At 32.2% G+C, this 72,089-nt stretch overlaps 5 protein-coding genes, 1 long non-coding RNA gene and 1 pseudogene across 8 annotated transcripts in view; 3 read left to right on the forward strand and 4 right to left on the reverse strand.

Moving 5' to 3' along the window:
* The window catches only part of LOC132727976 (uncharacterized), a 6,861-nt gene extending 3,964 nt beyond the window's left edge, over positions 1-2,897 (forward strand). Inside the window, exons 5-7 of the mRNA XM_060713579.1 lie at positions 74-198; positions 772-868; positions 2,550-2,897. Coding sequence (XP_060569562.1) covers positions 74-198; positions 772-868; positions 2,550-2,868 — 541 coding nt within the window. The 3' untranslated portion in view covers positions 2,869-2,897. The remainder of the gene's footprint in view (positions 1-73; positions 199-771; positions 869-2,549) is intronic.
* Positions 2,898-3,591: 694 nt separating this feature from the next.
* Positions 3,592-10,297, reverse strand: LOC132727973 (uncharacterized). The gene is made up of 2 exons (XR_009625421.1): positions 6,149-10,297; positions 3,592-6,077 (listed from the first exon to the last, which is right to left on the reverse strand). It is a non-coding gene; the product is annotated as an uncharacterized LOC132727973 (long non-coding RNA).
* Positions 10,298-12,801: 2,504 nt separating this feature from the next.
* Positions 12,802-27,435, reverse strand: LOC132727971 (uncharacterized). The gene is made up of 7 exons (XM_060713574.1): positions 27,200-27,435; positions 20,690-20,868; positions 18,809-19,008; positions 18,002-18,190; positions 16,978-17,121; positions 16,344-16,440; positions 12,802-16,016 (listed from the first exon to the last, which is right to left on the reverse strand). The coding sequence occupies exons 1-7, from the start codon at positions 27,385-27,387 to the stop codon at positions 14,479-14,481; spliced, it is 2,535 nt and encodes an 844-aa protein (XP_060569557.1). The 5' UTR covers positions 27,388-27,435; the 3' UTR covers positions 12,802-14,478.
* LOC132727972 (DNA repair protein RAD51 homolog 3-like) lies at positions 27,399-36,284 on the forward strand. Its single transcript, XM_060713575.1, has 8 exons — positions 27,399-27,519; positions 28,695-28,827; positions 29,732-29,960; positions 30,738-30,904; positions 32,089-32,222; positions 32,855-32,986; positions 33,829-34,026; positions 34,524-36,284. Exons 2-8 carry the CDS (start codon positions 28,707-28,709, stop codon positions 34,656-34,658), a joined length of 1,116 nt encoding a protein of 371 aa, XP_060569558.1. The 5' UTR covers positions 27,399-27,519; positions 28,695-28,706; the 3' UTR covers positions 34,659-36,284.
* Positions 36,285-38,478: 2,194 nt separating this feature from the next.
* On the reverse strand, positions 38,479-47,019 carry LOC132727974 (cilia- and flagella-associated protein 119-like). Of its 3 annotated transcripts, none has more exons than XM_060713577.1 (10): positions 46,868-47,019; positions 45,930-45,961; positions 45,375-45,440; positions 43,714-43,883; positions 43,218-43,288; positions 42,697-42,813; positions 42,376-42,436; positions 40,198-40,290; positions 39,690-39,773; positions 38,479-38,814 (listed from the first exon to the last, which is right to left on the reverse strand). In XM_060713577.1, exons 1-10 carry the CDS (start codon positions 46,916-46,918, stop codon positions 38,621-38,623), a joined length of 939 nt encoding a protein of 312 aa, XP_060569560.1. In that variant the 5' UTR covers positions 46,919-47,019; the 3' UTR covers positions 38,479-38,620. The 3 variants fall into 3 exon arrangements, with proteins under 3 accessions (XP_060569560.1, XP_060569559.1, XP_060569561.1); XM_060713576.1 differs by lacking the exon at positions 40,198-40,290 and adding an exon at positions 41,186-41,290; XM_060713578.1 differs by lacking the exon at positions 40,198-40,290.
* Positions 47,020-52,506: 5,487 nt separating this feature from the next.
* On the forward strand, positions 52,507-63,831 carry LOC132727970 (short transient receptor potential channel 4-associated protein-like). Its single transcript, XM_060713573.1, has 4 exons — positions 52,507-52,522; positions 58,056-58,165; positions 58,765-58,980; positions 59,450-63,831. Exons 2-4 carry the CDS (start codon positions 58,085-58,087, stop codon positions 59,570-59,572), a joined length of 420 nt encoding a protein of 139 aa, XP_060569556.1. The 5' UTR covers positions 52,507-52,522; positions 58,056-58,084; the 3' UTR covers positions 59,573-63,831.
* Positions 63,832-71,708: 7,877 nt separating this feature from the next.
* Positions 71,709-72,089, reverse strand: part of LOC132727969 (uncharacterized) — a 671-nt pseudogene continuing 290 nt past the window's right edge.

A 72,089-nucleotide genomic window follows, 5' to 3' on the forward strand; every position in this document is an offset into this window, starting at 1 on the left:
AAGAAAACAATAACTTATCTATTTGGCTTACTTTGATCATGGTGATGAAAATTACGATTAAATGTTGTTGTAGAGTGAAAAGGGAAGGTATGAACCCGTACAGGGAGCAAAGCTCTAAAAGTTTACAAATGTGTCGCCTGGCATCTTCAAAGTCACGTGATCATTTGATTTCATTGATGCCAAACAAAGAATCATCAAGTAAGTATAGTGTCATAATAAAAAATGGAAGAAAAAAAAACCTACTTAAAACAAAACTTAATATTATAATTATTTGAAAAATGGGAGAAGAAAATCTATTTAAAACAAAACTTGATATTATAATTACTTGAAGATATATGTCTGTAACTATGAATTAGTGTTGGTAGTTTTTGACTCCGGATCATGGCAGTGAGCCACATTGAATTTAACAGAGCACAGTTCAGCCACCGCATCGTTCCTGAGCATGCTGTAGTAGTTAACCAGTATTATTTGCCTCCACTTTCACATGGAACTGATAACCTCTGATCATATCATAGCAGATGTACAGAATGACCGTAGAAAGGATTTCATGATCAATCATAACGAAAGTGACCAGAACCATCTGGGAATCAAACCAGGATCAACTGCGTTTGTTGTTGTTGTTGCTGGGTTATTTTTGCAAAATCAGTAAGCAATTACATCGATTTTTAAAATCCATGTTGTTATTTTTGTATCACATTCACTAAATTAACGATGAAAGCAATTCTGCAAAACATTATTTCACTTTTTTATAAATTGCTTGTTTTAATTTAGATATGTATATAAATAATGACATAGTGACATCGGCCAAGCAAGAGTTAGAAATGATTAGAAGACATACAAATCGCCTGGTTGGAAGAAAAGAGTCCAGGTAATTACAATTATATATCATTAAACATCTATAAGAAAACGTTTTAAATATCAAACGCAAATAAAAACATATTCAACTCAAATAAAAACGTATTTATGCAAATAAAAAATGTATTGAACGCAAATAAAAAAACGTATAAAACGCAAATAAAAAACGCATTTAACGCAAAAAAGAAGTATTTAACGTAAATAAGAAACAACGCAAATACAAAAGCATTTAACGCAAATAAAAAAAAACGTATTTAACGCAAATAAAAACCGTAATAAACGCAAATAAAACGCATTTAACGCAAATAAAAAAAGTATTCAACGCAAATAAAAAAATCGTATTAAATGCACATAAAACGTATTTAACAGAAAGAAAAAGCGTATCAAACGCAAATAAAAAACGCATTCAACGCAAATAAAAAACGCATTTAACGCAAATAAAAAACGTATTAAACGCAAATGAAAAAAAGCATTTAACGCAAATAATAAACGTATTAAACGGAAATAAAAAACGTATTTTACGCAAATAAAATACGTATTTAAGGCAATTGAAAAAAGTATTTAACGCAAATAAAAAGGAGGTATTTTTACGCAAATAAAAAAACGCAAATATAAAAGGTATTTAACGCAAATAAAAACGTATTAAACGCAAATAAAAATATTTAGCGCAAATAAAAAAACGTATTAAACGCAAATAAAAGAGTATTTAATGCAAATAACGAATTCTTCCGAGTATCTTTCAACGAATGTGCACCGAAAAAAAACCTGCAGGAAACACGCAACAAATCGTTAAAACGCTGTAAAATTATAATTGTCTACATATACAATATTTTGTTATTGTTAAAGGCCCATTATGCCTTACAAATACTATCAGTTTTAGATTTTTGATCTTCATTTGCTACTTTTGCTCTGTTTATTTTTGGTATGATTAATATGGGTTAGTATTTTGTATGAAAGTCAAAATATTACTTTTTTTACATTTTGCTACCTTTGCAACACATTACTGGACATTTAGCGACACTTTCTTCAAATGTTATACATCTTAAATGCTCTAAATTCATTAATAAATCATTATTAAACAATTGCTTGAAATTTCTAAAGAATTATTGAATGTGTTTTCTGAGGTATAATGTGCCTTTATGTTTTAAGACAGGTAAAATGATTACATTGAGTCACGCCGATACTGCTCAAAATGCAAAATGAAACTTTCTGACTTTACAAGAGTAAATGCCGCGATGCTTGTTTGTTTCATTTTAAGCCTTTTTCCAGCAGTATTTAAGTCATATATAGGCGGTTAGTTTCCTAACCATCGTTCCTGGAGAGTTACACCAGTGCTAGACTACCTTCCTCCGCGCTAAACTACCAAAGCATCTCCCGGGGACCGAACCCACGCCAGAGAGGTAACTGGATTAGAAGTCATCGACTCTAACCCCTCGACCACGGAGGCGGTCTTGCATCCATATATTATTTTAGACACAGGCGGGCACCACTTAGGCTGATGTCTTTCCTCCATAAAAAGAATCCAAAGTTTCTTATGGGGTTCGAACCCAAAAGGCAAAGAATTGAGAAGTGTTCGGATGTCAGATTCCATAAGTATTCTGCCAGTGAATTGAAATAAATCTTCATTTAGTGCTTATTCTGATACTCAAAGCATGTTAAACTGATTCTTTATTTCGTGATTTTTCATTTTGCAGCGAGTTAAATTCGTTATCTCAGCAGTCAAAGAAAGCCTCCAAGTTACGGGAAATGGTGTTTGGCGTCCGAGACAAAACGAACAATAGCGTAGAATGTCAAAATCACGTTACGAATATTGACAGCAGACGGCCTCACTTTTTGGCGCCAATTTCTACAATACCTGAGGCGACAAAAAGAACAGGAAAACAAAGACATTTCTCTGGGAAATACAGAGATAACAAAAGCAGAAGTAAAGAGGGAACTGATGTACGTATGAGTTTGGAAAATGAAGAAAAGTGCATGAATGAAAATGAAGAGGAGTTTGACTTCTATGTGTAGACCTTATTCGAAAATGATGAAATAAATTTTTAAAAGTTATGATAAAAATCGTTTGTTTTTAATGTATGCAATATCTTAAGCCGAGCTAGGCAGTCCTAGTCCTAGCCATTAATACCTCTTGCTGTTGGACTTTCAAATTTACTTTATGCACCAGACCATTGCAACTAACCCCATTTTGGTCTTTCCATAGCCATGTTGCCATTGTGAGGACAATGTCGGTATCACCACGTGCACAATGGCCATTGTAAAGCAATGTCAATCTGATCACAGCCATATCGCCATCGTGAGGACTGTGTCAATCTAACCACGGGCAAATTGCCATTGTGAGAACTATTATTGTCTTACCACGTGCAAATCACCATTGTGAGGACTATGTGAATCTTCACGACAGTGCCGCCGTTATGAGGACTATGTCAATCTTACCACGGTCAAAACGCCATTGTGAGGACCATGTTAGTCTTAACTCCGGAAAAACGCCATTGTGAGGACAATGTCAGGCTTACCTCGGGAAAAACGCCATTGTGAGGACAATGTCAGTCTTAACTCGGGAAAAACGTCATTGTGAGGACAATGTCAGTCTTAACTCGGGAAAAACGCCATTGTGAGGACAATGTTGATCTTCACAATCGTATCCATATTATGACTACTATGCTGGTCAAAGTCATGTCCTCATTGTTAGGACAATGTCAATCTTACCATTAAGATAATAAGAAACAACACACAAAGGATTGTCATTTTATTGACAAAAGTAAAGGTATATTAACACAGTGAAAAGAGGCTTATTTGAGTAGAAATGATAGCTTGCTTTTTTAAAATTTATATCTGAATTATATTAAAACTGATACAGTGAAAAACACCTTAAACGTTAGTGCAGGATCAAAAATCAAAAACAAAAGGAACAATTTTAGAGGCTGGTAAAATGATGGTTAAGTTTTTATTCTTAAATGAAATAATAAAAAGAGTTGCAGTTTTTGTAAGGAAGAAGTAATCAAATAATAATTCTAAAAAGAGGTTTACTCCCATATATACATGTATATAAACATTAAAAGATAAACAAGAGGGCCATGATGGCCCTGAAGTCGCTCACCTGTATATACATGTAGGCCCTCGGGGCGGGGCAGGTTTAAACCCCCAGGCTTTTATTTGAATAAACTTGGTAGACACCCATAGAAGATGTTTCATGCTAAACATCTAAGGTCTAGCTCGTTGGGTTTTTTAAAAGAAGATTTTTTCAAGTTTTTTCTTTACACACATAGTTAAAAACAATGACTCACCTGGGGCAGGGCCAGTTTTGACCCCAGGGCTTTTATTTGAACAATCTTTGTAGACACTTACTAGAAAATGTTTCATGCTTAATATCTAAACTCTAGCTATTTGGGTTTTTTCAAAAAAGATTTTTTAAGTTTTTGCTATACACATAAAAGGAAAATCAATAACCCCCGGGGCGGGGCCAATTTTGACCCCAGACCTCTTATTTGAACAAACTTGGTAGACATCCATTAGAAGATATTTCATGCTAAATATCTTAGCTCTAGCTCTTTGGGTTCTTTAAAAGAAGATTTTTAAGTTTTTACTATATGCATTTAGGGAAAATCAATGACCCCCTGGGGCGGGGCCAATTTTGACCCCAGGGCTTTTATTTGAACACACTTGGTAGACACTCATTAGAAGATGTTTCATGCTAAATATCTTAGCTCTAGCTCTTTAGGTTCTAAAAAAGAAGAATTTTTAAGTTTTTACTATATGCATATAGGGAAAATCAATGACCCCCTGGGGCGGGGCCAATTTTGACCCCAGGGCTTTTATTTGAACAAACTTGGTAGTCACTCACTAGAAGATGTTTCATGCCAAAAATCTAAGCTCCCACTTTGGGTTTTTTAGAAGAAGATATTTAAAGTTTTTTCTTTTGGTTGCCATGGCAACCAGAGTTCTGCATGGAATTAAATTCTTTGAACAATTTTCAAAGGTGACCACCAAAGGAACATTCCTGTGAAGTTTGGATGAAATTGGCTTAGTGGTTTATGAGGAGATGTAATTTATAGTAAAAGTTTACGGACGCCGGACGGACGGACGAAAAGCGATCACAAAATATCTGGATTTTCTCAAGAAATCTTCAGCTGTGCTGCTTTAAAGCTACAAAATTCATCAATTTATTAGATGCAAATATCAGTTGTTGGCACATTTCAAAGAATTTACTAAACAAATTCTTAAAGTTTACAAATATCTGGATTTTCTCAAGAAAAAAAGACAATACCTTATACAATGTGAAAACAATTTACTTCCATGTGTGCAAGAAAAATATGCATTTTCGAAGTTTCACTGCATCTGGGAAAGAAAGGCATTAATATCTATACATTAACAAAGACCCGTGTGTACTCCATTGACATCTACAATAATTAAAGCAAATACTACAATGTCCTGCTATATAAAAGCTTTTAACAACTATGAACAAATTTATATTGGCAGATGTAAAATAATATTTAAGCATTCAGCGACCATTTTCTTATACAATAAAAAGGTTCTTATTACTATTGACTTGTAGCCAGGATGATTCTGAACAGCCTTTATATAGCTGAACAATCTATATATACCTGAAAAATCTATATTTAGTTTAACAATCTATATATAGCTGAACAATCTATATATAGCTGAACAATCTAAATATAGGTTAACAATCTATTTATAGCTGAACAATCTTTATTTAGCTGAACAATCTATATTTAGCTTAACAATCTATATATAGCTGAACAATCTATATATAGCTGAACAATCTATATATAGTTGAAAGATCTATATATAGCTTTGGTATTTAATCATCAATGTTGTATTTATTCTCCAGAAAAAAAATTACTTTGGCCAAGTGTAAGTACTGTTCTGTATTTTTGTAAATAACTATATATTTTACGAGTTGTGCTTATGAATCATTCTTAGTCAAGATATGTCTTTCAAAATAATTTATGTTGAACTTTTCTTTAAAGAAAAAAGAGAGAAAAATTCTTCACATTATGATCTACAACTATCAAGCCAAACCCACACTGTCTCTCTAAAAGGACAGCATTACAGCTAATTTTAGGAAGACCACAAATGCCTGTCTGTGCTTTCTCATAAGGAAAACTCCATTGTCCCTGTTGCAATCTGAATTCAAAGTAGGGACGGCCAAAAACTTCAAAGTCAGAATCATAAGACTCACAAGGCAATGGAAGTCCAACCTTTCACATTAAGTTACATAATATTTTAAAGGGACTCCACTGAGACTTTTTTCACAGGATGGGACTCCAACCTTTCACATTAAGTTACATAATATTTTAAAGGGACTCCACTGAGATTTTTTTCCAGAATAATAATTCTTATTGTGAAAAATGACCCAAAATTGAAATTGTTGTGCATTTTAAGATTATAACACAAAAATGTGATTTTTAATTGTTTCTGAGAATATTTCACAATCATAATTAGCATATCTTTCTTTATCACATACCCGTGCCGATTTTGTGACTCCGTAAATATGGTATTGCACGGCCGTGCATATATTTTGACGTGACGTCATTAGCGTTATACAAACATAGTGTAAAGACGTGCTAAATGTTAGCGTTATACTATAGGCGCGTCAAAAAACAATGACTCTATTTCACTTTAAACGGTCTTTAATCTTTATTTTGGGTATGTGATAAATAGAATATTAAATTCGTGTAAGTTCATTACTGAATTTATTGCACTCGTTGAATAAAATAATATTATGCTCGCCAGAGGCTCGCATAATATAATTTTATTCAACTCGTGCAATAAATTCAGTATTGAACTTACACTCATTCAATATCCTCTATTTTTTAAAGGCCTCAACTGATTTATTTAAAAAATTATAACTTTTTGTTTTTAGGCTATTGGACCTTAGTGGAGTTCCTTTAAAACAAGAAAATATTATGCATCCAACCCTTACCCTGTTGTTTTTTTTTTTCGGTGTACCGGAATCGCCCTTCTGAATTCGAAACAGTTAATTGTAAATTTCAAGGATTTATCAAAATAACAAAAACTCTGTAGCCTCCAGTGCCTAGCCTGGTCAGACAGTACAGAAGGTCAGGCCGGCCTGGTTATGTACAGGTATTTAAACCAAGTCATCGCTGCTTAAAATTCAAAAGGTCAATGCCTGAAAAAAGCTGAACACATTTACAGATTGTTCTCAGGTATAATGTGACTGACATCCTATTTTTGCTAAGCATATTTACAGCGAGCTAATATTTGTTATGCTTGAATAATTATGTTACAGTTAAGTATGTTAAAAAATCATGCATTGTTACATAAAATCTCTGTTTAACAAATTGACCCATTAACATATCATAACAAACGAAATAAACATGTTATCTTCAAAAGGTTATAAAACTAAATGCTCATTAGAAGTTATTATTATAATGTATATACCTACTTATGTCAATGTACATAATTATTATAAATCCAATATCTATAATATGCAAATCATATTATCCAATCCAATAAATATGCAAATCATGTTGTCCAATCCAATAAATATGCAAATCATATTATCCAATCCAATAAATATGCAAATCATGTTGTCCAATCCTATATTTATACAAATCATGTTGTCCAATCCAATAACTATAGTATGCAAATCATGTTGACCAATCCAATAGCTATAGTATGCAAATCAAGTTGACCAATACAATAACTATAACATGCAAATCAAAGTGACCAATACAACATGTACAATAACAAAAATATGCAATTTATATGGTCCAATCAAATACCTATAATATGCAAATCACATTATCCAATCCAATGATTATAGTATTTTCAAATCTAATACCTATAATATGCAAATCATGTTGTCCAAGCTAATACTTATAATATGTAAATCATTTTTTCAAATCAGATACATGTAGTTATATGCAAATCATTTTGTCCAATCAAAAGACTATATATGAAAATCATATTTTTCAATTGCATATTTTTTTTACAAAATATTTTTCAATTTGATAATTTTATACTACATAATTTCATGAAAATCATACTGTCCAATATTCTAATCATACATAAATCACATTGTCTAATCAAATAGTCTAGTCTACTAAATTTTTTACAAGGACTGGCAGTAAGAAGTTTTGAAGAATCAATGTCAACATTGATTTTTTTTAAACTGACAAAATTTACTTTTTTAAGAAATTCAATTCTCTAGCATGTTAAAAAATAAAAATAAATAAAAAACAATGGCAATCTTCCTATTCTGACTATATATTCATATTTTCTAAATCTAGAGGGTATTTTCTTCTCTATGCTACCCCCACCCCCCAATCATATTTTTAACCTTTAATGACATCACAAACATCTGGTGATGTCATTTTCAAAATGATGTAAAGATCTGTTTTCTATTGCCAGCAGTCATATTATGATAAAAATAGTTGCACCCAATACAAACCAATGGAAGACTTCATTCTTCAAAAGAATTTAAAAAAAACAAAACAATTTGACAACACTTGAATTAGCCTTTAAATTTGCAAAACAAAAATGTCTCCCAGGGTGTCCGTTTGAACTTTAAAATGACTTTTTGACCTTTCAAATTTCCAAAAGACCTGATAAGACCTCAGGATTTTTAACTGGAGGCTCAAATTTTGTTGAAATCATAGGGATTTGGCCTTGTAGATGGTAAAAGTGACCATTACTGGTCAAAATGACCCTCAGGATTTCATGGCTAGTGAACACCCTGTACCCTATACACACTGACAGATAGCACATGTTATTCATATATTAACAAAACTCCAGGCTACCATTATTTTGAAAACTTTACTTATTTACATAGACCTATTATTATATAATTATGTCACAAGAAGACAAAAACAAGAACACCATATGCAGTGCTAACATTCATCTGTTAAAAAAGCGGCATTATTTCATTAAATTTGCTTTCACATTTGTGCAACTTGTGTAAAAATTGCACCTAAGGAACAATTCCAAGTTTCATGTCGAAAACTTTGAAATTATTTGAATAATGAGCTACATTAAATATTTTGCAAAATGAAAATATCATAATAGCTTAACTTTTTCTTCGAAACAGATTAGCTAAAAAACCAACATACATGTACATTACCATAGCTTTTAGAATTATTTTCGTATTCACTGCAGTAACAAATGAATACAGTGGTATGATACTTAAAAAATAAATTTGGCAATTTGCAGAAGTGAATCAACAGAAAAAGGTTACACTGCGAAACAAAAAGGGTCTACATTTTGTAGTATTAATCTATTCTCAATGCAGATATAATGAATCTGATTAAATCAATAAATTCTCTGTTAAGTCATTTAAAGCTAATACATTGTATATTAACACCAATAATGTTTCTACACAGCTTTCAATTAAGTGATATAAATAAGGCAAGAAAATACACTTTAAATGACCACGAAATTAGAAATTGGCCGACTTTCTTACACAATTTGTGAAAATTTCAACAAAACAATGATTATTTTTTTACAAACACTAAAAACTTTATGATTTATCCATTGTGGAAAAAATGCACAATTAAAAACAACGGCTTTTGATGATTTCATTACAAAATAGAGTTGGTTATGATTATGTGCAAGTTATATGGACCCATTATGTAACCATTATGTGCAAGTTATATGACATATATTGTGTCAGTGTATAGTGGTCATTATGTGCTGGTAATATGACCCATTATGTGCAAATTATATAACTCATTACATGCAAGTTATATAACCCATTACATGCAAGTTATATAGTCAATTATGTGCAAGTTATATGACCCATTATGTTCAAGTTATATGGCTCAATATAATTCTGCATGTTTGTCGAGATTTCATTGGACAATTGTGACATCTATACTATTATCTATATAACCAGTTGTTTTCAAAGTTATGTATGATCACTCTGCTTGCAAAGGAATTAGTTACAAATGCTTAATACAAGGGAGACAACTTGAATTGTGACAATAATATATCAAGCTAAAGTTGTGTCCCTTGTTCGTTGTGTTAAATTTTGTTTGCTGCTAGGTTATGGCAATCTGGTCATTTAAAAATTTAGCACTATGTGACCTAAAGTTTTACTTCCAGAAAAAAGTAAATGAATAGTTCTCTATATTAATGCCTTTTAGGGTAAATGCAGAATGCAAATTTAGTTGATGAACTCATACATTGCATATACAATATACTTAAAAATCCATGTTAGTCACTAACAATAAGTAATAAAACTAAGACCTTTGTAATGACATGAAAAAGTTACTCTTCTTCAAAATCTTAGTTTAATAGTAATTACTACTATTTCATTAAATGCTCTAAAATAGAACCAGAAAACTAAGAAATCAAGTCAACTTAACAATGTTAAAGAAAGAATTAAGTTGACAATTCAACTTGATATTAGCACAGAAAGAAATAATTACAACAAATTGAAGCATACAAAAATTAGTTCAACAAATAAAAAATATTAAAACAAATTTTTATTAAATATTAAGACTATAGACATTATGAGTTAGTGTCCGTTTATACTTCTGGAGCTAATAAAAGAACAAATTGCTACTGTAACAATACAAAAATAGTGTCACTTGTTATAGATTAACATAGTTATAAACATAACAAGCTATGATAATATGCTACTGACTGTACAACATTCTAACATGGCCGCCTTAATATCATTATTTAACAATAACATTTGTGTGTATTCTAGGCTTAATGAGGGTCCATACACCTTTTCAGGCACCTTAAACAATAACTAAGCTCTTAAGCCCATAATATAAACCATATGTGACGTTTTTGAAAATGAAAACTTGACACATTATTTAACTTCAAATACTTGTATGACATCAAGAAACAAAATGACATATATGATGTTGATCATGTCAATCAACAAATTGACTTATTGTGATATCAATAAACAATGCCAATAAACAACTGACAATGATGTCATTAACCAAAGTGACAAAAGAATGTCAATAACCAAACTGACATAAGATATCAATGAACAAATTGACATAAGATATCAATGAACAAATTGACACATATGTCAATAAACAAATTGACCTATATTATATCAATATACCAAGAAGGCATATACACTGTGTAGAAACAATTATACCTCCTGTGATCACATAAAAAGGTTAAATTGATCTGTATATGCTTACAATACATGATACAGTGATAGGAAGTTACAGAGATTGGAAGTTAAAGGTGCTAGCCATCACAATAACATAAACTCACTGATTTGTATAGGCTCACAGTAAATGATGCAGTGAATTCCCTTTCTACACAGTGATATATGACATTAATGAACAAAATGTCATATACTGTATGACATCAATTATGACATCAATTAATCAAATATCATGTATGACATCAATTAACTAAATGCCATATACTGTATAACATCAATTATGGCATCAATTAACCAAATGTCATATATGACATCAATTAACCAAATGTCACATATGACGTCAATTAACTAAATGCCATATACTGTATAACATCAATTATGACATCAAGTAACCAAATATCATATATGACATCAATTAACCAAATGTCACATATGACGTCAATTAACCAAATGTCATATACTGTATGACATCAATAAACAAAATGTAATATATGATATCAATAAACCAAATGTTATATATGACATCAATAAACCAAATGTCATATATGATATCAATAAACCAAATGTTATATATGACATCAATAAACAAAATATACTGTATGGCATCAATTATGACATCAATTAACCAAATGTCATATATGATGTGAATAAATCTATGACATGACATTATGACATCAATAAACCAAAACAATGTCATGTGCATTTTTTCTCCACTGAATGTAGTTCAAAACATATTAAAATTGTTTTTCTATGCACATAAAAAAAATGCAAATAGATAATAAGACATTATATTAACTTTCACTACATTGTTGTGTTTTGCATGATTCATGGTTCAGATAGTTTGTAATTAATCAAACATACCTATGAACTACTTGATTATATTTTTACTGGGCATTTAATCTAGAACTGTGCAGTATTATTCGACCATGCACACAAAGTTTAAAATCTGTTTCAAGAATCAACCATGAGACTCAGCTTGTTCTAATGTCACAGATACAGAATTAACAAGTGAACAAAAGTGCCATATATGAACAATTAAAAAGGAAATTAAATAACACTGTTAAACAGTGAATGAATCCGACTTGATTGACTCAAAGCAATAGATAATCTGACTCATGTTAGACAAACCAATCAGAGATGAAAAAAACAAACAAAGAAAAAACAAAAACAAAAAACAATAAGAAAATGAAAGTAAAAGAAAATGAGTGTAAACTTACTAAACTATGACACTTCAAGGTATAAAGCTTCAATTTATCATCCTTAAAAATTTAACAATTACCCTTCTACATGTGTATATCAATTAACTTTTCTGTCCTTAATTTGGAACAGATTTGTATAAAACATTTCAATATCAAAATACCACACTGATACAGGCAACAGTACAATATACTCTGTGGGAATGGATAAAAACCCTCCCGGATGACAGCCCTCCCAGACAAAAGCCCTCCTGTCCAAAAATGACAAGGCAGACAAAAGCCCTCCCGTGAAAATGACAGGGCAGACAATATCGTTACCTTAGAGCAGTTATGGATTTACACATTATATAACTGAATAGAAGTTAACCAGTTAAGTGAGAAGTTAACTGAGGTGGCGATATTTCTGTACATTTCAACCAGTTATGATTAGTCACAAGAGTGATTCAAATTAGCTTTGAGCTTTCATAGCAATCATGCTTAAACAGATGTGTATAAAGTAAATTAAATACATTATAGGGATTAATATCATTAGTAAATCAATCAATACACTTATTCTGATTCATGGTAATATTACCCTATGACTAATAATACATCATAGTTTGTAACTAATGAACAATGTGTTAAAATCAATATCAAACTATCAGAAAAATGCTGATCTTATTTAGAATCGCCATACTATTCATTCCCAAGCATTATTGTATAAAAAATTTTAGTACGAAAAGGCTTGTGATTGGAAAAAAGTGCAAATAAAAGAGAACAAATTTTGAATTAAAATAACCAGATATAATTCTGGAACAAAAAAAATATAATATATGTTATAATACTCTTCATGGAGCCAATATAGTTGGGTTCCATTCTCATAATAAGAAATCATCTTTGCTTACATTAGTAATCTTTGGCTTGATTAATTTAAAACATGAGAATCATATTAATAAATGCATTATTAGGCAAATACATGTAGATTAGATTGAAATATCACGTGAGTATGCTTAATATTAGACTAGCTGATAGCTCGTTATAGATTGTCGCATTTTTACATTGGTACATGTACATACATGGCACATTATGCTATACATTTGTATTTAGAACATGAACAAAATACATGTTTATAATTATCACTGACATGAAAAAAAATTTTTCTTCCTGTTTACATGTATTTGATAACACATAAACCAGCTTTTATATCTGCTATAATTATAGATAGTTATATCAATAAACAAGCTATTTATCTGTAACAATTCTGATTAAAGGCACATTATGCCTTAGAAACCAATAAATTTTTTCCTACTTTATAAAGAAGAAAACATGTGTTTTATACCTGAAGAAATTAGCTTTAAACATGAAATAATTTGTCATAACAGTAGCACAATGAAAACAAAGTAGTAGTTTGACTTTCATACAAAATTATAAATAAATGCACTAATTACCAAAAAACAACAGATGAAAAGATCGTTCAGTTAATTACCCAATGATTAACTGTTTCGGAACTATAAAAGTACACCAAATATATGTAAAGGAAAAATCTTTTTTAGAAATAAAGGAAAAACGTTTCTAAGGCATAATGGGCCTTTAATTGAATGTCCATTCCATTAAACAATAAACCATAAAGGTGTCACCTTTTACTGTCCTGAAACATTGTTGACCTATTGACATTCTTGAATTAAACTAAGTGATAGTTTTTTTATATTAAAAACATATATTTTAAAATTAGCACATTGATTAATTGAAATATGACTATCTACATGAATTTACAAAGTAACAAAATTATACAAGGAATTTATATCAGATTTGGAAACTGAGCCATATTAAGAGAATACATGTACTTAATTTGTTAGTATTTTTAACTTTCGTTCATCATTCTTAATCTATCATTAAGTAAAAAGAGTTAAAAATGATAAAGTCTCAAATTCAAAATGTTAAACAATACAGTATAACTATGAATCCTTTTACAAACTATGTCCGGCCCAGATTTTAGTTCTGGCCCAGATTTTAGTTAAGTGCAAACTAACGGGTCCTGGCCCAGTATGAAAAATAAAGTACTTTTTGGCACAGTGTTAAGGTGGTACACAAATTAGTGTTGTTTGCCCTAGAGTGTTCAGTATAAAAAAGTGTAAAAAAACCAAAGGTTACTTGGCCTAGTTTCTTACATTAAATAAAGTTAAACAGTCTGGTCATGCGTCTAGTTAAAACAAACTAGTGTCGTTTAACCGAGTGTAGAGTGTAACAACCATGCAGTCTGACCTAATCTTTACACTACAGTAATAATGATTTAGTGGTGTGTGACCCAGTGTGTCTGTTATAAACAAACTAGTGTTGTCTTGCCCCGTGTAATCTGTTACTGACAAAAGGTGTAGGAGGTGTTTCATATACAACAGTTGAAATCGGTTTCAAAGGCTTCCTTGTTTTCAAGGTTGTTTGGAATTTTTGTGACTCCGCCTGTAGGCCGGCCTTGCTACCAAATATGGTAAAACCCGTCAAACTTGACAAACTGCTTGACGACAGCTTTGGCCTAGGTAGTGGTAAACTTTCTAACTTGCCATGTGGCACTGTCATGTTTGCAATTTCATGCACATTTTCCGTTGAAGAGTAGACTTGAGCAAATTTGGATAAAGACCTATCGGAGAGTCTTGCTGGTGCTTTATTTGCAAGAGTTAACTCCCCTGGGGTAGGGTTGCTTCCCTTGTGCACTTTTGCTGCCATATTGAGCCGGTGATTCTGCACACTGGCCTGATTCTTTCCCGTAAAAGCCCAGTAGACTGGCGAACTAGATTGACCTTTCTTTCTCGAATCTCTCCTTGACCTTTGACCTTCAGTCTTTACCTTTTTAAGCTTCTTATGTTTTTTAGGGGCAGATAACTCATGCTCAAGATGATTTAACCCAGGTAATCTAAATAAGTTTTCGTTACTTTTACTAGCATAAAAATTCTCATTCTTTCCATCGGTGTCGTGATTGTACACAGAATCTGCTATGTCTTTGAGCAAATACGAGGAATTTTGATCATCTAAGATTGATAGATCAATTGGTCCGTCAATGAGTCTTGTATTGAACACACCATAAGAATCCAAATCTTCATCTTCTTTTGGCAATTTCATTTGATAAGAAATTTCTTTTTCGATCGATCGTCTTATTTCATCTTCATTAAATTCTTTTCTTTGAGCATTAATATCCTTGTTTCGGTTCTGTACACTTTCTGTACTAATATCTAACGTAATCTCTGATTTGGTGAGGTTTCCTGGTCTAAGGCCGCTAAAATCTTTCTGATATGCTTCGTTGTCCAATCTATCACTGTACCCTCTTTCTGTAAATGTCCCATCGATTCCTGAGCTTTGAAATTGTCCACTAAATTCATCTTCAACATCTGGTGAGAAAACAAACAGCCTTTGCTGTCCACTCATGTTATCACCCAATAAATTCCCTGTTTGATGATCGTTTGAGTTGCCTCTCATTTCATTACTGGCATCGGCATTTTTCGAGTTTTTGTCACCTGAATTACCACCGTTATTATCACCTGATCCGTTAGACCCCTGAGAATCACCGGCCAAAAAATTAAATAAACCAGCGTCTGCTACTGGCTCAGAAATGGTATCCCTGAAGAAAACTACTATCACTGATATATTGTCCGAAGATTCGTTATCTTTGGCATACTGGACTAAATATTTCGCTACACCTTGTCTGTCATTATCACTCTCTATAAGATAGTTATAAACCAACTGTGGAAGTTCTTCCTCCGTAACAACGTCCCATAGCCCGTCACATGCCAAGACCATATAGTCTTCTGTCCCATCCATCTCTATTTCAAGGACCTCCGCGTCACTAGAGATGAATGGTTTATAACCAACGTCGCCTGTAATAGTCAATGTTTAAGAAAAAATAAGTTTATGATATTTAAAAGAAACATATATAATACAAGTAGGCAAAAAATGGCCTTAGATTGAACAAAAATCAATTGCGAGAAAATGTCATAAATTTTTCAATTAAAAGTAGGTCATTAGATCATATCTAAAGTTACACTTTCATACCACAGACTAAGGTGGGATGCACTAGTACACCAAATTTAGAGAGTGACATGGTCCCACCAATTCCCAAGCCAGTAGTGTATCTCCATTATTCTTTGCATAATTGACTAGAGTATTAATTTTTTTCTTCTTCAAAACAGTAAGTCAGAAAGTACCTATAGCTCGCGAGACTGCAAGATTTCCACCAACTCTCCACAAATCCCCCATCAGCACAACAAGACCACCAAGACCTTCTATCCTGTCCCTCTCATCCTAATAGCATAAAAATCTCATCAAATATTCTAGTTCAACTAATTAGACTTGTCAACGAGACATGGAGCTAATTTTTGACAGACAATGTTTTTTTTTCAAACTGTCTGAGAGTATGAAAAAGACAGCCTGTATAATGGGTCAAAATGTTCATGCTGAATTAGGCTACAAATATTCATGATAATTTTTTTTTCTGTGGGTTTAAGTCACACAAACAATGCAATTCATATTGCAACTTTCCAAGTTTACTGGTGTAGGAAGACCTCAGGTACCATTTTGTGCATTATTTCAGGCACAAATAGGCACCTTTTTTCTTTTTTTGGTTTGGTTTGGTTTTATGTCACACCAACACAGTATAAGCATCTGAGTACTTCAAGCATAAGCAGGCCCTTAAGAATAGATCTACTGATCTTTGTTAAGCTTAACTGGTTAGCTTACTTACATGAAAAAAATTCAAAGTGCATAACAGAATTCTACCCGAACTATAATAAATTCTGTATAAACCAATGCCTATAATTAAATAAATCAACACATTCTTACCTGTCTATCTGGTTTATGAGGAAGCATCTTGGTAACCACCTTGCCATCTTTAACCAAGGAAGCCTGTGAGTCTCCAAGCCAACTGAGGTATAATTTGCTGCCTCTTACAAGGGCTGATACACCAGTACAGCCACTACGCCATTTCTAAAATTTATAATAGTTTCAACATCATTTTGTTTACTTTTTTGTACAAGGAAAAAAAATTACATTTTGTATTCCATTCATAGGAATGGAACACATTTATAAACACTTAACAACTGCATGCTTCCAGATGAGCCAAAATATTTCAGGAAAATCAATTTTGTAAAATACATGTACATAGTTACTAAGATTTTAAGAAAGTAAAACTATTCACAGTTCAAGAAATAATATGTTTTACGCAATTAATGACAGATTTTGCAGTATTTATCACCAAATTTCTGCTGTGTGACTAACACAATAATGATTATTTATTTTTGCATATTCTGACCTATTTTTCAATGTGTAAATTACTTTCTTTATTTATTCTACTTTTTAATGCATAAAAAAAAAATTCATGAAAATCAGCGTCAATCTAAAGGCATAGTGCATTTAGGATACTGCATATTCATTTGAATTTCTAATTTACAAAAATACAATAAAATATTGCATTAAATGCGCATTGTAATTTTAACAGTCCCTTTAGTATAAACATAACAATAGATGTAATATACAATTTTTTGTATATAAAGGATATTGAATGAGTTCAAAATTTAATTCATTCTTCGTGTTGAATTAAATCATATCATGCAAGCTTCTGCATAAGAATTTCATATTTTTCAATAAATTTCTTCAAATTAGACATATGCAGTTATAATTTAATATATTTCAATAAATTTCTTCAAATTAGACATATGCAGTAATAATTTCATATATTTCAATAAATTTCTTCAAATTAGACATGTACGGTAATTATTTCGTATATTTCAATAAATTTCTGCGACAAAATTATTTACTCAAAGATGAGCATAGTATATCTTTAACCACACTGTCAATGTTATCTTACCTCCTTCTTCGCTTTTGGAATGTACTGTTCATCTGTTACTTTAAAACTAGCTTTACATGCTCCAGCTGGGTCTTTACCGAGGTCACAGTTGTGTACGAGATTACAATGTATGTGTTTGGAAGCAAACAAAGCAGCTTCTATACCAGCATGGCCGTCAAACACTCCATAGTAACTCTGAGGTGGATGACCCTGTAAATATCAATAAATTGTTTTCAGTTGCGATAATATAATAATCGGGTTATTTGTTTTTGGTTGGGTAATAAGTCACAGACAGTATAGGTCATATGACGACTTTCAAGTTATACTGGGGGAGGAAGACCTTAGGTGCCCTTCCATGCATTATTTCAGACACAAACTGGCACCTGAGTAGAACTAGCAATGCTCTGTAAGCTAGCTGTAAAGCTCTCTCTCATGAAAGAATCCAGAGTCCCTGTTGGGATTCAAACCCACAGGGGTGAGGGGCAATCAGGTTATTCAATAAGCCGAAGGTACTCTATAAATTTGATAATCTTATTTGGATGAGTGCACAGCAGGTGAAAATATTATTAAGGCTTTGCCACTAGGCAATTGTCTTTATTATAAGTTCTACAGATAATACTGTGGAAAGAAAATATCTTTTTAGTCTTACAGATAATGTTGAGAAAAGAATAAACTAACAACAAACTAACAACAAATGATTAATGATAACAATATTAAAACCTTCTAAGAGAGCTAACAATATTTAGTTCTTGGCATAATTAAAATACACCATTTTCACTATGTTTTCTACAGGTATATACACTTTATACTAGCAAAATTCTCACAAACCTTCAAGCCAAACAATGCATTGAGATCAGGGGTGATCACATGTTTGTCCTCCATTTTTCGTCGAGTATTTTTGATACAATAGAACGAGATAACAGGAAACTGGCCATCTATACGGAATTCTGGGAAATCTGACAGCCATTTGCGGCACACAGTCTCCAATATACTGATCACATGATCATGTAGTTTCTCTGCACAATATTCTGGGAAAAAACATAAAACAAAATATTTTACATCTGAACATACATACAATTTTGCAGATGTTTCATTATTATTAATTACAAGAGCGATCAGTAATCACATGTGTCGCCTCATGATGGCCAATTTCATGTTGGGACAAATTTTGTGACAGACGGACAGACAGACGGACAGTGCACAACTAGACTTGGTACTGATCATTTCTGTAAAGTTTGGATAAAATTACACCAGTAGTTTATGAGGAGTAGTCCGGACAAGCTTTTGCGTATCTGGCAACACACAGAAAAAAAACAACCTTTTTATCAAAGGGCCATAACTCGGCCAAAAATCATTCAACCGGAAAACCCGTGCAACATGCACAAGGACTTGAACTACAGATCAATCCTGTAAAGTTTCATTGAAATTGCATGAGTGGTATAAGAGAAGTAGTCCGGACAAAATTTAAAAATAAAAATTATTAAAGGGCCATTACTCTGACAAAAATCATTGAACCGGAAAATGCTGATAATATGCACAACTAGACTTGGTACTGATCATTCCTGTAAAGTTTGGATGAAATTGCACCAGTAGTTTATGAGGAGTAGTCCAGACAAGCTTTTGTGTATCTGGCAACACACAGAAAAAGAAACCTTTTTATCAAAGGGCCATAACTCGGCCAAAAATCATTCAACCGGAAAACCCGTGCAATATGCGCAAGGACTTGAGCTACAGATCAATCCTGTAAAGTTTCATTGAAATTGCATGAGTGGTATAAGAGAAGTAGTCCGGACAAAATTTAAAAATAAAAATTATTAAAGGGCCATTACTCTGACAAAAATCATTGAACCGGAAAATGCTGATAATATGCACAACTAGACTTGGTACTGATCATTCCTGTAAAGTTTGGATGAAATTGCACCAGTAGTTTATGAGGAGTAGTCCAGACAAGCTTTTGTGTATCTGGCAACACACAGAAAAAGAAACCTTTTTATCAAAGGGCCATAACTCGGCCAAAAATCTTTCAACCGGAAAACCCTTGCAATATGCGCAAGGACTTGAGCTACAGATAAATCCTGTAAAGTTTCATTGAAATTGCCTTCGTGGTATAAGAGGAGTAGTCTGGACAAACTTTAAAAATAAAAATTATTAAAGGGCCATAACTCTGACAAAAATCATTGAACCGGAAAATGCTGACAATATGCACAACTAGACTTGGTACTGATCATTCCTGTAAAGTTTGGATGAAATTGCACCAGTAGTTTATGAGGAGTAGTCCGGACAAGTTTTGTGACGGACGGACGGACGGACAGACAGACAGACGGACAGACAGACGACGGAGAAGTGATCCCTATATGTCGCCACTACTCCGTAGAGGCGACACAAAAATGCAGGTAAAATGCTTTTTGTAATTTGAGAATATTTGGGACTTTAACTGTTTACCTTTGCCACTAGAACTGAGCAAATAAAGCAACATAATTTCACTTCTGCCAGTTGGATTTTAGATTTTAATCCTGAAATCCCTATTATACAAAAATTACTGATGGACTGTTCTAAACTCAAAACAGGGCAAGTCCATTTTACATACATGTATACGGTAGTTTAGGTTTACCTTGAATCTTTAACATTAAACCTTCAGATAGATTATACCAATAGGACAAATTTTAAGTACTCACAAAAATACAAACATGTACATCTAAAAATACACACCAATCCCGTCTTTATCAACATCTTTGTTGTCAATACCCTCGCCGTTTTCTGGTGGGTTAGCTTCTATTCTCTCCGTCTCGTTTTTCTCATCTTCGACATAGAAATTCTCCAAGCTGCTACTGATAAGCCTTTCATAGACCTCGTGAGAGATCAAAGCTGAGAATCCAACCGGACATCCTCTAAAACAGGCAAAAAAAGAAAATAATGAGCCGCGCCACGACAAAACCAACATAGTGGGTTTGCGACCAGCATGGATCCAGACCAGCCTGCGCATCCGCGCAGTCTGATCAGGATCCATGCTGTTCACTTACCAACTCAGTATTACAAGTAAAGAAACTGACAGCGAACAGCATGGATCCTGATCAGACTGGGCAGATGCGCAGGCTGGTCTGGATCCATGCTGGTAGCAAACCCACTAGGTTGGTTTTGTTGTGACGCGGCTTAGTAATGTTTAGTTTAGTTAATACAAATTTATTTAAGTTTGACTGCGTTGATAGCTATAAGCTTATTTAAACACTCTTGAATCAATGGGGGAAAAAACGAATCTGTTCCTGGAACTAACCTGTGGGTTATGTTTGTTTTGTTTGTTTGTTTCATTTTACGCCTTTTCCCAACAGTATTTCAGACATATAGGCGGTAGTTTCCTAACCATCGTTCCTGGAGAGTTATAACCAGTACTAGACTACCTTCCTCCATGCTAAACTACCAAAGCATCTCCCGGGGATCGAACCCACGCCAGAGAGGTAACTATATTAGAAGTCATTGACTTTAACCCCTTGCCCATGGAGGCAGCCGCGGTTACCTGTGAGTTACTTTTAGCAATGAGAGTAAAGTTTCTTCACAGCTCAAGGAAACAACTCTTACCCAAAGCAGTGGGGGACAAGTGACAAAAGACAGCAAGTTAAATTACTGTCACACATTAAGAAGGAACTTCCAACAAACTTTAACTTAATGTGTGGTCAATAAACTTATAAATGTGAATAGGATAAATAAACTTTTAAATATTTAACCTATATTCTAACAGCTATATTATAACAAGTACATGACTTTGAAACAATTCCAAAATATGTAATTTAAAAAAAAAATACAAAATGAATGTGTTAAAACACTTTTACAGTAATAAAATAATTTCTTTCAGTTTTGGAATTGTGAAGGGGCTTTTTCAAAAAGTGGAGGGACATTTATAAGGCATTTTATTTAGTGAAAATAAATTCTCATGTACTATTTAATAATTTAAAAATCAAAACAGGAAATAAATTCAACAGGAAAAAGTTTCCCATGGCTTTAATTCTGAACACTTGATTTAAACCAATATCCTAAAAATCTTTTAAACCTTTTTTATCTAATACAAATTGTTAATAATTAACTTTAAATTTGTTTATCAACATCGAAACTTTATGTCATATGGTAAATTTCACTTTTCAGCCTAAGATAAAGGAAGATTTAAAGGTGTCCCTCTGTGTATAATTTTAGGCATAAGTGGGCTCAGATTACATATAGGAACCACCCACAGAGTCTGTAAGCTAGTTGATCACAGGATAGTGTGCATATACATGAAATCCAATGTTTCTCAGATAGGATTTAATGTTCAGATGTTGTTTTTTTTTTTTTTTTTTTTGCTTTTGTTTTTTTGTTTGTTTTTTTTTTTTTTGTTTTTGTTTTTTTTTTTTTTGGGGGGGGGGGGGGGGGTGAAGCTGGTCATGGGGGGAGAGGTGATAAAAATTATATGTGTTTAGCAACCTTTAATAAAAAGTATAGCTATATAGAATTACGTGTAACAGTAATACTAACAAAGTAATGGGAATAGTCTATTTAATACCATGATTAACTACAAACCATCAATAACTAGAAATATTGTCAGAACAAGCACTTGGGAAAACAACACCATGTTTTACAGCATGTAAGGACTTCAATCTCAATCATACTTCAAAACAACCAGAAAGATGCACTTGTAAACATACTGTGCTCAAGTACTTTTTGTCTGATAGCTGATCTCACATTTATACCAATCTTACGAAGGAAACAGACAAGAAGATTCTTCGAGATAAAGTGGAATAATATCAGTTATCAGTGCCGGGTTATTAACCCCTTTATATATATATCCTTCCTGAATCATTTATGATATAGTGATAAAAAATGTTTGATCTAATCTGGTAAAAATACTGGTACAATATAGATCTACCTGTATCATATGATAATATTTTATGAATTAAATCTCTTAAGCTCATACAAAATACAGGTGTTCCTGTTTTCTTGAGGATAATCTTCAAGTTTTTACATGTACACTAATGTACCATCAAATACATATAATATAATGCATTTAATTCACATCTTATAAAATATAACCAATGAACTTGTATCGTTTGAACCATGTGGCATTCAAATAAAAATCATTATTGGATACTAATTTTTACCTTATCTTAATCTAGCCTCAATTTTATTTCAGGGTTAAAAATATCTATATCACATACATGTATATATTTTACTCCATCTTAAGTCTCATTTTCATTTTCTTTCAAGGTTCAAAAATTTATCACAATTTTTTATTGTACTTGAAGTAACAAAGTTATGGCTAATGTCAAAAAATGTGAATAAATGGGTCATTATACATATTTGAGAACAATACTGATTCTATTGGACTTATGCATATAGCTGAAAAACCCGTATCAGACTCAGCTAGTGCCTCGTCCAACATAGGTTAACAACTGTGTACTTATCCAATAGAATTCAGTATTGTACACAATAATGTACAGTACTCTCAGTGTGGATTTTGCAAAACTGGCGGAACCCCACGGGTGAGACTCATCGCAAATGAAAATTTGTATAATTACCTTATTTCGATAACACCCATACAAGATATGTATATCACTTTTAGAAATCACTCTGGAAACTATTGGAGTTTGATTAAATCTTTGTGAAATTGATAGTTTAATAATATGATGTTTGACTTTGAAAATGTGCATTAAGATTTTCTTTCAATGTAAGCCTTTAATTATAATGCTAACATAGTGGAATTGTCCTGCAGTCTATTTTAATGTGAGGGTCACAAGCAATAATGTCAAAATGCTTAACAGTCAAATAATACTATAAAAGTAGTTTTGACTGACAACGTTGATGTGTTTGACTGGTGTAGTTTCAATAAGTTACCAGTCCATGCTCTATATCTTAAATGAGACATTCTGGATAAAACAATTAATCACAGATATGCAGGCTCAGGCCTGACTCTACTGAACATGTGCATGCAGCTTTATACAGGTGGTAAAGATAATAATCACTTTGAGTTCTAGCACAGGAACATAAAATTCTGTCAAAAATAGCAGCAAAGTCCAGGGATTTATCATTAATTTTTTGTTTCATCAGACTTTACTGCTATTATTTTGGTTCTAGCAGAAAAAATTATAACTATTTATTACACTATGGACAACATATCATTAACTTTAATTTCCTGTTTAATAAGTGCAGTCATGTTATCAGGTGAATTAAAGATATGTGGTCATGTTTATAACCAGTAACATGTGTTAATTTTTTTTACTAAAAAAAATTGCCAGATATAATATTTTGTAGTCTTGAGCACAGGTGCCTAATGTCCAACACACCCCCTACCCTACCTTATATTAATAATAATAATAATAATAATAATAATAATAATAATAATGATAATAACAATAATAACAAATTTTTCAATAATAATAATAATAAATGTTTATTATAGATATAAGAAGGTACATATGAAATGGGATATTAGACTTCAGGTACATGTACCTGTGGCCCTGAGTGGCTTGGTAGGTTAAATTGATCAAATATAATAAGAAAGCACACTTTTAAATTAGTTATGTATTAAACAATAGTAAGAATATAAAACTTTATAATATCCCAGGCTTTCTACACAACAGCAGAGTAAATACAACCTTAAGCTTAAGCAAGAGGTGATCAAATGAGTCAGGCAGATTCCAATGTACAGCATCCATCATTGACTGTTAATTAATTGGAACCACAACAAAGTAATGAAAAAAACAGAGACAGGTAGGCTGTTACAGCCAAACACTACACCTCAAGTGACCTAAATATAATCAATCTGCTCAGAACAAATTACCTGGATAATAACTAAAGAGAAAAGTAGGCTACCCTACTATACACTGTATTATAACCAACCAACACTAGAGCAAATTTTTCACTTTTTTCCAGTAAAACAATTACCAATTTGTGAAAATTTAAGACTTAATTTAACAAAAATGTAACCAGATTAAAACCAAAGAACTACCCAGTGAGTAGTTCATAGTGTAGAAATTTTTTTACATGATGATTAAATTAAGAAACAAATTGTTGAATAAAACAAGAGCTGTCACGCAAAATAAACAAATGCCCCCATAGAGGTTTTGTAGTACAGTGCCAAAAGATATTTTCTCTTGTGAAATGAAGTGATATTTATAGCAAACTTATCACCTTGACCTTGGAGGTAGGGACATGGGATGACGCCTGGATGTGGATGACATTTATGCCAAGTTGTCAATGCATGACAGAGTTACAGACTGGACACAAATGTGTGGCTTTGACCTTAAAGGTACATGGGTCTTGGATGCGACACATCATCCAGATGTGGTATAAATTTATGCCAAATTGTTGCAAAATCCTTCAAATTGCATACATGTATGACAAAGAACAGTCTGTTAGTGAATATACCTCTATATTTTACCTAATAAAAGGAGTCACTTTTTTCCAGTTTTCTTGGCTAACTTGAACTTTAAACTCCCTTTTCAAAATTTTAATGTCCGTGACAAAATTAAAATAAACTTTCTGTTACTAGTAGTGTTAGTTTGAAGTATTTGAGCCGTGTCATGACAAAACCAACATAACGGGTTTGCATCCAGCATGGATCTAGACCAGCCTGCGCATCCGCGCAGTCTGATCAGGATCCACGCTGTTTGCTTACAAACCCTATAACAAGTAGAGAAACTGATAGCGAACAGCATGGATCCTGATCAAACTGCATGAATGCTCAGGCTGGTCTGGATCCATGCTGGTTGCAAACCCATTATGTTGGTTTTGTCATGGCGCGGCTCATTTGTTATGTCTAATACAAGCATGCAGAACACCATGATCCCAATTCATAACACATTATTATTTAAATTTTTTTCATTGTTGATATTTGTCTCTCTATATATCAATACAAAATTTTCCATCAATGACAGCCCTACATGAAAGTGGGGACCAAAGGCAGATAGATGCAATTTTAATATGCCATCCAAAAATAAAATGGTGGTCACCATCCTATGTTTTGAGTTATCTGCCCTTAAAAGAGAGGGTTTTTACTCTTTCAGGTAATTTTAAGGTACAATTTGTAAAGGTCTATAGTATGTACATTACATGTATAAATAGGCCTACAAACTTGAGCTATTTAGGGAATATTTCCCAATTGTGGCAATGGACAGTATCTATTTATACAATTTGTCAATGCATAAATATAATTTAATTAAGAACTTTATAATTTGTCTTTTGAAAAAGTTTTTCATTCTACATGTACCTGTATTTTCTGGGGGAAAAAATCAAAGATAAAACTGTAAAAAATGTATAATTGCATAGCCTAACAGACACTTTCACTAAGTAATAAAACGTAAAACAGTGGTGTCAAATTAAGAAGCCATGTGTTTTTGATTAGTTTCAGACTACATCCCATTGTGATTGTGCAATAGCTTAAAAAAAACATTGTAATAGATTAACCTGGCCCATATTTATATTACTGGTTATAACATATAATGATTAGGAGTTGCATTGTTTTTTTCTTCATGCATAAATTATGACATGATGTTCATTTAATTACACATTTTTACATATGGAGATTATAATATTAGTTCTATTGAGGACTGTAAAACTATGAGTATTTGTAAAAGAAAAATACATTCATGATTGTATACAATTATTTAAAAGAATAATTTAGAATTGCACTTAAATTATATGTTTCTTCTCTTTAATTAAAGTTGTGGTTTGCTTTCTTACTTTTTGGGATACATGTAAATGCATCATTTTGACTGAAATTGGGAATTTTACATCGTACACGGTACCAAGTTTCTATCAGGATTGGAATTTTTTTACCCTGAAGGAAGCATTCATGAGAATTAATATATAAATGCATAATAATAAATACACTGTACATACACTTTGAAACCATGTTTAGCAATAAGACACTTAAAGATATATGATTCTTTTCCCATTTGATTTTGAGGTTTAAAAAAACTATCACAAAGAATAGCAAGTCATAGATCTGCTAGTACTGAAACTGTCAATAGGAGTATTCATAATAATCATAATCATAATTTAAAACATAAAAAATACATTAACTTACATTATTACTAAATATTTGAACATAGAACAGACTGAGAACTGGAAGACACTTTCTGGACAATATGTAATTTCTTCAAATATCAATCTGTACTAAATTTATATACACTCTGTACTAACTGATTTATGTGACAGATCCATCGTTAATATCTGTACCCCACCCGCTCAATTTACCTTGTTGATAGGAAGTCACGGCACCACTCCAGGCATTCTCCCTCTAATTCCAGCGGTGTAATCCGTGGATTTGTCCACCGCACTGGTACCAAATCATCAGTCTCACATTTTTCTTTAAATTCGTCACAAAATTCAATCAAAAATTGTTTAAAATCCTCCGGTTTAGTGCTAAACACTCTTTGTTCCATCCCCGTTTGTTTTCATTTCTGACCAGTGCCTGTGCACATAATCTGATGACGTTTTGGAAATTGGGGAAAAAAATATTTGGCGGGAAATTTTGACAGCTTACAAAAATAGAAATAAATTGGTGGCAGAATTAGGTACACGTAGACATTGTATGTGGTTATTTCTTACTGTTTAATATGAATATTATGCGTATATGATTTTGTTACATGTCAGTTTAAAGTAAATGTGATGTCAATGACTCGATCAATCAATAATTGCCGTTTGTAATATGTTTTCGCGAACACATAATTTTTTTATCAATGCTGATCGTTGTATAAATGGTATTTTTTGTCTTGTCCGGGCTAGACTTTAGAATGTTGATTCTGGGCTCTGATGGAAGGGCCAAGCCCTTTTTAAGCCATGGAATAGGGTTAGTGTTATTGGTTAAGTTTAGAGTGTTAAGATAAGGTTATATAATAACAGATGATTTTTGCTGCGGACATTTTCTGATTCTAAAATTGCTCTGATTATGGTCTGAATTAGTCTCAATATTTCGACTGCAAGACAGACCGATTTTATTTTATGATATTTCATAGATGTCTGGGCGACCATCGTCTATGTTATAAAAAGCCCTTAAGTGCACAATTTGTTGGGCTAGGTCTGAATGTAATGTTACAAAAATTCATTGATGTGTTTTTTAATAAAAACATTGAATTATGATTTAAACACAGTTTACTTATTGATGATTGGCTGTCAGTTTGATCACAGGACCCCGAAATTCTATCCAAAACAGAAAAATAACGATTTAAAAAAAAATCCCCTATATATACTATAAAAAAACTTTTTATAGTATATATAGGGGATTTTTTTTAAATCGTTATTTTTCTGTTTTGGATAGAATTTCGGGGTCCTGTGGTTTGATAAAACTGCTTATCTCGTTTTATTATGACCAAGTTGAGTTAGATATCTGTCATGTTTTAAAACAGCATTACATATTTAGCTTCTTATATATTTATTATTAATTTTGTTTAAAATATCCAGAAACATGACTGAACAAATATGTTAGTAACTTTAAACTGTTAAAGAAATAATTAAAAAAAAAGGTTAATCCTGTATAAGTCTAATATTTTCTAATTACTGATATTTACACGTATTTTGCACAATCCACAATATGTAAGGTGAGAAAAAGATGCAGCCTGACCAGGTCTGACCTTTGAGTATTATTTAAAATCTTGACTGACTCAGAGTTGCTTTATGTCAGCTGCTGACACATATATTATCCATTTTAGTGAACAACCTTACATCATGGCAAGCTTTCTATATTTTAGAGAGAGATGTTTAAATGGAAAAGAGAGAACTGTCCACTTTACCATTAGCTCCTTTATACAAGAATAGACTGCATGTGGCTGGATTTAGAACTGTACAAGATTTGATAAGTGTAGATGCAGAAATTTTAAGTAAAGGTGATTTTTTTTTCTTGATACAAAAGTTCAACCTGATAAAGATGGCTGCTACAGTATTAGTTTAATAAATGTTCTTTTTATAAGTTCAACAAGGATGAAATCTTAACAAAAATTTTGACCAGGGCCATCCTTAAAAAAATGTTTGTTTGCAGTAACGCGACCGACTCACAAAATTTTCCCCTACTCAAAATTTTTTTCATGGTCTGGATAAAAAATCTTTTTTTTTTTAATCAGAAAATTATGCCTTGTGCTTTGTTTTCGTTCTTTTAAAGGTTATTAGAAGAAACAAAATGTAGGTCTTATTAAATTAGAATTCAGTTATCAATTTATTAATTGTTACCAGATTATCAAAGCATTTATTGTCCAGCATTTTGAAATTCCATGTTTATTTGGGAGTTACAGTTTAATAAAAAAAAAAAAATCGACCAACCTACCCACCTTGAAAATTCTGGGTCGGGTTACTGCAAACAAACATTTTTTTAAGGATGGCCCAGTCTTGATTCCTGAAACTAAGTAGTTTTGGTGCCATAATCACCCAGAGTAGTGTTCAAACCCCAAAAATCTTTGGCTTAGAGACAGAAACCTTAACAACTAGGCTAATCCTCTCCTTCAGTCTTATGTGCTACTGTTCCTCTATTTTAAAGACTGCACTTTAGAATTAATGAAAAACACTTATTTTATACATGTAAAGATATTAGGCTGTGACAATAGGGCTATAACAATTACATAGTTTTTTGCTATTCAGACCATGACAATACAGTTTTGACATTCATTAGTCCTAAGATCTCTGGATCACATTTCACACGGGTCTAAGACTATATTAATAATAATAGGACGGTCTAAATTAATAATAGTAGATCTAAAGCAGAGTTAAAACCTAATATCAACCATGTTTAATTTTCAGATACAGGATTAAATGTTCCAGACTGTAGAGATATTATACAATTGGCTAAAGACTGTAAATCATGTATACCCAAACCAAGAACTGCCCTGCAAATCTTCAACAGAGAAAACTCGACTGCTGGTATTATGACGTTCTCAGAGAAACTTGATACAGCACTGGGTGGTGGTATACAATGTGGCATGTTAACAGAGATATGTGGCGTTCCTGGTGTTGGTAAAACACAGCTGTGGTAAGGATGTTTTTAGATACACCTTCAGATTCATGTTAATTTTTATGAAAGTTTTAGAAATGTATTTGAAAGTAAAATATTGTTAGGTGAACAAAAAAAGTAATTTACATAATATTATTGCAATCCAAGAAAATTACCAAAAGTGGTCAACATATGCAAAAACAGCCATTACTGCATTAGTAACGCAGTAAAAATACGGTGGTAAAAATAACAATAACAACATTTTATTTTGTATAGGAAGGCCACCAGCCCATAATACATTTACAATACCAGTAACTGACAATGTTATAATGTGATAAAATACTGCATACTAATAATTTACCTCTTTGTGTTTTATACTCATTTTCAGTCAGGGCTATTTTCACAGGTAGGGAAGAGGCCCTTGCCTTATATTTTGGAAAAAAAGCATATTTTGCAAAAATGGAAAAAAAATGAAGAAAATAGAATTTTAAAGAATTTCCTTAAAGGGAAGCAGCCTTTAAACGGCTCTATGCTATAGAAGGGAAAAAATGACCTGGTTATACAATCAACTTCATTATACCCACTTATTTAAGCTTATACTAGGCACTGACACTTATTCTTCAGCATACTTAACATACCAAATTGCATAAATTCAAGTATATGTATTTATAAAAAATATGATAATGATTATGTTTTTCATTAAATATAAAAGATCAGAAAAACCTGTGCCAGTCAAAATCAATGTATCTTGGTCATTGTCGTTAAATAAATAAATTCTGCTTTTCCAGACTTGTCTTGAATTTGTAAATGTTTTAGCTTACAGTTATCGTGTGATGTGCAGATCCCGGCTTTATTTGGCGGTCTGGAAGGAGAGGTTCTATATATAGACACAAAGGGCGGAGTAATCAATGACAGAGTTACAGACCTTGTTGAAGCCACTGTCAGACATTGTCATCTCATCGCAAGTGGAGAAAATGACAAAGGTTTATTAATAATGATACATTATATTTTATATACATGTAGATATACATAGATACAGGTGCTCCAGTGTTATAAATTTTCTTGCTATATACTCTTTTTTTTAATGGGCTCTTAGTTTTTTTGTGAGCCCGCTTGCAGTGAGCTCGACTTAGTCATCACTTTTGGCGTATAGTTTGGTGTATGTCCGTCTGTCTGTGTATCGGGTTTGAATTATGACGAGCCCCGGCTCGACATTCTACCCGTGTGCATGTCTTGTCCATAAAATGCTCCCAGTAATTCTTGTTTTCCTTCCAGATATGCTATTTTCACGTCAAAACTGGTACAAAATTTTGTTCTCTGCAGTTGTTGTTTTTTTTTTTAATTATTGAGCTCATTGTTAAAAGATGGTTTATGTAGCATTACTTTTCTTTACAAAGTATATAAAGCTGTATTGTGTTGATTATAGAATTAGTAATAGAAAGAGCACCGAAACACGAGGTTATCTGATTTGTACGAGGGGGCGTAGCCCCCGAGTATTAATCAGATTACCGAGTGTTTTGGTGTTCTTTCTCTTTTGTATCATAGTCAAACATAAAAACACGTTCCCTGTTGTCACAATATGAAACCCCGGCAAAAATGAACCAATGAACGAACATCTGAATATGATATTTCTGTCGCTTTCACTTTCTCTGCCGTCACAATATGTAAACCCCAGCAAAAATGAGCCAATCAATGGGCATGCTCTGGAGTGCGGGTAACTAATACCCGCACTCCAGTTAACGCACTGTGCATGTATATGTATACGATTTAACCCTGACACATTTTCAACAGAAAGGTCTCCAAACTATGATACAACTGTTAATATTGCAATTGAAATGAGTACTACAGAATACCCAGAAAGAAATTTGCCAGTATATTCAATTGAAATCTAGTGGAGCATGTGTGAAATCATTGCAAAATGTACGAAAAATAGCATCAGAATATTTTGTTCCCCGACACGTTTTAATATTCTTTTTACTTACACAGTTTACATAATTATTATATCAAATAACATAGACCCTCAGTGCTGCAATTTTGTTCAAGAAAAGACCACAAGATTTTAAAAACAATGTAATTTAACTGTTTTTAATTTCAAATTTGTATAAAATACTTTATCAGATTTAGCCTTACACATTTTAAATTGTTTTGATCAACATGTATATTTCAGATGTACAGGCCACTGTACAGAAAATGACTGTAGAAAAATTTCTAGGAGGTATCCATATATACCGCTGCCATGACAGCAGTGAACTTCTTTCTGTAGTTAACCTACTGCCAGAGTTGTTGCAACAGAACAAAAATGTAAGTTTAAACCAATATATGTACATGTATTTAGCTTTTATTTATTCATTTACTTTGCTTCTGTGATGGAACCATTTTGGTGTGAATGAAATACTTGACCCACCACTGTTTAGGGTTTGAAGCCTACCATGGACACAGAAATTCTGTCACATGAAGAAAATATTAAGATAAGTCATGGAAAATTTGCAGTTTTTTGTAGTTCTACTCATTTGTGGTTCTACTCATTTGTGGTTCTTCTTATTTGTGATGAAACTCATCTGTGATTCTACTCATTTGCGGTTCTACTCTACTCTTGTGGTTTACTCATTTGTAGTTTTACTCATTTGTGGTTCTACTCATTTATGAATATTTGTGGTTCTACTCATTTGTGGCTCTACACATTTGTGGTTCTACTCATTTGTGGCTCTACACATTTGTGGTTCTACTCATTTGCCAGGGGTGTTCTCTGAGGTTTTTCTCATACTAATTGCTAATTAGAAGAAATCATGTGACCTTAACAAAGGGGGAGTAACCTGAAATACAACTACCTCTTGCTTTTGATTGATATAAAAAATTTATGATAGATGCTGATCAGAAATCCTTCTAAAATTGTTTTATATAAGCTTGATATATTATTACTTTGTAACTTACAGATAAAACTTGTGGTGATTGACAGCGTTGCGTTTCATTTTCGGCACGACTTTGAGGACTTGTCCTTGAGAACACGAGTCCTGACCAACCTTGCTCAGTGTTTGATCAGAACGGCTAGAGAATACAAGATAGCAGTAAGTCAATTTATTTTACAGCTAACTGTCGATTTATATATTAACATTGATATAGACATTTTGAAAAATTAACAAATTGAAAAATTATCAAATTTAATAAAGTAGGCAATATTATTGAAACACAAAATTTCTTTTTACTGCAAGTGTACATAGTACATTAATCACCAGTAGAGTAGATAATATGTATATTGGCCAGTAATCACAGATGGTAGAACTGTGGAATGGTATCTCAAGGGCCCTGGTTTTGAGTCTCGATCAGGCTGTATATTTTCACAGCCCTGTTAAATTTGTGGTCCAGCAAAAACAGTATGTTGTTGTAATTAATGAAAATGATAAAAAATGAGAGAGAAAAGTGATTGTAACCCAATTAGGGCTTAAACCCTAGACACCTGAACTTATTATATACTGTATTGAATGAAAAATAAACCTGTTTCAAGCGTAACTGTTGCTGGTTGTAAGGATAATAAAATATTGCAGGTTTAAGAAATTGAAAAGAAAAGTGGCCCAGCATGGCCGAGTGGTTAACATGTAGCACTAGTAATCTAAGGATTGCTGACCACATGGGTTCAAACCCTGTCAGGAGCAAGCCGTTGTTTCCATGAGCAAGAAACTTTACATTCATTGATAAGTACTGGTTAGTTCCAGGAACAGATTCAAGAGTGTTTCAATAAGCTTATAGCTTCCAACACAATCAAACTAAAATAAATTTGTATAAACAAAGAAAAGAAAAAAGATCATATTTATTAATTTTTTATTTTTCAATTAGAATAACTTTTGTGCCGATAGTTTTTGTCTATATTTACACAGTCATGTATATCCATATTTGTTTGTTACATTGTAAGGTTGTTGTTACCAATCAGATGACGACAAGGGTTCACCAGGGAACTGATAAAGGTTCACACTTAGTACCTTGTTTAGGGGAGAGTTGGGGCCATGCTTGTACCACGAGGGTAATATTGGAGTTTGTTCGAGACACAAGATTGGCCTGGTTGTACAAATCTCCATCACAACCGCAGGCAAAGATTCCATTCCAGATTACAGTATGTATATTTCTGTACAAAACTTCAAACTTATATCACCAGCTTAGTGCTGTAACTGGTTAACTTCTTATAATTTAATAGGAGTTAACCTGTTACTGCACTAAAGGGATGTAACGGTATTGCAACTATTAAAGATATAATATATGCTCAAATATGATATTTGAAAATACTGATAATTGCTATGCAATCTCTTTTTTAAATGCAAAATAAACATCTTTTGAGTACACATAGAGAAAGATATGTTAGTTTTAAAACTTTACACACTATAGGTAAACACAGTATGTATACAGTGTCATGATAAAAATACTGGATGCAGTTGGTTTGGTTTTATAATAAGAATAAAATTAACTTTACCAGTAATAAGGAATGCACAGAAAACTCAATTATTTAACTTAGCAATTATCACTATACCAACCCAAGTCTAATTTTGATAGTTTTTTTTTTCTTTTTCTTTTTTTTTTTTTTTTGCTTATTTCTCTGATTTCTTTATATTGTAGAAAGATGGAATAAGAGATATTGTTGATGATTATAAACAAGAGCAAAATGTCCAGACAGACGTGATCTCGGGCAGTTCCATGGAAAACACAGACAGTTCCGTAGTAAATCCAGCCAAAAGACAAAAACTATCATGATATTCAGAATTTATTTTCTCGAGATGGGATCATATAGACTTTTATGCTCCCTTTGCTTTTGGGGGAAAAGGGGAGCACACAGATTTGCCCTTGTCCATTAGTCTTGCTGTCTGTCTAAAGACTAACAAAAAGTGGAATGTGGAGGCATTTGTGTACTTTTGTTGTGTAATTTAAATTGCATTTTTATTCACTTAACTGTTGTTTATTGTTACATCATGACATCTCTGAATGTAAGACATCATTCTTTTTTTGTTGGCTTTTATCTAATGAAATACCTTTATATTGTACAAAAAATTATTCATTGCTATGAATGTTAAATTTATTATGAAAATATGTTAGTTGAGTGTTGTTTGAATGTAGGCATATTTTATACATTTAATAGAATAACTCGATGAAATTCTGTATAAATTTTCATGAGTCTGTAAAAAATAAAAAAATATTGTACATTATTTATAAAATTTCTAAGATGTATATTTTTCTAAAATGTTGATTGAAACAATGCTATAAGTGTACAAGTATAATTTTACTATTGTAGCCAAATAATCTTTCTATTTTGGACTTAAAAGTTGTACAAATTTGAGCAATTATCTCTTAAACTAATTTATAGTTGTGAACAAAAGTTGTTAAAATAAAGAATTAGAAAATTTTCCATTATTTGTGTCAAATTACAGATTTACGGCATATATTAATAGATCAATGGTAAACAAATCGTGATATTAATTTTGTGTATGTAAACTTAAAGAAACTCGAGTATACATTAATTTTATTGATATGAGCATTTTACTGTTGTTTTACTAAATTAAAGCCTTTCCAAATGATACTTTTTATGCCCCCACAAATTGGGAGCATAATAGCCTTGCACTTGTCTGTCCTTCCGTCCATCCGTACGTCCTGAAATCTTGTGAATGCAACTCCTCTTAAACCGGATGGCAGATTTTGCTTAAACTTCCAGGGATGAACAACCTTAATGTGTAGATTGTAGTAAAGGAAGGAATTTTTGCTGCGACCAAATTTAACAGAATTATGGCCCTTTGTTGATTTTTTTCACTATATACTATGTAGAAATTTTGTGAAAGCAACTCCTCTTAAACTGGATGGCAGATTTTGCTTAAACTTCCAGGGATGAACAACCTTAATGTGTAGATGGTAGTAAAGGAAGGAATTTTCGCTGCGACCAAATTTAACAGAATTATGGCCCTTTTTTGATTTTTAGTTTTCAACTTGTGGCACATGTAGTCCAAAAAATATTTGACCTAGAGTCATAAGATTAACAAAACAGTGGTGTGTGGGGGCATCCGTGTCCTATGGACACATTTCTAGTTATTTGTGGCCTAGTGGTTAAGGTGGTTGAATTCAAACCTATGGCCTCTTGCTGCTGTGGGTTCGAAAGTCGACGGACTTTTGATTCTTTCATGCGAGGAAGCTGTTTGTGCAGATTTTATGGAAGAATTAAGGTTGGAATATTACTGGTATTTTTATTGATAGTAATAACTTTTGTCCCGAGATTAATGTTGTGTTTCTGTTTATTATTCATGTAGCTGTTAAGATTGAAATAAAATGTTATTTAATTTTAATCTTAGTTTCTGTTTAACTGAATATTGACCTGCCGTTAGAGCTGGCCTGCATTTTTGTACTTTTGAATTGATTCGCATAATTATTATTTGATATTCATATCATCGATACCTTGTAATGGTAATCTCCAAAGTCAAAGCAGAAAACATCCAGTACACACCATTTAGAATGGTACAGTAAGGTTTATCTAGTAACAGTAAGGTACCGTATATCTAGTAAATAAAAATAACTTGTATGCATTTAAAAGCAGTCGCTACACCAGGGATGACAAAATGTTGAATTTCTCGATCTGTCGGCAAAAACTGAAAGTTCAAAAAGTACTTTGAACACTGCACAAGATTGACAGCAATATAAAGATTATGCAAATTAGTTATTTTGGGTTGCTATAGCAAGAAATACATTGTAATTTTTTTTTGTACTTCTGAAGCCCTAAAGGTAGCCATTTACATTTTACATGTTTTGATACACATCATATTACATAACTCCTTTATTTCACATAGTTATCTCCCCGTTTGACTCTTTTTTTTTTCCCAAAAAAATTGCATTTTTATATGCCCGAAAGAATTTCGGACATATTATGTTATACCCCCTGGCGTCCGTCCGTCTGTCCGTTAGCAATTTGGTTTCCGGAGCATAACTTAAGTTCCATTTGGCCCACAATCTTCAAACTTCATAGGATGATTGTCCATATTGGGTTGAAGACCCCTATTGATTTTGGGGTCATAAGGTCAAGGTCACTATGACCTTAGAACTGAAAACAGTTTCCGGAGCATAACTTTAGTTCCATTTGGCCCACAGTGTTCAAACTTCATAGGATGATTGTCCATATTGGGTAGAAGACCCCTATTGATTTTGGGGTCACAAGGTCAAAGGTCAAGGCCACTATTAACTTAAAACTAAAAACAGTTTCCGGAGCATAACTTAAGTTCTATTTGGCCCACAGTGTTCAAATTTCATGGGATGATTGTCCATATTGGGTAGAAGACCCCTATTGATTATGGGGTCACAAGGTCAAAGGTCAAGGTCACTATTACTTAGAAATTGAAAACAGTTTCTTGAGCATAACTTAAGTTCCATTTAGCCCACAATATTCAAACTTCATAGGATGATTGTTCATATTGGGTAGAAGACCCCTATTGATTTTGGGGTCACAAGGTCAAGGTCACTATTACCTTAGAATTGAAAACCGTTTCTGGGGCATAACTTAAGTTCCATTTGGACCACAATATTGAAACTTTAAAGGAGGATTGTTATTTCAAGGAGGTAATACTTTATTTAATTCCCATGTCTTACAAATGCTTTATCTTTACTAAAAAAAATCACTTTCGGGCATATAATGCTCTGCCTAGCGGTGCTCTTGTTTAGTATTTCTGGAACCTATTTATCAATTTGATGGATACTTGATTGGTGTTATTAGTTTGTACAAAAAAGTTACTTTTTCTGATTTTGACAAAATTGTGAGACTGCCCTCATAGTAGATTTGATAAGAAATTCTATTTTACTTGTTATAAAATGGACTCAGAAATGAAGACTATCTGTTGACAAAGTGGCAATAGTGAACCACAGTGACATGATGTTAGAATTTAAGCTCGTATTAGATAAGCCTATACTTTTTGTGATATTTAGCTCATCTGATTGCTGCAGTATCATTGATATTAAATCTTATACTAGTACACTGTTCCCCCGTGGGCTGTAGGGAGAAAGATTTATAGACTAGAATGGCATAAAAGTAGTTACAGCCCTTTCTTTTTTTGCCCAACTTTATGTCACAATTTTATTCAATACGTTGTAAATTGACACTTTTGATAACCATTTATAGAACGTCTTGACAATGGTAAGCTGTTGGACAATAGTGCAATCCTAACAGTATGGTGTTTTTACTGTCACTGTGGCATTAAGAAACTGCATTCCCAGGGAAAAGCAAAAAAAAAAATACAATTAACTCAAGCACTATGTTGACAATCGATCAGACCTGCTTATACTGTGACTAAAAATGAGCCGCGTCACGACAAAACCAACATAGTGTGTTTGCGACCAGCATGGACCCAGATCAGGATCCATGCTGTTCGCTATCAGTTTCTCTACTTAAAATAGGGTTGGTAAGCGAACAGCATGGATCCTGATCATACTGTGCGGATGCGCAGGCTGGTCTGGATCCATGCTGGTCGCAAACCCACTATGTTGTTTTGTCATGACACGGCTCAAATGTGTAATACTCCCTATTTATCTAAAAGAAATTAACTCTATGAATAGTATTAATTTTTATTACCATCATGGAAACAAAGTAGAGTTCAAAATATGAATATTCTTTACAAAATAACTTGCATTACATATCACAATAACAACTGGGTAAAAAGATTAAAAAGTTTGTTTAACATGATATTCTACATTTATTTCTTTTTGCCTCCTTTTGCAGAATTTCGGCCTCCTTTCTTGGCCCCTCCCCCTTCAGCAACATCTAACTTTTTGCTTAATAACTCTTCTGTTGTTTTTAACTGATCGTCCATGGATAATTTCATCTTTTTAATCTCTTCGGTTAAATATGTCTGAATCATTCCCCGAAGCTCCTTTCTTGCTGCTGATTCTGAAAAATAAAGTAAATGTAGGTACTTGAATAGCTCTACTGGCTATAGATGTAAATTTAAAGTCAGTCAAATGTAATCATTTAGATTTGACCCCTTATATAACCATCCTGAATTAGTATAATGAACTTATTGAAACAGCACACTCTTTGTTTTCAGAGATTTCACTATCATAATACGAAAAATTTTAAGTTGTAATAAACAAAAGATTTATAGTGTAAAAATAAGTGATGGGACTAAAAAATTTCACTTTGTGATACTGAAAAAATTGAGGTACAAAAGTCGAGATAAACAAAAATATTTTATAGAGATAAAGAAGGGAAATATTCAGGACTTTGAAAATTTATTCGAAAAATTCAAAAAATTGATATCAAGATTACTAAAGTTGACTGTACATGAACTAATATTTATAATTAGGCAGCAGTATAAAATTTGGTAAGTCTAGACAGATGTGCATCTGTTCTGACTCTATGCTCCATCATTATGGCCAGGCACTTGTCTGTTTTATCATTACAAACTAACAAAGACTTGGTCGATCTCTAAGTTAATCCACAGTGAAATACAATTTATAGAATTTACTGTAATTGGTCTATAACTTAGACCTAATGATGAATGATGAAACATTTAGTATCATTAGGTAGTCTATACATGATATTGGTCCATCCGCCCTTTCAGGCACTAAATGCAGCTTTTGCTGTTGAGTACTGACCCAGGACATGTCACCAGCCATGCCCTTAAAGGGTTAATTTTGAAGCACAAACTGGTGATAATTAACTTTCATGCAATTTCCATGGAGTATTAGCCAAATATATTAATTTTGAGCCAAAAGAAATGAATTATTTGATATAAATCAAGATTATTTATCTAAAATTTTTACCTGGTTCGGGTGTTTTCTCTGGTTCGGCTGGTTCCTCTTCAACTTGAGGTTCTTCAACAGCTGGTTCCCCTTCTCCTTCATCAGCTGGAGAAATATGTTGAAAATATTTCATTATCATCTAGTACAGATTTAATATTAGTTCAATATATTTAGTATAACCTGCGGGCCTTTTCATAATGTGTTTTCTTTGACTATGTAGCAAAGTAAAATTATCTTGACTATGCAGGTGAGTAATGCAATATTTAATAATAAACTGAAGAGGTCTTGTAAATATGTAGTTTAAGTAAATTATTATTATCATGGACCTAGATCAAATAGGTATAATGCTCCTGAATTTATACATTTCAAAATATAATGTCAATGTGTTTACCATTTTTACAAGTATTTAAGGATTGTTTAATGTGTTGTTAAAAGCCTCTGAATCCTTGCAACTCTTATTTAAACTCAGTATGCAAATGTATAAAGTAAAGGATTTTAAAGTAACCGGTCATTTGTAAACCGGACAAACCTGACACTCCCCCTCCCCCTGGTAAACGGCCTACCCTGAGGGTGCTGTCAGATGGTAAATTCCATGTGATATGTTTACCACTTTCCTTAGTTTCTACAAGATAGTAATATGACAGTATGAAAATACATGTACATAAGATTTGCTTGTTGTATATACATCTAAAACCCTGGTGCTTTTACTCATGGGGCGTCCGTGGCCGAGTGGTTAAGGTCGTTGACTTCGAATCACTTGCCCCTCACCGCTGTGGGTTCGAATCCCGACAGGGGCTTTGGATTCTTTCATGTGAGGAAGCTATCCAGCTAGCTTACGGAACGTCGGTGGTTCTACTCAGGTGCCCGTTCGTGCCTGAAATAATGCACGGAAGGGCACCTGAGGTCTTCCTCCACCAGTAAAGCTGGAACGTCGCGATATGACCTACACTGTGTCGATGTGACGTAAAACCCAAAACAAACAAACAAACAAAGCTTTTACTCATCCAGTGCAATCTAACAGAAACACATAATGGGTGATACAAAAATGTAACCCAGTCACACCCAAAATATGCATAAAAGTGATTCGTCTCCTAAAATAAGAATAAAGTCAGCAACAAAATTCAACACCACTGATGCCTGATCGTGGACACCCAAATTCAGTACCACTATAATGCCCCCTGTGTATGTGCATGTGTGTTTTCAGATGCTTACTAGCACTTGGCTAATAACACAACCTTCAATATGCTAGTTCGGATAGCTTGTTCACATGAACAAATTAATGTTCATAGAAAGTTTAAGACAAACCATAAATTAAGAGCAAGTGATTTCATTTAGTCAGAATTGATAACTCCTTTGCTACCACAAAATTTCTTTTGCCCCTTAACCAAAACATCAAAGATCAGAAAAATAGAAAATATGAGCAGAAAACAGGAAAATGCAAATTCACTTATTCATGACACACTGCAGTTAATTCATTAACTTTTTGTTTTTGCAAATTCTGCTGTGCAATTATTTACCAACATCCCAAATATCATCCTCTGCAGTGTTTTCAAGAGGACTCTCGTGTAATGTTACCATTGGACTAGCTAGTAACTTATCGTCTAGAACCCTGGTATCAGTTTCTAGTAGAATAAAACTTTAAGTATTGTAGATAACATATGTTATATAACATACAATGTACCTTGTTTGCTTGTTAATTGGACAATTTTCCCTTAATTAAAATGGTCAAACAGAACATGTATCTGAGAGTCAAAGAAAAATTAAGACCCCCGACTTATAAGTGATCAGTCATTTAGACAGGTAAAAACATCTATCTATTATCTGAATAGATTGCACAGATTATCATGTGAATTATGACGAATAAATATTTATATTATAATGTGAATTATTAGGAATAAATATTTATATTATTATGTGAATTATGAGGAATAAATATTTATATTATAATGTGAATTATGAGAAATAAATATTTATAATATAATGTGAATTATGAGAAATAAATATTTATAATATAACCTGAATGAGAAATAAATATTTATATTATAATGTGAATTATGAGAAATAAATATTTACATTATAATGTGAATTATTGGGAATAAATATTTATATATAATTAAATTATAATGTGAATTATGAGAAATAAATATTCATATTATAATGTGAATTATGGGGAAAAATATTTATATAATAATGGGAATTATGGGGAATAAATATTTATATATAATAATATATAATTATATTATAATGTGAATTATGAGAAATAAATATTTATATTATAATATGAGTTAAGGGGAATAAATATTAATGTTATAATGTGAATTATAAGAAATAAATATTTATATTATAATGGGAATTACAGGGAATAAATATTTATATTATAATGTGAATTATTGGGAATAAATATTTATATTATAATGTGAATTATTGGGAATAAATATTTATATTATAATGTGAATTATGAGAAATAAATATTTATATTATAATGTGAATTATGAGAAATAAATATTTATATTATAATGTGAATTATGGGGAATAGATATTATATATTGTAATGTGAATTATGGGGAATAGATATTATATATTGTAATGTGAATTATGGGGAATAAATATAAGAATTTTAAATAACATGTTGGTTGGCAAAACAATAATCATGGAAGTTTTTTTTATAACTTTTGACATATTAAAATAAGATATAACATAGATTTACCTTCTGAAGGTACAGGAGTTGGTGGAATACCAACATAGTTGATTGACAAATCAAGTCGCACCTGGAATAATTAAATACAATTCTGATAAATAGATTTAATTATATAATAAAGCTTTTACTCCTTCAGTTAATGGGTAGAGATATGTACATGAAATTAGTTTATTCTGCCGTCATTTGCATAAAATCTACAAAATGAATATTTTTATATCAATTTTTTGTGTTATTTTTTTTTGTTCGACTTTATTTTTACTTATTTTTATTCATTTACAGGCAGAGAGCTTTAAGTATCTTTTTATATATACATGTATGACCATAACTTACCATAGGGGTGAAGGCATATTTGTACATTTTGAAATGTCTGAAGTAGGAGTTAACCGTATATTCTGTGATTAACCGAACCTGATCCGCAGTAAACAGTTCAATACTGTGTGGTGGTCGCTGAAAATATAATTATATACTTATTAATTAATACGTTAATATATTTTTTGCAATTTTATTTGCAATTTAACCCATAACAATTATAGATTTCTCCTTTACTTAACAGAAATAATCCTAATTTAAGTCTAAAAATAATAGTAGATTCAGCTGAAGAAGTACTAACTGTACTTATTTATATAAAATTATTTTATTTTGCTGTTTCATTTACAATTAAACCCTTAATAATTATACATTTCTCCTTTCCTACAAAAATAATCCTAATTTAAGTCTAAAAATCATGATTTTTTTTAGCTGAAGCAGTCTAGTTAATTAAATATGAGAATCTTTAAAAACTGCACAAACAAGATTTATAAATGTTAATTATTTTAAAACAGATAAAAAATGTACACATATTTTGAACTCACATTAACAGCATGGCACAAAACCATTTCTTTGAAGAAAGAGAATGTCTCATCCAGATTTCCAAATGGTGTCTCTAAAATTCAGAAAAAAAAATAAAAAGAAATGTGTATTTTAAACATTTTTTCTACAAATATTAAGTTTAAGTTTAGAACACCTTCCTTTTACATAGGTATGATATCTAAATAAAGATCATTAGCATTCAAAGAAAAGTCTGTCACATACCGGTACTTTCTGTAGTTATTATAGACAGGTAGGTTGATCCATTATGGTATCACAGACTTGTGCTTTGGAAATATGACGAGGTTCTTGGTTTAAGTCCAACCATGTACCACTACAGTTTAGCTGTTACTTTTTTCATTATTTTTACTTTTCATTGTTTTAATACCAAATTTATAAACTGCATGATCAACAAATTACTGTAAATAATCAAAAAAAAAATTTCTTTGTTTCATTTTAAGCTGATAAGACTGAATGAGTTATTACAATGCCATGTAATACCTATGCAGATTTCATGTGTTTTCTTCACAATGGAGAAAAAGGCAGAAGTCTGCTCCTTGGTAAATTTATTTTCCCTGGCAAACTGGAGCGTGTAGTAGTACAGATCCATCACTATACCAGTTTTAAGACTTGTTTTGTGGTCGTCAAGGTGAAATATATCTGCAAGTACCCTGAAAACAGTAAACAATGTACATGTATATACAATGTATAATAAATATAAAGAAGACGGTGAAAAACCACATGAAAAATTGGCACACCACAGCCAGTACTCGAACCATGGGTCTCTGGATTGGTGGTCCAGTATCCAAACCACTACAACTGACAGTGGCTCATCATTTGCGTTTTCTTTGTGCTTATTGTCAGACCTTGTATATATATGTTATTTTTAAGTTTTATTGTGACATCATCACTTTTATTACCATATCATGTATGAGTATACATTGTATAAAAACTAGGAAAATGTTTACTCACATAAATAATGATGAATATATACTTGTACAGTGTATTATTTATATTAAAGGAACAGAAATATGAATTTATTAAGTTTGTGTAACAAAAAGGTTATTCTCAAATGAAATTTTCTCAATGTTTTTCATAAAACCAATTTCGGTCAACAATATGATTGAGTCTGACTTATGAATTATTCAAGTATTTATAACAAGATCATTTTATCTTCTTGAATTTTTCCTGTTTTTACTTTTGAATGTTTATTCTTTCTGTTCTTGTGTTTGTAGGAAGTAATGTATCATCATATATCCAATGTTATTACTATTGTACTCTATAAACTGTAACAATATTATGTTGTATGTTTTGCAATGATCTGTTTATGTTGATGAGAGTGTAGAGCTTAAGATGAATAAAAATTCATATCTTATATTATATTATATTGAAGTGACTTACAAATGTAAGTGCATCAGTGATGCTTGTCTCTTCTTTGCTTTTTTCACTGGTAAGTATTTAAGTTCATTGTCACTGAATTCATTGTTTACATGTACATATTAGCATGTGTAGATAAGGTTTAAATAATCCAAGATCTCTTTTTGGAATGTTTATGGTAATTCATCTTAAAGCAGCACACCTAAGATCCGTGCTAATTTTCATGAAAATTTCAAAATGTATTTAACAGTATAATATTGTAAAGTTACCAAAAGAATCAGTTTACACATTTTCAATGGCACTTACAATCTATGTAAATTACTATAAACAGGTCAAAATATTCAAAAATAGCCCTTACTGTGTTAGTAATGCAGTAGAAATGTAGTTATAAATACTGAAAAATTCCGTCATTAATCGCACATAACATATAAAGTATTACTAGAATTTTGAATTTTTATGCCTTTCCTAAAATCTTAGTACATTTTTCTCAGGTTTGATTGTATTGAAATATTTTTTGCTCATCTGGAGGATATTTATAAATGCAGCTTTAATGACAAGACCAAATCTATTATGGTGTTATGTGTCCATGTCAGTGTTATGTGTTAATGTCTTTTGTCATTTTTATTACGGGTGATTGAACTGGTTTTGCAAATTGGATGATGGATGATTGATTTTGTATCAGTGAAATTGTAAGTAAAATGTCAGACTATAATAAACATGTTGAAAAAATTCCAATGTGTAAGCAGATAAGTGTAAAGGTCAAGGACTATTTCAATCAATCTTACATTTTGATGTGGTCAGCATTCAGTGACTCATTGATTCTGTCCAAGTCATCAACTGTCAAATCAGCCCTAAAATAAAAAAAAAACAACAAAAAACAAGTTAGACCTATTATACACTTACATGCATGTAATACTCTGTATTAATATTAGTAACACTCTCAAATCATTTTCTTAAGCATTATTTTTCATTTCAAATTGTGCTTAGATAAGATGGTATAAAGTTTATGTGCATCTTTCCACAAGCTTTGAAAAGTAAGTAAACTAAAGATATACATGAACTATGCTCAAAATTGATATTAAAAACTGTTGATGAATTCATAATTGCTACTGGCAGTTTTTTTAAAGAAAGTACCAGATTTACTTGACCTGTATAAGGGAAGCAGCTTCTATTACATTATAAGTGTATCTATTAGTTTATTCAAATTAGATATATTAAGTAAGAATTTTATGGAATTCAATAAATTTCCATGACTGAAACATTTTACTCAAGGATGTGCATAGTATATCTTTAATATTGAATTTACATTTATAATTGGATCAATGTTGTTCAACACTTACCAGACACTGACTCTAGCTTTGTGATTTCTTGGCTGCAAATTTAAAAAGGAAAATAAAGTATAGGCTAGTACAAAATCAAATGTATTTAGAGCAACTGCGGGTATTATCGGCATGTTATAGTTATCGGCATGTTTTTAAAATATCATTGGTGAATTTCAAATAAATGCATCATCTGCTATGTTTATTTTCGCAGCACTGTTCCCGGAAGATCGAGTATTGAACTCAACAGTTTTGCATAAAAAATATCAGCTAAAAAAAGGTAAAATTACTTCCTGTATGTCTATCTTGTTACGTAACTTGACTGCTTACATCATCGCTTAACAATGTGGTGTCCGTATAAAGTGTGTTTGTGTGATATTTACTTAGTACAATTTGATTGCCTCTGTCCTATTGGGGGGCCTGTTAGAATATGTTCTAGGTATAGGACCACTAAATATTGCATTTTTATTCCCTTCCCGGTTTAAATGGGTGCCGATAACTGTCACACACTGCCGATAATTGGTGCCACGTTGTGTAAAGTTACAAGTCGATTTCACATTATCAAATTATTACGAAGCACCGGTTACGTCATCAAGAACAAACAATAGGGGCTCCGTTTATTCAATACAACTATTAATAGATGTTAAATATGCGTAATTTTAAGTCAGCATATAATTCACCGTTAACGTGCCGATAACTGTCGCAGTTGCTCTATATCATTAACAAATTATTTATTGTTTACTAATGAAATGAATTAACACTTGATTAAAAATATGTTTAAGTCATATTCCAGTCCATGAAAAATCATTGAGCGACTTAAAAAGCATAAAGAATATCACACAAAATAGCTACTAAAATATGCAGACTCGCTTAGTTCGAAAATAAATGAGTACGAATCAGTTGTCAAAGTTTAGACATTTGCGCGCAGAATATAGATAATCAGAGATTATTCCATTAACCTGAATAATTTTGGGCACATCTTGTGCTTTAGGTTCATCTGGCAGAATCATGTTTATGTTTTGCAAATGGGGGAAAAATAAAATAAAAATTTCTAAATTAAAGCACAAAAGGCGTCGTTGTTGTCATAGGCGCCAGAACTTCCGCTAGAGAGTATTGATTCTCCTAAATGAACCCAAAGACACTACAACTACAGGTAACAAATGTTTAAACTACCGCTTATATAAATTCAAAGAATATTTTAACATACTTCCTTGGCAAATGTCCTAGGATTTGTTTAAGATTAGATGAATGAATAATAAAATGCCAATTAAGATAGGTAGATTCCTATATACTGTATAGAGATAAACTTACTTATGTAAACTTTATGTGAGTCAAACCAACTGAGTTACAAAATTCACTATCTCCTTTATTGTTCACATTTTGTTAATAGTAGACTAAATTTATTAAACCGTATTATTATAAAAAAAAAACCTTGGTTTGTTTTGTAAAGAAATAATTACAACATGCAAATAATATTAAAGTATAATATTGTATCATTAGTCTCCTAGAAAATTTTGTTAACGAACCATAATTTTCGGTTATTAATGGGAATCTAGTCATATCTTTAGTTTATTTTAAGCACTCATTCTTCTGTGTTTATGTATATTTTTCTGTGTTCCGGTTTTAACATGTTCACAACCTTGTATTTTATGTCACATGTTCTTATGAACCATGACAGTATTGAATAAATCTTGAAATCTTGACAGATTATATATAATTCTCTCCCTATACTGACGCCCAACACCGCCCTTTCCTCCCCTAAAATTAGGTGCAGATAGTTCTCCTTTAAAAAAATAAAAAAATGTTTTATTTTTTTTGTACAAAGATATTTCAAATATTGATACAATTTTCAATATACTCAGAAGTTTCGAAAATAGGGTAAAGACAACTTAAGGATTTTCTTTAAATGATTGTAGTTTCAGATAGTACAATATGCAATCTAGTTGTTGAAGGTTTATTGATAACTAAACTTCACAGGTATCTTAATAAAAGTTATTTCTATTCAATTAGTGTGATTGGTATAAATGCAGCAAAATATTCCTGAAGATCCTGCTTAAAATATTTTAATTGGTGTGTTATAGATCTGTCAAGAAAAGTATCTACACTTTATACATGTATCACCTTTTTCGGGAAGTAGCATTTTTTTCAGGTTGTTGCATAATGCATTCCAATCAACATTTTCATTGTGAAAGATTATGGGTGTGGTAGTGATTCATTGATAAATACCCACAGTTATCATTAAGCTGGGTCTTGTGATAAATAAATCATTATAAACTCCATTCACTCGTTTGAAAAGTTAGTAAGAACTTAAAAAAAAAGCAAAAAGTCAACAGTCTCTAGTAATTCTGTTTAGAATGGCTTTTCATGCATTTTATGTTTGTATTCTACGTTATATACATGTATATATTTATATGTATACATGTAAAGATGAAACTTAAATAAATGAATGTAAAATAGTAAAGTTATTTTGGTACATGCGTGTAACCTAATATTGACTTTAAATTATATTTATCAAAGATATACATGTACATGGTTCAATAAGTTTATATAAAGAAACATAGTTCCTAAATTAAACCTTATCAACTGGAACTTGAGCTTCTATTGGAATTCCTGAAATAAATTTGGTTATCCGCGAAAAAATGCATTTTGGATTCTTTGACTGTGTTAGATTATCGACGGTGTTTTTATACCTTTCTCTTGGCCAGTGAAGACTAAGATTACAAGACTAGTGCCGCGACGTATTCAGTTTGAATAGGGCAAGAGCTTCATCGTGGATTTTTAGTAAAATAAGGGAACAACCATTTTTAACCCTTTCACTGCCATAGGGACGGCATATCACAAATCTATATCATTAATATATAGATAACTATAACTATGTCATCGACAGTAATTATTATATGCTAGCAGATTTGGAAACATATATAATTATTATAATACTAATAACAAATAATAATAATTATATTAATGAATAATATAGTAATTTCTTAGAAAACCTTCTGGCTAATAGGTGATCAATAAATGAATAACCCTCTGGCAGCGAAAGGGTTAATGGCTTATGTGATTGATACCTATGCAACTTATATCGGAATAATTAAGGTGACAACGGAGTCAATTATCACTGAAAATACCTAAAATGAGATTTTTTGCTAAGTAGATTTATCAACCTTTTCTGAACACATTCGTGATTTAATTTTGGAAGCAGTTAGTCCAAAAAATGTGTTTTTAAACGTTTTAAAACGGAACCTATACTATTTGTATCTGCTATTCGCGTAACCTGTCGATTATCGATAACGCTCCGCCCCCTGTTGAGGCATCAATGAGGGAAATCGGTAGTTCCATATATCCGTGAATTACAGGTCCATACTGGTCCATACTTCTCGTAATACATGTATCGTACAACTAACGTACATCTTTTATGAATATCTCAACATTTAGCCTTTTTTATAAATTAAGAAATTGTCGGCCAATGTACGTAACATAATGTATGAAACATAAATAATTAAGCATAGCGGCAAATCGCACGACCACGGGGTTGATTAAAAATGTAGTTGCTAAAATATCCATAATGTGTGAAAATAATTTGTCTGTCCCGTTAATCTGATAGATATTACGTTGAGTTGATATACTTTTGTACGGATTCAAGGGCTTACTTTCAACCTCGTTTTCTAACAATGTCAAGTAAAACAACAACAAAACCAGACAACATTTTTTTTATGTGAACGCCTATATGACTTGTGGTAAGGTGTCCCTGACAAATATCTAAACCATTTTAGATTGTCTAAGGATGATTATTTCTCTTTAAATAAAAAAAAGATATTAAAATATATTCTCAGTGAAAATAAATTGTTCGCCAGTAAATCGGACACAGTACTAATAAATCTTGGACAAAGTATGAAATTTATTGTCTATCCCGGTAGAAACTGGATCTCTATGCCGTGCATAGATGATATTCATAATAGAAGTCAAGAAAGCCAGATCATAATGATCGAGTAATACCTTTAATTTCTATTAAAATATGTGAAGCATTATCAATTTGGTGGAAAAAATATATAATATCCCGTTCTTATTTGTACATCTACCATGGACTTTAAAAGACTGTCAGAAGCTTAGTTTTTTGTTATTTTATTTTATATTTTAACGGAATTTCATACACGAATACACAGGCAGAGTGACACTGGTATAATACAATAATAATAATGCTGATGATAATAATAATAATAAACTTCAAAAAGGAAACAATTAAATATCCCGCTAGCGGTGCGCAAATGCGTTCCATTTCCCCCCACTGAGTGCCTCAAATTTTACCGATAGTCACGTGACATGTGCGACAGATACCAGACGGACAGTAAATCACGTTAAGAATTGAAGGAATTTCGGCTATAAACTGATATTAATCAGCAGCTTTTTAATTGGTCAGATGTCACTGGGTCATAAAATGTTGTTAGAGTATGTTACCGCAACTTGTGACCCTCTCTGGTGCGATATTTGTGTATTATGCAATTATTGAGCGTGAAACGTAGGGGTCCGAGAGAGAACAGCCGATTTATGACACTTCGTTTGATGCGGGTCGGACTAACTTTGAATCGGCATATATTTTTTAATAATCAAGCAATTAACATGCGGTTTAAAGCACATGAAAGGAAATTCATTTACGGAGGGAACCGTGTCAGGGATTTTTGTTTGCTCAATAGGCGACTTAATTATCTTTAATTACGTAATATGTATGGTGAAAAAAGTCGCATAAAATGTTTGACGTTACGTAATATTTTTTTGAGAAAAGATAGAAAAAATTTGAGACACGGTTCCCTAGATAATATAAGTATGGTTATTTTCCAAAAGTTTGATGACAAAAAAATAAAAAATGACTTTGATATGACGATTTAAAATTTTAGGATTTTTATTCAAAATCAATCATTTACAAAGGCATTTTTTTCAAATATGTTATTTTTTATGATGATCAACGATATTTAATGCATAAAGATTAAATAAATAACAATTATTACTAAAATAACTTAGTTTAAATGACATTTATGTGAGTACCACGGAAAGTGTCTGTTGTCACCTTAAGGTTATGAAATTGAATCAGTTTAGAGACTTTCGTTTCTGTATTCCCACTATTGTATGTAGTTTAGATTAAGTTTAATTTAAATTAAATTTAATTTAATTGATTTTTAATAGGAATAGCAATGTCAATTAATAAACATGTATGTATTGGAGTGAAGAATTAATTTGAGCCTATACATTAGTACAATAGTGCTCATTTCAATGATTTTCTTGAAGTTCAGATCTCTCAATTTAAATGTTTAAAAATTTCCTTCTTTCAAAATATTTATATATGATATTTCTTTGTATAAATTGTAGAGGGTTTTCATTTGATAATTAGAAGGAAAAAAACATTTGAAAATCCTCTTAAATGATTGAGAGAAACTATTGTATGAAATGTGTTTTATTGTTAAAGTTAGTATTGAGTATTGATATTTTAGTATACAAAGGGAGAACCCCATACTGTAGTCATAAAGCAGTGTAATTTTGGGGGGAAAAAGTGATCTGGAATGGTTTAATGTATAGAAAATATAGCTGATGCAAAGTTGATGTTATTTATTTGGGAAAAATTACATAGGTCTACCGACTGCACAAATTATTAGAGCTGTCATTGATAGTACTTTTTTGATATATCAGCTCTAAATTTATTCTGTCAATTCTTATGGATAACACATTTGAAAAATTTGATAATTTTAACCGAGAAATGTATAGAAATTATGAAAATTCACCAAAAAAAAAAAATATATATACATATACAGAAGCAGGTGTCCATGTCTGCAAGTGTGTTGTTGTTATGTGACAGACACATTTTGGTAGCATGTGATGACAAAAAATAGTCAGAAAAAAATCTTGCAGTGGGGGATTTATTATAGACATAGACACATCATAATTGAATGAACAGAAAATGCATCTTAATAAAATTATTTAAACATGTATAAAAGTGAATTATTGACAAGCAATTATAAGCAATTATTGATATATTGTCGATATTTGTTCTGATATCATTATATCATGATGTCAATATGCCTGACTCTGAATCAATGACAGCTCTACAAATAAGTGGGAATATATTGAGGGTTTAGAGCAAAACTGGTCTATCTGATTCTATTACTTTAGAAAGATGGACCAGTTTTGCTCTAAGCCCTTGATTATTATATTCAAGGTTATAGTTTTCTTACTGTAAAACTCATCTTGAGCATCAGCCATGTTTTTCTGTGTAGTAAACCTATTCACACAGCATGATATTTTTGCTAAAATTTATATGTTAATATCATTAGGGTGCGACTTTGACCATTACTAGTGTTGTTAATACATATAATGACATTATCATTGCTTAAAGTTTTATAAGATAATATACATGTGTTTTAAAAATACTACATGCAGTGTTTTAAAAATACTACATGCAGCTTTTAAAAAAAATCTCATTTTAGTTGTATTTAAATATTTGGCTGTTTGTCATGTCAAATTAGTTGAACTGCAAATTGTTGTTATAAAAAATGCTTGAAATAATGACTGAATTCACCAAAACATATTTTTCTATGTGGTTTTAGGTCCGCCAAAAAACAACACTGGTAAATATAGATTTGTTCTTTTACGCACCCATTTTATAGATACTGTGATTTTCTCTGATTATAATCATTGTGAAGTTTGAGCTTCGCCAAAGACACTGAGCAGTGAAGCTCCAGGGGTCTGAAACACTTGTTTTTATACCTTAGCTAAATTCCCACTTATGACAAATGAAAATATGTCAGTGAAAGGGAGTTATTCAGGTAGCTTTGAAGATTTGTGGTTTTACTTGGGATGCCCATAAGAGCCTGAAAAAAAGATGAAAATGATATCACCAGAGGTGTTTTTCCTCCATAGCTGAAGCCTGGAAAGTTGCCATATGTCTTTCACATTGTGATCTAAAACTAAATTTAGTAAAAAATAAAAAAAAAATGGAAGTCTGGTGTATCTACACAAGTTTCAATTTGATAAATTTATGATAGAATCATGTTCTATTCTTATAATTTCTTATATGTGCAGGAACCAGTAAGTTGTGTAGTTTAGTTACATGTAACAAATATGTATGAATCCAACTGTTATTTATTTCTACCATATTTAGTTAATTCAATTTATATATATTTAATTATTGCAATGCTAAAAAAATGTGACAGTCAATAAATGGAGCAGTGTTGTGTAATTGTTCACATCTACATTTAAGTCAATATTGTCAGTTATGATTGTCAGAAAAATTGAGTTAAAAAACTTATGATTAGTGCTTGAATGTTACCTTTGTAATTTTGGAAATTTTATTTTAGTAGCCATCTGAAAATTTCGAATTTTCACCCTTCATTCATTCCCAATCCAAAAAAGTCATTATTTTTCTTTTCCAATTTTAAAAAAGGTTCCCAACAGCAGCCCTTCCCCTAAAATAAAATAAAAAAAGAAAGAAATGACTCTGTTTTAAACTTCTGAGAAATATTGAACTGTTTTGATTTGCTATTTTAAAGACCTGAAATGTTACATGTTCACAGACATGTTAAAAACAATGAAAATCATGTATAAGGAGTTTTACTAAAATCTCCCAAAATGCCTGATGATTTTTTCCCAAGAGGCCTTTTCCCAAAATACAAAAATACATGTTTTTGGTGTTTTAAGGAAATTTCAATACCATCCCCCCCTAACCCAGTTGGGAAAAAGGCCTTTTTAGCTCACCTGTCACAAAGTGATAGGGTGAGCTTTTGTGATCGCTTTTCGTCCGGCGTCCGTCCGGCGTCCGTCCGTAAACTTTTACTTTAAATGATATCTCCTCATAAACCACTTGGCCAATTTCATCCAAACTTCACAGGAATGTTCCTTTGGTGGTCACCTTTAAAAATTGTTCAAAGAATTTAATTCCATGCAGAACTCTGGTTGCCATGGCAACCGAAAGAAAAAACTTTAAATATCTTCTTTTAAAAAACCATAAGAGCTAGAGCTTAGATATTTGGCATGAAACATCTTCTAGTGAGTGTCTACCAAGTTTGTTCAAATAAAACCCCTGGGGTCAAAATTGGCCCCGCCCTGGGGGGTCATTGATTTTCCCTATATGCATATAGTAAAAACTTAAAAAATCTTCTTTTAAAGAACCCAAATAGCTAGAGCTAAGATATTTGGCATGAAACATGTTCTAATGGATGTCTACCAAGTTTGTTCAAATAAAAGCCCTGGGGGCAAAATTGGCCCCGCCCCAGGGGGTCATTGATTTTCCCTATATGCATATAGTTAAAACTTAAAAAGTCTTCTTTTAAAGAACCCAAAGAGCTAGAGCTAAGATATTTAGCATGAAACATGTTCTAATGGATGTCTACCAAGTTTGTTCAAATAAAAGCCCTGGGGTCAAAATTGGCCCCGCCCCGGGGGGGTCATTGATTTTCCCTATATGCATATACAGTAAACTCCGCTTATAACGAACTCATTGGGACATTTGAAATCTGTTCCTTATATCCGGAGTTCCTTGTAAGCATAATAGCGAATTCGTTCCTTGTATAAGGAGTTTTTATAGCGAACAGATTTGCATATAACGAACTTATTGTTTACCATCGTCCTCCATTTTGAAAAGCATTTGTTTTAGAAAAATTAGTCACTTATATCTTTTTAGACACAATACCAGAGAGCGTCCTTTTTTGAAATTTAAAAATCCTTTGTTATTTCAGTTTTAGTTTTACTCCCTTTCACAATTTCTCATAAAATACATTATTGTGTTTCTAAACTCAGTGCTTTTCGTTTTCTTACCATGATTAAGAACACACAGGATTTTCGATTTTTCTTCCTTTTATATTGAATATCTTCTATTATATTTTAAGCGTGACTTTTACTTATAAAAGATAAAGATTTCTTTTTATTTCAATCAATCGTACTTTGTGTGATTATGTTGAAAACCGACTATAAATGATCATAATTATTTTACTTGAGCAAAACTATTTAAGAAAAGAAATAATAGAATAAAAGGAATAACCGTTTTGTTTTTTTGGTTGCTAAAATATCCTAAATAGAAAACTATTACGAACTACTATAAAAATTCATTTTTACAGCTGGATAGAAGTACATACAACAATAAACGGTACATCTGGCCGTGCCATTGTGAAAACGAAAGTTGAAAAGAGGGATCCATTTACGGAAAGCCGATATTTTAGAGTTCGTTATAAAAGTGTAATTTTCTGTACTTTTAAATAAATTGGGACTAAGAAATGAGTTCCTTATAAGCGATAATTCCTTATAACCGTGTTCGCTGTAACCGTATATTTTTATATTAAATAAAGAAGGGCAAAATTTGGGCCGAAAAAAATTGTTCCTTATAACCGGAAGTTCGCTATAACCGTGTTCGCTATAAGTGAAGTTTACTGTAGTAAAAACTTTAAAAAATCTTCTTTAAAAGAACCAAAAGAGTTAGAGCTAAGATATTTAGCATGAAACATGTTCTAATAAGTGTCTACCAAGTTTGTTCAAATAAAAGCCCTGGGGTCAAAATTGGCCCCGCCCTGGGGGTCATTGATTTTCCCTATATGCATATAGTAAAAACTTAAAAAATCTTCTTTTAAAGAACTCAAAGAGCTATGGCTAAGATATTTAGCATCAAATATGTTCTAATAGGTGTCTACCAAGTTTGTTCAAATAAAAGCCCTGGGGTCAAAATTGGCACCGCCCAGGGGGTCATTGATTTTCCTTATATGTGTATAGCAAAAACTTAAAAAATCTTCTTTGAAAAAACCCAAATAGCTAGAGTTAAGATATTAAGCATGAAACATCTTTTAGTGAGTGTCTACAAAGTTTGTTCAAATAAAAGCCCTGGGGTCAAAATTGGCCCTGCCCCGGGGGTCATTGATTTTCTTTATATGTGTATAGCAAAAACTTAAAATCTTCTTTGAAAAAAACCAAATAGCTAGAGTTAAGATATTAAGCATGAACCATCTTCTAGTAAGTGTCTACAAAGTTTGTTCAAATAAAAGCCCTTGGGTCAAAACTGGCCCGGCCCCAGGGGTGTCATTGTTTTTAACTATATGTGTATAGTAAAAACTTAAAAAAATCTTTTAAAAAGCCCAATGAGCTAGAGATTAGATGTTTAGCATGAAACATTTTCTTATGGGTGTCTACCAAGTTTGTGCAAATAAAGGCCTTGGGTTAAATTGACCCTGCAACATTGGGGGGGGGGGGGGTTGGGGGGACTATATACAGGTGAGCGACCTCAGGGCCATCATGGCCCTCTTGTTTCTAGATTTGATTGGTGCAAAATAAATCTCTGACATTTGATTAACCCAAAGAAAAAAATAATCTCTTTGTTTTAGGAAGTATGATTATTGATACATAATATATAGTTGACACTAATTAATAAATTATATATCCCAAACAGTGATTTTATCGCTCAATAACATCACTGTTTGGAGTTCGAATGCGAGGAATTATATTACGAGGGCGTAGCCCGAGTGATATAATGATGCGCATCCGAACGACAAAGAGTGATGTTATCAAGCAATAAAATCACCGATTTGGATATATTATTTCGATTCTTACACGACATCAACAAATAAGTGCAGCCGTACCTGTTATTAAGCAAAATTGCGCCTGATTTGTTTCCGTACTTATTTTCAGGGCGTCGGATTCTTTTAGTGGTTACGTCACATGTATAATGATTGTGTCACATATCTAAATATAGAACGTCAACTGTGACTCTGTTGCATAATAACACACACTTTCGGTTCTTCTATATTCAATATCGAAAAATGCAGGTCGTGTTAGAATGTATAATAATACCATTTTCACCATTTCACTAAAACTATTTTGCTAAAAAGAAACTCATTTTGTTGATTATTGTTTTGTTTTGTTTATTTTTTTCATTATTATGATTGTTTTTGTAAATGTTATATAGGTAACATGAAGTTTTAAACTATTTTTTAAGAAAAGTTGAAATATTTAGTGAGCAGGACTTGAAAAGAATGAAGAAAAATTGAAATAAAAATGTACACAACTTCTTTATGTATTGTATATCTTATCAGTTCAAGTCATTGTACGCTCGTACTTAAAAAAAAGTTCAATCAAAACTGCATGTTATTTTATAATCATTATTTGTTTGTTGGACCAACATTCATGTGTTTGTTGTATCTACATTCATGTGTTTGTTGGACCAACATTCATGTGTTTGTCAGATCTACATTCATGTGTTTGTTGGACCAACATTCATGTGTTTGTTGGATCTACATTCATGTGTTTGTTGGACCAACATTCATGTGTTTGTTGGATCTACATTCATGTGTTTGTTGGATCTACTTATGCATTTTAGCATGAAATTCATTCATGTGTTTGATGTATGAGCATTCATGTATTTATTGGATTTATATCCATGAAATTGTTGAAATATATGTGTTTGTTAGATCCACATACAGTCATATTGTTGGATTTGCATTCATGTGTTTGTTAGATGTACAATAATGTATTTTAGGTCTAAAATTTTATGTATTGCTAACAGATTATCAATAATCAAGCAAATATGCATATAATGTAAAGTTTTATGAATTCACCAGATATAGTCTATTTGATTACTGTTTTATTTCAAGATTTGATTTTACCATATTTTCTCATTTATAAGTCTAAATCAGGGTCTTTATTTTATGGTCATCAGGAGTACTTTGATTGAACTGTCATATTTTTAATGTGATCAGACAATAATGCAAAGTGTATTGTATAAACCTATAAATATAAGGTTAAAAAAAAATGATAAAGAAAATCATCTCACAAATGAGAAAATATGGTAAAATCATTATTGCATATTATTGAGGGGTCAATACAGCATTGCCTCAACTCACTCAGTCATCGAATTTAGCACTGGCCCGGTGGCCCATGGACAGTAAAAATTAGTTCGGGCCAGTGTAGATTTCAAGAAATTTAGTTAAATGTAGTAGAATAAATTAAAAACTGGAATTCGGGCCAGTAAATTCAAAATCTTAAATTCAATGACTGCTCACTGAACTTAAAGAAATATGTGTGCAGCAAACATGCAGATATTATATTATATTATTTAACTTCAATTACATTGTTTATTCCTTACACACACAAGAAAAGTATGAAAGTTTGTTTGTTTATTTATAGATTATGTACGCAAGGATAGTAGATTATTGATGTACATCGGTGATTTCAGTCGACAACTTGATTATCTCCACAAGTTGATCACCATTATAGATGTTCAGAATCTTACACAGGTAATATTTGTAAAATATGTCAAATATAGTCAAAAGCTGAATATCTGGCAGGTCATTAACACCTTAAAAGGTACAAAATATCACATTTAAAAGTGATAGATTGCCTTGGGACAGAAAAAAACATCTTTATTTCTGAAATATTGTAGTATCTGATATTGTCACATGGGAAGTTTAAACATATGTAAAAAAGAAGGACCGAGTCGGGAACTGTGACAACAGCGTCATTTTAATAGGTACATCATTATAAGTGATATCACTATAAGTGAGCCAACAGTATAGAGCTTCGTGCACAGATATGCAGGCTGACCTTGCTCTTAACTGATAGCATTGGCCATCAAAGAACAGCGGCTAGTTTTAAAACATAGTAGTGATACACTTACACACTTATTTAAAAAGGAAGAAGGTTTTTACTTCCATTAGTTCCATTTATTGCTTTTATATGATAAAGTTTAACCAGCTGCCTAATGAATCTTGTATTACATGAAGATAATGTGTTTAAATAATGTATGTTTTCTGCTCGTCCTACATCGAGTTTTCTTAAATTCTACTCGTAACTACAAGCTAAATTTTCGATCTCTGATGTATTATTTATTTTTCAGGAAAATGTAAGTTGTCTGAACACGACCCTGGTGTTCCTTATGTTTGCCAACAGGAAGAATCAGTTGGGACGTTACCTACAGGCATTAAAAGATGAGAAGGAAGGCATGTTGGAGGTGAATGGTTCAGTACAATTCATGACAAACTTCCGTGATCTATTACTCTTCTGGCAAGACCACTATCTCCATAAAGACAAGGACTGTAGTGCCTTAGAAAAGGTCAGGATTATATTTTACTTTTAATAGAAAAATGTTAACATGTATTTACAGTTTTAGAGAAGTTTCATATTTCTTTAGTGATTAATGAAATGTAGAGAGCATCAGCTTTGTCAACCTACATAGCTGAATAGGGAAAGCATCAGATTAGTAATCCCTTAGGTTGTTGGTTTGATCCTCTGGCAATGCGTAAATTTCTGTGTGACAACTGATATCAGACATTGAGTCTTATGGTCATTTGTCTCACACCACTGATACAAAAATCATATGGCATTAGTCTGTCACTAGCAGAGTAATAGGTTGTTACTGATATACTATCCAGGAAAGCCTGTAAGGTAGATCAAATGCCAATATATAACTAAAATGTGTTGAAATTGTTGTGTAAAAAAAAGAAGAAGGAAAAAAAATGAAATTATTCATTTCTTGTCAAAAGGAGTGGTATTGATATTGTATTAAATGTTTATAATTTCAGAGTTCAAGAATTAGTTTTGATTACTGGAAACAGACAGTTGCTACACTTGTGTGTGACGATCAAGACAATGAGTGTGCTATTGTACATTACTGTGTACGTCCGCCATGTGAACGGACTATTTAGTGTGTGTGTATGTAGATAAACAAAAAGTTAGTGTGTGTAAATAGGCTTGGATATTCACTGGATGTGGAGAACAGTGTATGAAGATGAAATAGAACGGCATCAAATGTCTTAAATGACTGCCTTGAAAAACAGAAATAGATTACTTGTGCTATATGATTCTTTATAAAGGTGATGCGGTGCCTAGGTGGGAAGGGAGGAAAGGATCGAGTTCTTGCTATGCATGACCAGTATATATAAAGGTCAAAGGTCAGTAGTGTACAAAAGGTACAAAACAAAACACAACAGATAGAAAGAAGGGATATAAAGTTGGTAAAATGTCAGTGATTGTGGTTGTTGTGAAATGGTTTACTTGGAAACACAAAGCAAATATTTTATACTGTGATTATTAAAAAAAATTACTATAATAGTTTAACTATAAACTGATGTTATAAGAATTTTCAGCTCTGAACTGTCATAAATTTTATAGTCTAATAAGTTTTAATATAAACTAAAGTTCTTAAAGCTTTAAAGGGACTCCACAGAGGTTTTTTGACATTATGGGACTGAAAATATTTTTTCCAGATAAATGCACCATTTGATGTAGGTTTAGGCCATTATTTTTTGTGCAAAATTTCAGATTATTCGAGCACTTGGTTTTTCCAGAATAATTATTCAAATTGTAAAAAAATGACCCAAAAATAAAAAGCGTTTAAATGCTTTTCACTCAAATTGGGCTGGAAAAGGCATAAAATATGATTTTCAATTTATTTCAAAGTATATTTTTAACAATCTTTGCATATATTTCTGGTTAAAGTGCCCCAGCTCATTTATGTAAGAAATTCAAATGTTATGTTTTTAGGCTTTTAAACCTCAGTGGAGTCCCTTTAAACTGTTTGTTGCTTCTGAAGCTGTGAACTGTCATCTTGACTTGTTTTTGTTACTTTTTTCCCATGCTTTCTTAAATTTTGATCCATAATGTTTTAGCTTCAGCTATGATGTGAAGTTCATTCATTGCTTTTATTGATCTATGAATTTGTAGCTCGATGTTTTGTTAATTTTGTAAGTCATATTTTGTAGTTTCAATGCTAATTAAATTGTGACCTTTGGTCCTTGCTTCCCCTGTATTGAATGTTCTGTTTTAAATTTATTTGCCAAACAGTGTTCATTCTATGAGTGGCACGAACTTGTATATTTTATGAAATTAGTCCTAAAAGGTTTGTCTATGTGTGTATCTCATTATATAACATGTAATACCAGACATGAAGCCTTGATGCTCAATATAAAGGGAGGTAATTTTGAGATTTTAATATGAGAAAGTAAGTTTTGTTTGAATGTATTCATACTACTCAAAATTTAAGTCATTGTAAAGATGTGTGTTATTATGCTTGGTTGAGCATAATGGTGCTAGTCTGTTATAGTTCCTGGTTTTACAATATTTAACCTCTCCTGTCAAAAATGGCAGCCATTTTGGGGCCCAGTATACTATATATAATTTACAAAATAATTGAAGAATAAAAATACATTATAAACAAATGATTCAAGTGAATTGTCAAATTCTTTTACATAGGTTAAACTGTTGTTATAGCACAAATATGTTATAGCACAAATATCTAAAAGATTTTTTTATCAGTTTAGATGAAGATGAATTGTGAGATTTTTTTTTATCTTTTCTGAAGTATGATTTATATTAAGAGTAACCCTGAAAATGGCAGCCAGGAGAGATAATACATGCTATGTGAAAAGCATCTATTGTGTTACTCTTTCCATTTTTCATAGCACATTATTGATAATGTCTTAGATGTATGTACCTTGCATGGATCTTTACCCTTCGATTGGTTTTCATGTCATTTCTGTCAATGAGACTTAAAAAAAGAATATCTTTATTTTTTCCGCTTGAAAAAAATCATAATTCAGCAAATTTATTTTTATGAATGCCAGGCAATAGTTCCTGATATATATTTCTTGATATAGATTTTCCTTTTTGTATTTATTAATTTTTAGTATTCTATTTTTTTTTATTTTATTAAAGACAGAATGTCTTGCCATTTGAACAAAATATTATCAAGTAGAATTTCAACAATACAGTCAAATTCATATTTGCCTTAAATAAATGTGTTGTTTTTTATGAGTGTGCCACCAGATACGAAGTAAAAGTGCTATTTTCATGGGGTTCTACTGTTCTATTTTGATATAGACTTGATTAATTGTTATAAAGTAATTGTTCATTTTTCTATAGCAAAGCAGTTATGTCTTGCTAGCATATATATATTTTGGTTAGGTGTAAACATAAATAACAAAATATGAATGTATAAATTACACAAGTTAACTTACATGTATGCATGATGAAATTGAAAATCATATTAACATTGTCTTACTTTATCTGATAATATTGAAAGTTTTAATTTGTATTCTAAAATTTAACTATATAACTCATTTTCTGAAGACTCCACTGAGGTTTATTTGACATGACGGGATCATTCACTCATAACGTTTTTCCAGAATAATTATTCTAATTGTGAAAAATGACCCAAAATTAAAGGCGTTGCTGCTTATCACTCAAGTTCGGCTAAGAATAGCAAAAACAAACAATTTTCAGTTTATTTCCGAGTCTTTTTCTTAATTTTCTTTTGCATATTTTTCTGTATTAAGTACCCCCAGTTGATCTGTGCTAGAATTTAAAATTAATGTTTTTAGCCTTTTGGATCTCAGTGAAGCTCCTTTCATAAACTTGAACTGGCTCAACTTTATGCTTAAAAATTATAGTATACGTAGAAGTATGACAGCATTGTGTTAGTATGCCATAAACCGAAACAGACAATGAAATTATTTAAATCTTAATATCTATAATAATACTAATGTCCCTACATCACGAGTATAGAGTCAGGCCAGTTTGCTTGTACACACTGTATCATGGGTATATAGTAACTCTAGGCCAGTTTGTTTTCTTGAGCAGTCTGATAAGAGTGTATGCTGTCAATAGCAATATTTTAGCATTTTTATATCTGAATTCCTTAAAATAACATTTCAAGAATTGAAGCCACACAAATATTGTGAAATAATTTAAGAAAAATTTAAATACTTCCACAGGTATGAGTGTAAGGGGTTCTTTAATATAAAAGGTTATAAATATGTTGCCAGACCAGCATTTGGAGTCTTGTGTAGTGCTAGTATCGGGGGGTGGTACTGGGTGTTTTTCTTCAACCAGTACTGTTTCTAGCATTTTCAGTGCAGACTTGATGAAAGGGAGGTAACTTGACACTATGTGTTATTGTATCCCTTGTCAAGTTTGGATATATATTAGACAATATTTTTTAGAGTAACTTGTTATTTATAATGATGATTATAACACTGGCGATATTACATTAACTCATTACTCTTTTTAATTTGTCATTTTCTCAATTAAGTTTTTCATAGTAAAAGATATTTTATAATAAATTTGACTTCTTGGTTTTCTATGGAGAGTTATGTCCCTTTCATATTATAGTTACTGGCCTACGCTGTGCTATTTTCAAAACTTACATATGTGTGTTATGTCTCATTATATACATATATTATGTGTTTTTCTATGTGTGTACATAGTGTGTATATAGATATAAAAAAAAAACTTGTACATATTGTATATAAATTATTACCAAAAAATAATAAATCATGAGTGAAACATTATTGTTTACTAAGCAAAGTGCTGCAACTGTTTTTCCGAAAGTCTCAGTTGATTTGATTTATATTAAGTCTTCTTGTCTGTCAGCATATTGTGTACATGTATATATATTGAATGTGTTGGTACATGAAATGATACAGCTCTGTATCTCTAAAAAAATCAACTTTTTATCTATTTCTACACAGATTGTGTAAATTCATGTGTGCCATTTTTTTTGGAATTTAATTTTTTATAATAATAAGAATATATTTGATGTGAAGGCAAACAGTCACTAGTGGCATTATCAAAGAATCTCATTTTGTTGTAAAATCTGATTTTCAATGAATGAATAGAATATAAATGTAATCATTAAAGTCATATCTAGTGTGAAATAAGGTCAACAAATTTGGTCACATAAAGTGTGAAACTAGGTCAAAGAATTAGGTCACATTAAGTGTGAAACTAGGTCAAAGAATAAGGTCATATCAAGTTTGAAACTAGGTAAAGGAATAAGGTCACATCAAGTGTGAAACTAGGTCAAAGAATTATGTAACATTAAGAGTTAAACTAGGTCAAATAATTAGGTCACATCTAGTGTTAAACTAGGTCCAAAAATTATGTCATGTTAAGTGTGAAACTTAATTACTTGAAGTGGAAAGAAAACTAGGTTATTAAAAAGTTAGGTCACATCAAATGTGAAACCAGGTTAGAAAATAGGTCGAAACTGGTGAGAAACTTGGTCTAAGAATTAGGTCACAACAAAAGGCAACCATAGTTAGTTGTTGCGAATGAGTCTTTAAAACTGAAGTTCATTATATATTTTTTTAATTCATTAAATTTAAATTATACCACCTAAATGGCTGAGTGGTCCAATGAAATGAAGTTATTGCCTTCTTAGAAGTAAAAAGAAATAAATTTCTTCAATGACAATTTTAATTATTCTTTAACACAGGGAGTATTTAGTGAGATAAGTAATATTTGAAGGAAGAATTGACCTACTATTTAATCCTATAATTATTTAAATACATTTCGTTATTTTTCAATACATATTAACTGTAAGATTAATTATGTATAAACTTTCTCTTACGTTGTATTTGAGATATATTGCTTAAATCTAAATTCCATAAATGATATTTAATTAATTCCGTATTTTTTCTTCTGAAAGGACTGGTAAGTTTATCAAGGGTATGTTGCATGGAATTGAACTGACTTGCATGATTTAATGCATTGAATAGGTGATAAAATTATTGATTTAAATTGTTGGATGAAAATGAAAGCAGATGTTGTGTTGACTGTTTCATGAGCAATGTTGTGTTAATTATCTATATATGATTTGAATATGTTTACTACTAGCAGATGTTGAGTGCTTGTTGAACATTGTTGTATATATGAGACCAAAAATGTTGTGTGAATGTTGAAATTTTTCTTGTAAATGAACTTGTATGTATGCATTTTGTGTGGGTTATGAAAAAAAAATGTGTTGATGAGTAAAAGAAAGTATGAATGTTGTGTTGTTGATGATGAAAATTGCTGTGTAACTTACTGAAAACATCTATAGATGTTGTTTGGATCTGAAAGTGTTGTAAACATGACCAAAAATATCAGGTAGGTCATTTTGAAAAGTGCTAAATGACACACTATCCATTTTATAGAAGATATATTGTAATGGAAAAATTTTGATTTAAAGTTTTTTCAATGAAATTTTTATGGTTTTGAAAGTCCTTTTAATGCAATATTAATTCTTTTTGTGAAAAAAAGAAGGATTGTAAATATTCAATATGATCAATTTTAAGTTTGTTATATATATTGTCGAGGAGGTAACAGGAAAATGTTAAATTATTGTCAGTTCTTACCTTAACCTGCTGGGACAAAAATGGTATGCCATGCCAACAGTATAGAGTCAGGCCAGTCTATACTTCCATGCATACCTCAGCAGGCTCTACACTGATTTTTTTAACCTACTTTTTGGCTTTTTGCATTTTTATCTTCAAATGAGGGCAAATCAATTACATACATTCAGCAAGTTATAAGTTTTGAGGTTTAATATTCTAGTTTGCAAGAACGACGACCACTAATAAAGAACCAGGCCAGTCTTAAAATCCACGCAGTCTGATCTGTGTCTGTGTGGGTGGTAGCTAATTTCTCAATTATTTTTGAAAAATAAATAAAACTGTCACAAAGGACAAGTTTACAACTAGAGACAAGTCCATTTGTCAAATAGAGATGTGTAATAGTTATAATAATTTTATCTCCGCTATTTGTCATCTTTTGATGAACAACATAAATACGCATGTTTTTAAATATTCCGTAAAATAATCCTGTCTTCTGAATGGTAGGTTGTATCATGAACGAATGAATTGTTGTGTATGATTAATTAGATTAGAGAAAATGTTTCTATGTAGAGTTATATGAATGTATATGTGTACTGTAATTGGTAAAATTTTTATTTGAAGTTTATTTATAGTATAAATTTTGCAAGCTGCTTGCGGTAAAGATTGTATCATGTTGCTATCATGTTAAAGTCATCATGTTGAAATAATTGATGATCATGTTTTTGTTATTGTAATATATTTGATACATGAAAATTTTATCCTGAATTTGTCATTAAAAGTGTTCTACAATACATGGGTATGTAAATAAAAATGCATAAATTATATAAATTCTTCTTACTTTATAGCCTGTCTTTGAATTGTTTTAATTATTATGCTCCCCAAAAAATTTTGGGGGAGCATAATTATAGTCACCGCCTTGTCCGTCCGTCTTTCCGTCCGTCCGCTTTTCTTGTCCGGGACATAACTTTGAAACAACAACAGGTATCAACATGAAACTTTGTAGGTAGATAGATCTCATTGAGTAGGTGTGCAGTGCACAAGAACATTAACTCTGCCTTGCCTAATTTCAGAATTATCCCCCTTTGTTAACCAGGTTTTCCGAAGGAAAAAACTGGTTACTAGATTGAGGGCGGATGGGTGGGCGGGCATATGGTTGACTTGGCAGGCGTAAACAATTTCTTCTGTGCGCAACTCCTCCTACATTTCTCAACGGATTTTGACCAAACTCTTACAGAAGCTTCGTCATCAAGTGCCCTGGCGCATATTGTCTGGGTTTTGTGATTGGATAATATTTGACCTAATTATGGCCCTTTGTTTTTTCCCTTTTATAGAATATATAGTGAACAATTATTTCTGTGTGCAACTCCTGCTACATTTCTCAATGGAATTAGACCAAACTTTCACAGAGGCTTTGTCATCAAGTGCCTTGGGGCATATTGTCAGGGTTTTGTGATTGGATAATATTTGACCTAATTATGGCCCTTTGTTTTTTTTCCTTTTACAGAAAATATATAGTGAAAAAATTCTTCTGTGCTGAACTCCTACATTTCTCAACGGATTTTGTTCAAACTTTCACAGAAGCTTTGTCATCCAGTGCCCTGGCGCATATTGTCGGGGTTTTGTGATTGGATAATTTTTTACCTAATTATGGCCCTTGGTTTTTTTTCCTTATACAGAATATATTGTGAACACTTCCTCTGTGGCAATTCCTCCTACATTATTCATGTTTTACATTGCACATAGTTACATTGTTTGTTGCTTGTATTTGTATTTCAAATACAACATATTTATCTACAATGGGGATAATTGAAAACCTGGTTTCGTGGCATTGCCATGTTTCTTGTTTATTTTACACTTTGAACTTTGTCCGGGACAGTACTAAAAAAATATAAGAGGTATCAACATGAAACTTTGTAGGTAGATAGATATCATTGAGTAGAAGTGCAGTGCACAAGAACCGCAACTCTGCCTTGTCTTATTTTTGAATTATCCCCCTTTGTTTATTTTACACTTTGAACTTTGTCCGGGACATAACTCTAAAATATAAGAGGTATCAACAGGAAACTTTGTACTTAGATAGATCTCATTGAGTAGAAGTGCAGTGCACAAGAACCGCAACTCTGCCTTGCCTAATTTTTGAATTATCCCCCTTTGTTTATTATACACTTTGAACTTTGTCTGGGACATAACTCTAAAATTTTAAGAGGTATCAACGTAGATAGATCTCATTAAGTAGGTGTGCAGTGCACAAGAAATGTAACTCTGCCTTGCCTAATTTTTGAATTATTCCCCTTTGTTTATTTTTAGCTCACCTGTCACAAAGTGACAGGGTGAGCTTTTGTGATCGCTTTTCGTCCGGCGTCCGTCCGTCGTCCGTCCGTCCGTCCGTCCGTCGTCCGTCGTCCGTCCGTAAACTTTTGCTTTAAATGACATCTCCTCATAAACCACTGAGCCAATTTCATCCAAACTTCACAGGAATGTTCCTTTGGTGGTCACCTTTAAAAATTGTTCAAAGAATTTAATTCCATGCAGAACTCTGGTTGCCATGGCAACCGAAAGAAAAATCTTTAAATATCTTCTTTTAAACAACCCTAAGAGCTAGAGCTTAGATATTTGGCATGAAACATCTTCTAATGAGTGTCTACCAAGTTGTTCAAATTAAAGCCCTGGGGTCAAAATTGGCCCCGCCCCAGGGGGTCATTGATTTTCCCTATATGCATATAGTAAAAACTTAAAAAATCTTCTTTTAAAGAACTGTAAGAGCTAGAGCTTAGATATTTGGCATGAAACTTCTTCTAGTGAATGTCTACCAAGTTTGTTCAAATAAAAGCCCTGGGGTCAAAATTGGCCCCGCCCCAGGGGTCATTGATTTTCCCTATATGCATATAGTAAAAACTTAAAAAATCTTCTTTTAAAGAACCCAAAGAGCTAGAGCTAAGATATTTAGCATGAAACATCTTCTAATGAGTGTCTACCAAGTTTGTTCAAATTAAATCCCTGGGGTCAAAACTGGCCCCGCCCGGGGGTCATTGATTTTCCCTATATGCATATAGTAAAAACTTAAAAAATCTTCTTTTAAAGAACTGTAAGAGCTAGAGCTTAGATATTTGGCATGAAACATCTTATAGTGAATGTCTACCAAGTTTGTTCAAATAAAAGCCCTGGGGTCAAAATTGGCCTGCCCAAGGGGGTCATTGATTTTCCCTATATGCATATAGTAAAAACTTAAAAAATCTTCTTTTAAAGAACCCAAAGAGCTAGAGCTAAGATATTTGGCATGAAACATCTTCTAGTGAGTGTCTACCAAAGTTGTTCAAATAAAAGCCCTGGGGTCAAAATTGGCCCCGCCCTGGGGGGTCATTGATTTTCCCTATATGCATATAGTAAAAATTTAAAAAATCTTCTTTTAAAGAACCGTAAGAGCTAGAGCTTAGATATTTGGCATGAAACATCTTCTAGTGAATGTCTACCAAGTTTGTTCAAATAAAAGCCCTGGGGTCAAAATTGGCCCCGCCCCAGGGGGTCATTGATTTTCCCTATATGCATATAGTAAAAACTTAAAAAATCTTCTTTTAAAGAACCCAAAGAGCTAGAGCTAAAATATTTAGCATGAAACATGTTCTAATGGGTGTCTACCAAGTATGTTTAAATTAAAGCCCTGGGGTCAAAACTGGCCCCGCCCCAGGTGTCATTGATTTTCCTTATATGTGTTTAGCAAAAACTTAAAAAACTTCTTTGAAAAAAAACAAATAGCTAGAGTTTAGATATTAAGCATGAAACATCTTTAAGTAAATATCTACAAAGTTTGTTCAAATAAAAGCCCGGGGGTCAAAACTGGCTCTGCCCGAGGGGTGTCATTGTTTTTAACTATATGTGTATTATAAGTAAAGACCTTAAAAAATCTTCTTTTAAAAAACCCAATGAGCTAGAACTTACATGTTTAGCATGAAACATCTTCTTATGGGTGTCTACCAAGTCTGTTCAAATAAACAAATAAAAGCCCTTGGGTAAAAATTGGCCCGGGGGGGGGGGGGGGGCTATAAACAGGTGAGCGACCTCAGGGCCATCATGGCCCTCTTGTTACTTTTTGAACTTTGTCTGGAACATAACTCTAAAACTATAAGAGGTATCAACATGAAACTTTGTAGGTAGATAGTTCTCATTGAGTAGGTGTGCAGTGCACAAGAACCGTAACTCTGCCTTGCCTAAGTTTTGAATTATTCCCCTTTGTTTATTTTCACACTTTAAACTTTGTCCAGGACATAACTCTAAAACTATAAGAGGTATCAACATTAAACTTTGTAGGTAGATAGATCACATTAAGCAGGTTTGCAGTGCACAAGAACCGTAACTCTGTCTTGCCTAGTTTTGGAGTTATTTCCCTTTGTTCATTTTGACACTTTGAACTTTGTCTGGGACATTTCTCTAAAATTATAAGAGATATCAACATGAAACTTTGTAGATAGATAGGTCTCATTGGTTAGAAGTGCAGTGCTAAAAAATCAAAACTCTGTCTTGCCTTATTTTGAAGTTATTGCCCTTTGTTTACTTTTACATTTGGACTTTTGTCCGGGACATAACTCTAAAACTATTAGAGATATCAACATGAAACTTTGTAGGTAGATAGATATCATTGGATAGAACTGCAATTATTAAAGAACCTAAACAAAGCCTTGTCTAATATTGGAGTTATTGCCCTTTGTTCATTCTTACACTTTGAATTTTACTCGGGACATAACTCTGAAACTATAAGAGATATCATCAGGAAACTTTATAGATAGATAGATCTCATTGAATAGAAGTGCAGTGCAAAAAAACTCTGCCTTGCCTTATTTTGGAGTTTTTGCCCTTTGTTCATTTTTATATACTTTCCTGTGTCCAAAACCTTCTCGGGGAGCATCACCCGGTTCAACCGGTTCTTGTAATTACTAATTCATGATATTATAATAGTAGTTATAGAATAGAAGTTATGATAATGATGAGTCAGCAATCTGATTGGTTATCCAATCAGGGGTGTGTTTCACTAACGTGCTTACGTTATCGTAACTCGAGTTTGAACGTAACTTTTTGCGTAAGCAGAACTTACGTATTTATTTGCATTTCACTAAACTTTCTTAGCTACGCATTTGCGTAGGTTTAAACTTACGGAATATTAGTGAAACGGTCGCCAGATTTATGACTCTAGTAGGTTGGTAGGTCCACCCCTTTAGTGTTATAGACAGAGCATCAGACGTGATGAAATTTTTCAATACAGTTACTGATCTCGGAAGTTGATTGTTTTGGTCATTTGTCTCCCATCGCTGATTCAGAAATAATATGGGATTTGTAGTTGCGGTCCATTGCGGAGAAAATTGTAATACATGTAACTGGTTAGTTATCCAGGATCTCCTGTTAGATGGACCGAGATATGACCAAACTTTTCTTGAAGTGGGCGTAAAAACAAACCATACAAACAAAATATTGTCTCTCGATGTCGAGCGGGCGATTGTTTCCTGCAAAATAGTTAATTTAACATTGGCCTTTGTGCATACAATTACACAATGTGAACAATGATGCTCAAACGCAACTCTCAAAGACCCCACAAGTTCAGCATTTACATGAATTGCCAACCCTATACGCATCTTTAAAAGCATTTTGAAATAATACTGTTTTCCTGTTTATCATACAGGATTCTCATTTGTGAACAATGGTGTTAGAAAACCCTTCCCCGTAGATAGATATGATCATTAGTGTTTTCCTTGCAAGACAAGAGCTATCAGTGATCACGTGTCGCCTGGTAATAGCCAATTAATTGCATCAGTGATTTTTGATAAGTAGACCTAACAAGTTTTGTGCCCGACAAACAAGACAAATAAACGACAAAGAAGTGATCCTTGTGAGTCTTGATTACTTTGCATATACATGTATATCAGCTTCAGTGTAGCAGGCAACACAAAAATCATTAACAGGTCACATTGCCTTTTTGTGTCGCCTCTACAAAGTAGCGACTTCTCCGTCGTCTGTTCGTCACAAAACTTGTCCGGACTATTCCCTAGAAACTATTGGTGCAATTTCATCCAAACTTTACAGGAATGATCAGTACCAAGTCTAGTTTTGATTTTGAGAAGTCTGAACAAGTTTTGCGAAGGACGGATGGCCGTTCTTTTAGTTGACCATATGGGCTTTTTTCCTTGATCTCAAAAAACCCATAAGGGACGTATTTTCACTCAATAAGCAACCTTTTCCACAACAAGTACACGAATATCCATCCCATAACGTCACTTGAGTCCGCACGGACAGACAGATACTTTATAGAAGGCGACCAAAAAAAGAATCAAACATTGGCTGCCGTTACAGTTTACTTTGATAAATGTATCTAATCATATGTAAGTAAACTTCAATGAAACATAAAACTTTCACACAACTAATATTTCAAAAATAAAATACGAGAAATTGCTTTTACAAGATCTGATATTTTTCGGAAAATGGGACCTCCAGGTCAAGTCACCATGTCGAAATACATATGTTTAAAACTAGTCATCATAAATCTATATGTAGCAATGTTTGTCACTGAATTCATTTATGAACACGATTATGTAGTTTAAAGATGATATTCACAAATAAAAGGAAGCTCAATGTCGCACTTAGCGTCATTCCATGTCCCTTCACGCTCTACAATGAGACAATCTTCCTCACCCATATTGTTTGGTTCACCTTCCCTCCAGTCATTAATTGAATTATCCAGCGGCACAAGATTATCATTCTGAATATCGTCATCGCCATCCTCTCATCGCCATACTGTTTCTTCCTCAATGTCACGTCCTCCGAGAAATACATTTCCAGTCGCTTGTACAAGCACAATTTTCTTCCATACGAACTTAGCTTCTTCTGGATCTTCAATAGCCGTAAGATGCGCACCAATGTCTCTGCACTGTCGCTTAGCAACAGTCCAGTTTGCTACATCTGTTTAGATTTTATAACAGGCGCGTTTCCATCGTAGCCATCCGTCGATGCATTGCGTCATTTTATAAGTCTGCCAAGTGTTATGATGCGGCTGTATGGTATCTTCTGCTGAAGTGTTGTTAATTGT

This window comes from Ruditapes philippinarum, unplaced genomic scaffold (genome assembly GCF_026571515.1).
Source record: "Ruditapes philippinarum isolate M1 unplaced genomic scaffold, ASM2657151v2 ctg4645_1_1_1_1, whole genome shotgun sequence".
NCBI classification, from domain to species: domain Eukaryota; kingdom Metazoa; phylum Mollusca; class Bivalvia; order Venerida; family Veneridae; genus Ruditapes; species Ruditapes philippinarum.

Coding starts and splice junctions, on each gene's coding strand:
- LOC132727971 (XM_060713574.1), bottom strand. CDS start 27,387: ATGGAACAAAGAGTGTTTAGCACTAAACCGGAGGATTTTAAACAATTT. Junction 20,869..27,199: donor CGTGACTTCCTATCAACAAG/GTAAATTGAGCG, acceptor TGCCTGTTTTAG/AGGATGTCCGGTTGGATTCT. Junction 17,122..18,001: donor TTCCAAAAGCGAAGAAGGAG/GTAAGATAACAT, acceptor TATAAATTTTAG/AAATGGCGTAGTGGCTGTAC.
- LOC132727972 (XM_060713575.1), top strand. CDS start 28,707: ATGGAAAAGAGAGAACTGTCCACTTTACCATTAGCTCCTTTATACAAG. Junction 29,961..30,737: donor GTTGGTAAAACACAGCTGTG/GTAAGGATGTTT, acceptor TAAATGTTTTAG/CTTACAGTTATCGTGTGATG. Junction 32,987..33,828: donor CTAGAGAATACAAGATAGCA/GTAAGTCAATTT, acceptor TTACATTGTAAG/GTTGTTGTTACCAATCAGAT.
- LOC132727974 (XM_060713576.1), bottom strand. CDS start 46,918: ATGATTCTGCCAGATGAACCTAAAGCACAAGATGTGCCCAAAATTATT. Junction 43,884..45,374: donor AATGCTGACCACATCAAAAT/GTAAGATTGATT, acceptor TACTGTTTTCAG/GGTACTTGCAGATATATTTC. Junction 43,289..43,713: donor AACACATGAAATCTGCATAG/GTATTACATGGC, acceptor TCTGAATTTTAG/AGACACCATTTGGAAATCTG.
- LOC132727970 (XM_060713573.1), top strand. CDS start 58,085: ATGTACATCGGTGATTTCAGTCGACAACTTGATTATCTCCACAAGTTG. Junction 58,166..58,764: donor ATGTTCAGAATCTTACACAG/GTAATATTTGTA, acceptor TTTATTTTTCAG/GAAAATGTAAGTTGTCTGAA. Junction 58,981..59,449: donor ACTGTAGTGCCTTAGAAAAG/GTCAGGATTATA, acceptor TTATAATTTCAG/AGTTCAAGAATTAGTTTTGA.